This window comes from Hevea brasiliensis, chromosome 12 (assembly GCF_030052815.1).
Source record: "Hevea brasiliensis isolate MT/VB/25A 57/8 chromosome 12, ASM3005281v1, whole genome shotgun sequence".
In the NCBI taxonomy this organism is placed as follows: Eukaryota; Viridiplantae; Streptophyta; class Magnoliopsida; order Malpighiales; family Euphorbiaceae; genus Hevea; species Hevea brasiliensis.
This window is the reverse complement of record NC_079504.1, coordinates 2,470,860-2,541,488: the sequence shown is the minus strand read 5'-3', so window position 1 is coordinate 2,541,488 and position 70,629 is coordinate 2,470,860. Positions and strand designations below refer to the sequence as shown.

Sequence of the window (70,629 nt, the reverse complement as noted above, 5' to 3'; positions counted from 1 at the left end):
ATTTCAAGAACGTCGAGTTTAGCACGTTAGAGCTAGGTAAAAATGAAGCTAAATTTATTTTGGATTTATGTTAAGTTCTAGTACTGAAACATTGTAAAATTGTGTGTTTCAGTTGAAAAGAATATCGGGAAGAAACCCGAGGAACCGAGTCGAGGCTAAGGGGCGACTCGCTTGAGGTTTGTGCACAACATCACTATGCTTTAAAAATTCATTGATTAAGTGAATGAAATATGCATTTTACTTTTGCTTTGAATTGTTGAAAGTATTGTGACCTTATTTATGATGTTTTGATTTAAATTGTGAAAGTTATTGCGTATATTTGAAATGATAATGTTTAGCAAATTGTTAAGATAAGTTTTGAAACCACAGTGTCATGACCATATATTTGAACACCTCACTAGCATGACTAGTGGGGGTAATTAGTTTCGAATTTTGATTCATTCTCTAGAGAAGTGTTGAGGTGTGCCAGTAGAAAAGGATGTGAATGGATATCCATATATTTGAGCTAGCTAGCCTTGTGATGTGATTTCTCTTTAGCCTCTGGCTATTGAGATTCTATTTGTTTCGAATGGCATGATCTAACTGTGAGTTTTATGAAATGTGATTTGATACTTCAAAATGAAATTGGTTGGGATTAAAATCTCATAATGCATGATTTGTACTTAATTCACATGCTCAGCCAAATTTTTAAATAAATGTGATTTAAGTTTTGCATAAAGATTATTTTAGTATGTTGTGCACCACTGAGTCCTAGTACTCAGCAATAGCTTCTATTCTTTATTGCGAATCTGAGAGACTAGAGGAGCAAGCAGTATGTTGTGGTGTGAGGAGCTATCAGCTTAAAGTCTTCGGGTATAATTTATACCCTAATTGTAAATATTTCTTTTGATGTATATATTGCACATAAATGTATGAACATGTAAAAATGGGTCTTGAGCAGTTTGTATAAAATTTGTATAAAGTTATAATATATATTATAGTTTGAAATTCTCTTAATGTAAATTTTATAATGATGTATATAAATTATTTTGTTTCTAATGAAATATGAATGAAACTATTTTATTTAATTTGAATGAAATGGATTGCTAGTATTTTGAGGATTATTGAATTTTGAACTTGAGAAATTGATTGAGTTTGATTGTGAAATTGAAGTAGTTGTTGTGAAAAAATTTTAGAAGTGCTTTTTACAGGTATTTGAAGAACTGGTTTCTTAAAATATAGATAGAACTCTGTCAAAATTTTTATAAAATTTGCGAAAAAATAAAATGGACTAAAAATATTAACTAGATTTACTTTTAATCATATGTTTTAAATACTTATTAGAAAATGCTCACCACTTAACAAAAGTAAGAAAATTGTTTTAAAATCCCTTGTAGGGTACTTAATGAGTTATCGGTAGGTGAAGTGCGATAGTTCATTAGGTATTCTACGGGATCATGTTATGCCTTACAGAGGGGTAAGGTGTGACATTTACTCAGCGACAGCTTTATTTTGCTTTCGTAGATAGGAAAAAGGGTATAGCAGCAGAGTGAGCTGCTACAGTAAAAGAGGAGCACAGTTTATAGATTTTTGTATGGGTATTTATTGATACCCTTGTAGTTTATTTTGATGTAAATAGTTTAGTGTCATATGTGTTAATGTAAAATTGAGCAATTATACAGTAAATTATAATAATATTATGTTTTGGATTTTTATGTTTGTAAATTAAACTTGTGAATGTAAATTACATATTTAAAATGCAATGTGCATGAATTTATGAAATGTTTTGAGATGACAATTTTTGACTTGGAATTGTAGATTTTGAATTGAATTGTTGCTATTGATGTTGGTTTGAGATAATTGGAGGTTGGGGTGTGATTGAAAAAACCTTTGGAAGTGCTTTTCTACAGGTCTAAATTTTTTGTTTTTCTCAATTACAGCCGGCACACAAAAATAAAAATAGTCAAAAATTTTACTTAACTTTTAAACCAATTAAACATTTTTAATACATGCTAGAAATGCTCACAACCTTCAAAAAGTAAGAAAATTATTTTAAAATCTCTTGTAGTGTATTTAATGGGTTATCGGTAGGTGAAGTTCAGTAATTTATTAGGTATACTACAGAATCATGTTATGCCTTACAGACGATTAATATGTGACAGGAAAATTGAAGGAAATTGGAGATAGAAAAGCTTCACCCAAGGTTAGTTCAATTTTAGTTTCTTTCTTCATTAATATTTGAAGTTTGGTTGAGAGATGCATGAATTAAGTTAAAAATTAAAGAAATTAGGTGTGAACTTTCAAGAAGGGAATTTCGGCCAATATGAGATTTACTAGGTTTAATGGATTTTGATGAAATTAAAAGTGTATTTAAGTTTAATTTAGTGTGTAGATGTATTGTATATATTTAATTTCATCAATTGAATCATTTGAGAATTTAGGATTCTTGACCTTAGGGAAATTGGAAAAAAATTTGGCGATTTTTGAAATTGAAGAAAATTGACCTAATTGAGGCTCAATTTGGTCAATTGGAGTGAATTAGAGTGTGTTTGAATGGTGAGAATTGAAAGTGAATGCTGGTTGGTAAGGGTCCAATTCTGGACAGCCTGACCATGGTCCACTTAAAGGACCAAAATTAAAATTTTGCTACTCCAATTACTTTGAAGCTAATTGGAGATGAAATTTAAGACATAATGCCACAACTTTGATGAAGAAACCCTGCCCAGAAAACCAACCTAAGATGACCTAAAAATTGACCAAATCTGGGTAACCAATTTTGGACCTAGAAAAATTGACCAAATGAACAATGTGGCCATAACTTGATGTAGAAAGGTTCAAATGACCTGATTTTTGAACCATTAGAAAGCTATGACATAGTACTATAACTTTTATGAGGAACACAAACCCAAATTCTACCCATAACCAAGTCGAATTGTCAACCAAAATTGGTTGCTCAAAACTGCTAGAACCAATAATTGCCCAGAATTTTTGGGTTGTAAACAATCCGGCCAGACCTAGAAAAATAGGCATAACTTGAGCTACAAAACTCTAAATGGAGTGATTCAAAAAGAAAATTAAATCTAAGACATTAAGGAACAACTTTGATGAAGGAAAGTTGGCCAAATTCTCACTGTAGAAAGACCAATGAAACAGTACAAGAAAGTGACCCAAAATTAAATTTTTGAAGTTTCACTTAGGGGAAATTAGAAATTCAATTGACAATCAATGCCAACAAATTTAACACTCAAAATGTGGTATGTGAGTGCATGTAGGACTAACAAACCTATTTAGTATGACAAAGTCAATATTTTGACAAAATAGTCAAATGAATAGTAACCCCAAAATGCCAAATACAAAGAATTATATTTTAAGCAAATTTAAAGGTACAATTGAGTATGTATGAAATTAATTGTTGGATTAATTATGAGACACAATACTAAAACACTGTAAATTGTGTGTTTCAGTCGAAAAAGAGACTAAGAAGGAAGATAGGAGAAGCATGAGTCAAGGCCTAAAGGCGACTCATACGAGATTTGTGTACAATACCTTTTCAATTTGCATTTGCTATGAGAAAATTTATTTGAATATATTTTGACATAATTTATGCTAAAATAATGACTTGAGAAATGCTGTATTGCCCACTTTGTGAATTGAAATTTGAAATGGGAATTTACTTAATGTTTGAATGAAATGTTTGAATAACTTGATTTTAAATTGATTTTGAATTCACACTTAGCATGATAGTATCATTGTATTCCTCCTCCGTTTACGAAGTTGAGATCGACTATATTCCTCCTTCTCTGGCTTAACAGTTGAGGTTGAGATCGAATGAGTACTCACATAGCTAGCTAGTTACCTCCCTCATTGATTTTGATTAGTGGGGTCGAGATTGCTTTATCGTGGTGTACAACACGACATTAATCGGAAATTTTATATCATGACCTAAGTTGTGTATGGATTGGCAACACTATGATTTACAAATTATTTTGACAAAATGGCATTACAAAAGCTGACTTGAACTTTATGAATTATCTTGTGCGATGGTTTAAATTTGTGTTTATGGATGTATGTTTTGATATTCAATATCTTTAAATTTTTATTGTGCACCATTGAGTAATAATTACTCAGTGATAACTTTTATTTACTATTGCAGATAAGGGAAAAGATAAGGCAGCAGAGTAAACTGCTAAGTTGTCAGGGGAGCTACTTTAAGGATTTTTGTGCAGGTATTGCTCCTTGTACATTAGTTAATGTAAATATTATTTTGTTCATATGTATCTATGCAGTTAATTGAGTAGTTGTACCTTAAAGTCTATAATAATATTATTTTTTATTTTCTTTTTATAAATAAAGATTTGTTTATGTAAATTAAGTTAAATGAAATAATGATAAGTTTTACTATACTGTCTTGTGATTGTGTTGAATTATGTTGAAATGAGACTATATTGGAGTTTGGGGTTGAAATAAATTTATTGAGAGTATTTTTACAGGTGTTAGAAGAACTGTTTTTCCCAATTATAGACGACACTCTGCCGAAATTTTATAAAATTTGCGAAAAACAAAATTTATCAAATTTCTCACTTATTATTTAAACTACAATTAAAGGCTTTTAAGTGATGCTTTAATATTATTTTACCAATTAAAATGAATTGAAATGGTTTAAAAATTCTTATAGTGTATTTAATGAATTATCGATAGACAAAGTTCGGTGATTCATTGAGTATACTATGGGATCATGTTATGCCTTACGGAGGAGTAAGATATGACATTATTACCCACCTTGTGGCTTCTAGTCGGTACAAGATTTTTCTAAGTGGGTAGTTACTTCAAACTTCTATGGTATGTGCCTCAAAGTAAAGCTTGAGTTTCTTTGTAGCTGTAACCACGGCAAAAGCCAATTTTTTCAGAGTCGGTAATTGCATTCTCCCCTTTTTAGTATTTAGCTTGTGTAGTAGATGGGATATTACTTACCCTGTTCTTCCCTAACTAATATCAAGCAAACAATTTCATTTGTAACAAATAAGCACAAGTATAGGGTTTCACCTGGCTTTGGTGTGTCTAGCAAGGGAGGCCGAGTGAGAAATGTTTTTAATTCATCGAATGCTGCTTGTCAATATTCTCTCCACTTGAATTATTTTTTAACTTTGAGGGCTCTGTAGAAGGGAAGGTACTCTTTAGCCAAGCATGATATGAATCGACCAAGTGTAGTTATTCATTCGTTTAGCCTTTGTAATTCTTTTATTGTCTTTAGTAGTTGCATTTCCATAATTGCCTTGATCTTTTTTAGATTTGCCTCAATTCTCCTTTCTGACACTAGGTATTCAAGAAATTTCCCTGCTTTTATCCCAAAAATGCATTTTTCTGAGTTCAACTTTATGCCAACTTTGTTAAGGACATCAAAGGCTTTTGCAATGTTAGCTGTATGATCTTCTAACTTTTTACTTTTGGTTACCATGTAATTAATGTATACTTCAACTGTTTTCCTAATTAGGTCTTTAAACATCCTATTGACTAACCTTTGATAGGTCACTCCTAAGTTTTTGAGTTCGAAAGGCATTACTTTGTAATAGAACACACACTTGTTTTTTATGAAAGCTATTTTCTCTGAGTCACTTGGCTATATGAATATTTGGTTGTAACCAGAAATGGCATCTACTAAGGTGCAGACTGTATGGCCTACTATTGCATCCACCAAGTGATCTATTGTTGGGAGGAGATAAGGGTTAGTGATCTTTTGGACAGGCTTTTATTTAGATCAGTGAAGCTGACACACATCCTCTATTTTCCATTTGCCTTTTTCACCAGGACGACATTTGCTACCTAGGTCAGGTATTGAACTTCTCTGATTAGCCTTGCCTTTTTTAACTTAGCAACTTCGTTAGCTATCATTTTTTATCTATGGCGGGCAAAACATCTTTTCTTTTGCTAAACGGGCTTGATTGTTGGGTCCACATTGAGTTTATGTGTCATGACCTTTGGGTCTACTCCCTTCACATCCTCTAGCTTCCAGGTAAAAGTTGACATCTTAGATTTTAGTACTTGGATTACTGCATCCCTACTTAGTCCTGTGAGAGTTGACCCGAGCTTTAACTTTTTACCATTTTCTAACTTGACCTCATTGACATCATCAGCTGGTTTGGCATGTATCTTGTCTTATGGTTTTTCCAACAACTCAATTGGGAATGAAATTGGGATATGGTTTTGGTGGACCGCCTTCACACTCCTGAGCGAATTTTTGACTTCCCTGAGCAATCGTTATTCCCTCAACTGCTGAAAGCTTTAGACACAACATCTCCATATTAATAACTATGCCGTGGTTACTCAAGATTGGCCTTTCTAAAATTGCATTATAGGAGAAAGAAATATCAACCATAGCAAACTCAACATACATCTCCCTTTTAAATTGTTCATCTCCAATAACCATAGTTATGTTTGTAGTACCCAGAATAGGAATGGATTTTTATCACCTAGACCTATTAAAGGGTAAGGGGCTCTTGATAAGTCTTTTCTTTGGAGGCTAAATTTTTCATACAAGCCTAGAGTGATAAGATTTGTCAAGCTTTTAGTGTCAACTAACACACATTTTACCACATATTTGTTCATTTAAATAGTGATAACTAGAGGATCAGAGTGTGGGCAAGTTACTTTGTCATCCTCTTTGTCGAAGGTTATGGGTGCCTGACATAGTTCCTCCATTATAAGTACTATGTTCGAGCCATTTACTGACTTTCTTATATTTTCTTATTTAGTAGGATTGGGCCCTCCTGCTATCACCTTTATGGTGTTAATGGGCTCTTCGTCATTGCCCTGTCTCGATCTGTGCTTGGACATTTCCCTCTGTTCTCTATCATGATCAGAACGATGATGGCGAGTGAAACGCCTTAGTGCACTATCCCTAACCAACCCTTTAATCTCATCTTTCAACTATTTGCAATCATCAGTGTTATGGCCAAAGTTATCATGAAATCCGCAGAATTTGTTTTGATCTCTTCCGTCTATGGTTCTAGGATTTAGCCTTTTGGGGTATTTGATTGACTCCCTATTCTTCTAGATCCACATTAGTACTCTAGACTGAGACTCACTCAGGGATGTAATTTCTATATCTGTACTACCCTCTTTCTCTTTCATTGAAAGAGTTGCTTTATCGCTTAGGCATATTGTCTGGACTGCTCTTCTTCTCCTTAGTCCTGACTTCTTTATCCAGTTTTAACAACTGCTTTTCATCATCCAGCGGGATATACTTTTGGGTGAGCTCCATCAGTTAATAATAATTGCGAGCTGGGTTTTTTATGAGGGAGTCTACAAATTTGGCCATTGGTGGACCCCTTCTTAATAGCTTCACAGGAAGTTCCATGATTCAGTTGCTTGATTTGGATGGCCTCTGTGTTGAAACGGTCAATAAAACTCCTTAATGATTCGCTTGAGTTCCATCTAACCTTCTGCAAATTAGACGACAATTTTTTAGGTGGGATTTATGTGATGAATCTTTATTTGAATTCGAAAGCTAAGTGCTAGAAACTTGGAATTGAGTTGAGGTGCAGATGTTGAAACCACTTCTGAGCAAGTTCTGTGTCACGACCCAAAATTTTGAACCGTGACCGGCGCATAATTTAAGTATTCTTAAATCATGCAAGCCTTATCAGAGTATCTTGAATGAATATATTGTCCCTTACTAATCCCAAAAATAGACAAAATCCAAATAAACAAAATGCTGAATAAACATCATAAATATCCCATAGGTAAACTGCGGAGTCTCTACAGATTTCAAATAAAAACTTAAACTGTTCAATAAACTAAACTAATTATTAGCCCGAGAAAACATGAATTCGGGCATACCATGAGAACAAATCAAAGTTGTCCCTCTCCAGAAAATGGACTGAATATTTGGATCAATCAGAATTCTACCGATCCAAACAGATAATGCATGAGAAAACGTTGTTTGAGCTAGATGCTCAGTGAATGATAATTATAGCACACAATGGAATAGGAACAGGCAGACGCTTGATTAATTTCACAACAAATTTTCTATTCAATAAAATCATGCTCATGCTGTCAAAATCATTAATAAAATAACTTCATAAAACACATATATAAAAGAAATTCATTCAATAAAAATTTTATGGTACAGTGCACCAGGGTGATGATACCCCACATCACCAAAGGCCAGATGGTAAGCGCGCTTTTGGGAATGAAACCTCCCAAGGGACAAATCCGTGAGGCCCATGGGCCAAAGCGGACAATACTAACTGGAGAAGGATCGGGCTGTTACATTCTGTTAGTATTGATGGGAATACCCTACACAGGATGAAGTCAATGACGTTCTGTAGTTGCATGGTGGTTCTAAAATTTGTTAGGTGGCTTCTTAGGTCAAATCTGTCATCATATTTATCTAAAGTGGGCAACTTAAACTTTGAGGGAAAATATTCTGGCAAAATTTTATCTATTAAAGGAGAATAATCGCCCACACCAAAATCTTTATTTGGGTCATAATTGTTTTGAAATTTGAGAAAGGTTTAACTCTGCCCTAGTCGATACCTCCCTTTGTAGAGTTAGCTTCAAAATCACTAATCTTTTTTTTTTTTTACCTTTCAGTTATTTAGGGTTTTTGGGGATCTAGAATGGCCTATTCTCAGGGGCCCTTAAATTTTCTAGCTTGATATTTTGATTTTTTATACTGATGTTTTCTGCTTCTAGTTCTTTGATATGCTGTGTCAACTGTTTAAAGGTCATAGAGAGTTGGAGTAGGGTATTTTCTATAATAGTGGCATCTTTGGTGGCACCATTGCTAGTAGGACAGTCAATAAGGAGCAGTTGTGGTTCCATAAGTGATGAGAGGTTTGAGGTCATGATGGTATTGGTGAAAAAGAAAAATAGCAATCACAGAATTTGTTTTTACGATAAAAAATTATCAAGGTAATCTTTTCCACATACGACATGAATGATACTATTCTCCTCTTTTGTGGGTTATGAATATTGGGTTCAAAAATAGGATTTGCAAGAAAGAAGAGCACCGAGTGGGTTAGTTGACCACCATTCTAATGCTTAAGTCAATAATGAAAAACTGAACTATGAAATGGATAGGTAAAATTGTTTAGCATGCATACCTGATAGCCTCTATATAGGCTTCAATGTAGATTCTCGCTAGAATTAAGAGTTCTGTGATTGAGTAAGACGTGGAGTCTACTTTAGTGGTTAAGTCCTTATACGAGTGGAACTGTGACCATGGCAAATATCTCAGGATTCTTATCCTTAGAGTGATCCGAGTATCATGAGTTTGGACGAATAATTTCTTATTCGAGTGTTCGGATATCATATGGTTATCCGGTTTGAATTACTCACTATCAATTACTCGATTATCTGTTACTCATTACTTAACATTATTTTAATGATTATGATATCACTTATATTTTTATATCATTTTATTTTTATAAATTTATATTATCTCTGACCATTCTCCCATGTTCTTATGTTTCCCTTTGAAAAGGAAAGTGTTTCGTCCTTTGTTTTTTTTTTCACTCCATTCAATTAAAGAATATCCATTAGAATCTTTTATTTATTTATTTATTTATTTTGTCAAAGCTTTTTGTTTGATTAATTAGATGAAATGATATCCTATCCTGCGCACTAACAAACGGGTGTGTCCAAGTAATGGGACCCACGACCCCCGGTGGAGCCCATCCCTTTGTTTTTTTGTTTTTGTTTTTTTTCTTTTTTCAAAGGAAATCAAAGGGCCCATCCCATTGTTAGATATGTAAAAATCCTCTTTATCAGCTTTTAATGATTTTGATTTTTGAATAGACGCACACAGCGAACTTCATTTCTACCCGGCGAAGACAAATAAATAATAAGTGATAATGGAGTCTTCCCAGAGAAACTCATTATTTTCAAATATAAACAGAAACAGACGGAGCAGAAATTGTCTTCTAACAAGAAACAGAAGGCTCATAAGAAACAGGAATTAATCCCTTTGCTCTGCATGTTTCTATAGCTCCAGTAAACATATCCTCCAAGCTGTATTTGAATTCAAATCCCAAGTCCGTCAGCTTTTTCGATGAGAAAACTATTTTCTGCAAGTTCTCGTCAATGCCCTTGAACCTGATAATCATTAACAGTCATTTAAAAAAAAATATCTCATTAATTACAATAATTACGACGTTTTATTTTGTATCGAGTGAAATTAATAAATCTTACTTTGAAGGAACATTATATTCTGGGTATTTTTCGCTGAGCAATTTCGCAAGTTCATAAATGGTGGCTTCATCTGAGGAGCATATGTACCGTCCTTGTGCTTTAGGATTCTCGAACAAATATATATGAGCCAAGCAGAGATCATCTAAGTGAATGAATTGGCCTTGCTTTATAATGTGGTAATGCGATTCTGTACCTGTTCATCAATTCAAGAACATGCATGCTCTATGATATATTTGGCTAATTAACACTGGTTTAATTTGAAGCATATATAGATCATTCATAATTAATTTACCAGTGATTGGAGAAAGTGCTGTTATGAGGCTGGGTGGCATTGATGCCATCAGAAATGGACCAACCACAAGTGGTGGTATGATACTAATAAAATCAATTTTATTTTCTTTAGCAAATTTCCATGCTTCTTTCTCTGCTAGAGTCTTGGATACGAAGTACATCTGCTTGCAGGAGAAAAGGCTAAGCGAAAAATATTTTTAAAAAAATATATTAATAAAAGAATATTAAAAGTTATGAAATTTACTGACCCATCCAGTCATCTTTTTGGCCAGGATAAAGTCCAAATCACTCCAGCAAGTTTCATCATACATTGCTTTTGGTGTTTCTTGAACATCAACAGTTCCAGCAGATGAGGTAAAAACTACCCTTCTAACAGTTTCTGCCTTCACACATGATTTCAGGATGTCTAATACACCATTTATTGTTGGCCTTATCACTTCATTCTGCAATTAAATATGCTTATTAATAGTATATATCAAATCATAATTTGGCTTCATTCTCACAAATATATATATATATATATATATATATATATATATGGATTTGGCAATACATGATTTGCTTTATGTGGGAAACAAAAGTGCATGTCCTAATCATGGCATTGCATTTAAAAAAAAAAGAAAATTAAAAAGGTGATGCTTACAGCCTGAAATAATTCAAGGTGGGATAGGTTACGCGATTATGAGAGGTTGCCCAATTAAAAGATATTAAAAATCAATTTAAAATTAAAATTTAATATATTTTAGTAATAAAAGAATAAATAATTTTTAATCACAAGGTATAATGTAAGAAGAACATGCCTCAGGGTCGGTGGACTCAAAATCCATTGGGGTGGCAACGTGGAAAACACCGGTGCAGCCTTGGATTGCTTCGTCAAAGCTACCCTCCACGGAGAGATCAGCTTTCCATAGAGTGAGGTGGGTCTTAGCTTTGGGTAGTTCCACCAAATGTTGCACCTTCTTTGCATTACCTGTCCCCAAAATTTAAATTTCCAAGCTATAGTATATGTTTATTTAAGAAAAATTAGGCTCTCTGTGAAAATATTTTTTGAATAATATTTTTTTAAAAAAAATTAATTTATTTTCATAGAAAATATTTTCTTAAAAAAACATGAAACAAATGAAACCTGCAACAATAAAAGAAAAGGTGTGGGTATAGTTGATAGGGTCGAACCAGGGTCACGCACAGTGGCTCGAACTGTGTAACCACGCTCGAGTAGTCTCATAACGAGCCACGAGCCGATGAACCCGGAGGCACCGGTCACGCAAACAGTTTTGCTTTCAGATCCCATGAGACAGAGTGAAATGTATGAGTGCTTGCTAATTCCTTTATTATCTTGTTTATATAGACATTGATTTCTGATTGTTATGTTTCAGCGAACTTGTTTCTCCCACACATGCTCAGCAGTTGGCCTGGCCGTCAACTCACGTGCGTGCGTGGTAGTTGTAGCTGCTCACTGCCCTTTATTCCCATCTCTGCTACAGCCTCAAGTCAAGGACATATACTACAAAAGGGAAAGTGGGGATACCCAACAGAATTAGTGCGGCTATTAAAGATGAAAACTTATCTCTTTCTCGTCAAACAAGGTTTAGCAATTTCGGAATGTAAAGATTATTTATTTTAAATGTATTATATCAATGAGGGAGAGTGTATCCTTAGAATTATATGAATAAAGACAATGAGTACATAAAATTACTGTACAAATCCAATGAACAAATTACATCTCAGTGCTCACTTGCTACTTGTTAAATTTGGAGCATTCACTTATGCGTATGAAACTATGTGTTCAAAGGCAATAATCTGGGCATTTGTTTGTAACCTATGGGATATTTTCGATTCTTCATTGTAATTTTTGTCTTCTAACCTTTTTATTTTTAAATTCAAACTCATTCAAAACTCAATTATATACTATTTAAATTTATCCTATTAAAATTTGATGAATACACGTAAAAATCCAACATAATGTAATCGGCTTTATCATTTTTTATCCCTTGACTTGTTGTATTTAATGAAATCACAATTTTATTTATTTTTTTTAAAAAAATGCTCATGATAGGAAACAATTCATGTTAATTTTTAAAATAAAGTATTTCATAGTGTTTAAATTTTCATAATTTTTTTATTATAAAAAATAAATAAAATATCCTTTAAAATATCAAAAGTTTTAAAAAAGAAACCTTAATTCATTGATTTGGTATATCTAATGCCTTGTAGGTCGGTCCAATGAACTTTTCTAGCCTGTGTAAACTTGTTACTAACCCCAGGTATGTTTAGTATTATTGATATAATTGTTATTGAAAATAACTTAAAATTAAATATAACAAAATTCTTTTTTTAATTTTTTTATTTTACATTAGTACGTTTGGGATTGTATTTGAGAATATATATACATATATAATTTGAACTTTCCATGAAAGAGTTCATGCCGATTTAACTACAGTTTAACCATTATTAATTCTTAGTCCCTTGCCCCATGTTATCCAGCTGATCAGTAGTCAGCGCTATTTTCTCTGCTCTATTGTGCACCCAAATTTTTCTGGCATTATCTACTATCAAATTTAAGCTGTGATTGATGATTATATTACGATGATTGATGTTAGAATGAGATGTTCTAACTACAGTATAAGTCATGCTAAATGACATAATTCAGATGTCAAATCACCCATGAAGTTCATCAAATAAACCATTGTATGTCTCCAGCAAGCTATGTAAGCCAACATGTTGCCTCTTTGTAAAATCCATCACCGACCTTTTTCATTTCTTTCATGACAAATGAATCCATCAAACTAAATCGGAGAAGAAGAAGAAGAAGAAGAACTCAACCTAGAAGGCCCAGCCCATCTGACACAAGATGCCTAAGACCTAATCCAAAGGTCATAAATGAAATTCTCTTGTTAAAATAATGGCACGTGGGCATTAGCTTCTTTCCGTTTATGGGCAGCATTCCCTCCCTGCTTTCGCCGCATACATATCCAATTCAAATTCATAATTTAATCATCATATTTTTAAAGACACACGTTCAGCACACGAAAGTTGGCCCAATTAATAATATTTAACTAACACCTTCATCATCATATGGAAAGTTTAAGTTTTATTAAATTTTTTTTTAATGAGTGATATATAAATTATATTGTAAATTTTTAGTGAGATTAATAATATACATAAGCTTATTCAAAGTCCCATCACTTAATTTTTCTTTTTTCCAAAAGAAGAAAGATACAAATTTAGTCGATCACATTCAATTTTATTATTATTATTTGATTTATTTATTATTTTATTAATTTAATTATTAATTACAAAATTAAAGTGAACGATAAGAGAAAAAATATTAATAATAATAAAAAATTAATGACAAAAAAATTAATAGTAGTAAAAATTGAAAGATAATATTTCATCAATGAAAGCACTCCATTTGCCTTCAAATTAAATTCTTAAAAAATTTTAATAAATAATATAATTATTAATTTAATAAAATTTTCTAATCTTTTATGTGGAAACCAACCTGTAATGCAAACAAGGGAAACGCCGACTTGACCAGACAACTGTAAAGACGTTCACAAAAGCATTTCCCGTACATTCACGACAAAACAAGGGGAAAAAAATAGACGAAAGTGCGAAAGTATAATAAAATCAAAATTTAAAGATTAATTAATTTATCTTTTAAAATGTAAAAATTAAATTATTAATTTTATTACAATATAAAGGCTCAATATTTATTTATTTATTTTTATTTTATAAGATACGTTGAATTTATATTGAATAATGGCGAGAAATTTGTTACATAAATATATTCTCCTACCTAAAATTATTATTTTAATGTATAATTTTTCACTAATCTTACAATAAATCAGACTAATTAGTGGTATAAATGTAAGGTAAAATGTTTAATTTAGCTTATATATTTATTGGAAAAGTTTAATTTAATTTATTTTTAATTTTTTATTTAAATTAGATTAAAAATTTTAATTTAAAATTAATTTAGTTAAAAATAAGAAGTTTAATTTCTTAATTTTAGAATTAATTTTTATAATTTTTTGATTTAATTCTAAAAATTAAAAAAATTAATTTCTTTTTTCTTTATTTTTAAACTTAATTAATTTTAAATTGAAACTTTTGATCTAAATTAAATAAAAAAAAATAAATAAGTTAAATTAAACTTTTTTAATAAATATAAGAGTATAATTAGTAATTATTAATTTTATTTAATTTTTTAATTTATTAATTCATTATATTCAAAATTATATATATATATATATATATATTGTTATTTATTTTTCTTGAGTGATTGTAGATTTAATTAAGAATAAGTATGATTATTTTAAATAGAAACGAATTTAATAATTTTAAATTAAATATTTATTTAATTATTTTTTTAATTATATATTATATTTTTATTAACTTTAATACAAATATTTAAGTGGTCCGAATTGACGTGTAAGCATACGTCGTCAGATGATTTCCCTAAAACGCACAATCGCGTCCACAATCCGCAACATGGCAATTTTGTAATAATATGGGAATTATCAGGGAACTTTTGGTAAGTGAAAAAATGCCGAAACGCTTATAAAAGGTGGTCAGAGGGATGTGCTTTCCGCCGTAGAAAATATCAATTTGAGAAGAATCCGTAAATACAAGGAAGAGATAAAATTTTGTTTTGTTGAAAAATACAGAAAATGGCTGAAGAAGGACAAGTGATTGCTTGCCACACCGTTCAGGCCTGGACCGAGCAGCTCGAGAAGGGACAGGAGAGCAAGAAATTGGTATTTATTCTCGCCCATTGATCTCTTTTCCCTTGTGTATTTTTGTGTGCATTTCTCAAATTTTTGAATGTTGGTTGTCTTATTTTTCAACTTGTTAATCCATGATTTAGGTTTTTGGGAAATTTGAGAAGCTTATTTTGGGTTATCTATTTGAAAATACTGTCTGATTGATTCTGTTCCAGATGGGGTTCTGCGAGGTTTTTACGCTAGATCTGTATGACTGCCTTCATTTTTCTTGATTGGTTTTGTGATTTTCTCAATTAAAACTTTGTGGCTGGGTTATTTCTTTTTCCCTCTCATCGGAGGGGAGTTGTTGGGTGCTAGGATTCTGAATTCTTATGTACTGCAATATAGGTTGCATTAAATTGTCTGGAGTTGTATCCGATTTTATATTTCTATCTAATCTCATTATGTGTACGTTAATTCTTGATTAGTGGTGGAAATTTCGCCGTTGCCTTTTTTTCGCTTATCGGGCCGTTATACATTGTATTTAGAATGCGTCTTGCACGATGTATCTTTCCAATTTCCAGAAGACCAACATACGACTCTTATAATCTTATTGACTCGAATTTGGTGCCCCAGTTTGTAGTTTCCTTTCGTTTTTCAGAGTTGAGTCATTGGGCCAGAATGGGCTCCTGAGATCTTGATGTAGACCTTTGAAGCTTTCTCTTTTATTATTCTACAGAGTCAAGGGTGGAAAATTTTCCAATCTTGATAGAGTTGCTGAGTCCTATATCCTTGTGGTCAAAATCCGCTACTAGTCACAAAGTACTTTTGTTCTTAATTCTTTAGTCTTTGCAATTTGTTCTGTACAGCTTTAGGCATTTTGTATTTTCCAGAATAGTATTGCTATTCTATTTGTTGGTGAGGGCGAGATCTCTTCGTTTTCTTCCCCACATGTATGATCCTGCTGCTGTAGAAATTCTTTACCAGAATCTTTATCTAGTCAATATGCTGGGTCTGCTGTATTGTTGGTGGTGGATTTTAGTATTTTACTAAGAAGTGTTTTGGAAACAGATTGTGGTGGATTTTACTGCTTCCTGGTGTGGGCCCTGTCGTTTCATCAGTCCAATTCTGGCAGAGTTCGCCAAGAAGATGCCACATGTCACGTTCTTGAAGGTGGATGTGGATGAATTGAAGGTAATCAATCTAAGCCATTACCTACTTTTCAGTCTTGCATTAGTAGGTTTCTGCTTACATGGTGAAATTCTCCATCTTATTCAAGGAAATGTACAATTACATATATATATATATATATATATATATATATATATATATATATATATATATCACTTTGTTTTTTGCAGACTGTTGCTGAGGATTGGGCTGTCGAGGCAATGCCAACTTTTATGTTCTTGAAAGAAGGAAAAATAATCGACAAGGTTGTGGGTGCCAAGAAAGAGGAACTGCAGCAGACCATTGCAAAGCATGCTACTGAGGTGGCAGCAGCGTAATGGATGAAGCATGCTGGGTCTTTAGTTTAGTGGTATTCAAATAATGCATGCCCAGGGCAGTGTAGTCGTGTTCTTATAGATATTTATGACTAGCGTGTTTATGTATGTGATGAACATAGATCTTCATATTTCTGCTTATTATGTGGTCATATGGGGCCACTTCTTTGGATTTTTAATCTTTGCTATGGTATTAGCATGCTCATGATAGAAGCAAGCTTTCTATGTATTAGATTTTGTTGCTTGTATGGTTGTGGCAGCCAGGGGATGTGAAAATCCCTTGTGGTAGTAACTTTATCCTTGGAGAAATTGATGTTCTTTTCATTGCTTAGCCATTCCTGATTGACCATTGACCTCGATCCAAAACTCCATTGTGGTTTGCCACTCGGGCGGGGATGCATGGCAAGGTGTGAATCATGTATCTCTGCGCATACGTATTATTCTCAGCACAACTCTTTTGGATGAAATCGATCAAAACTATTTTGATCATTCTGGTCTATAATTGAACTGGAATTGTCTAGGCTTTTTCTATTTAAAAAAATTAAAAATTCTGAAAAAAAAATTAATCGCTAAATTTATCTAAACTGAAATTAAATCAAAATTAGAATTAAAATGAAGGAGATTCAGCGATTTCGAATCCTTCGAACCTTGAATCAATCCAATGGCCACCCTGCTTCAAAGGGTTTTCTATATACTGTGTAGGAACTCTGCAGAGCTTTGTCAACACTAATTTCTGTTAAAAAAAATGGTATATTTCTCTTAAGAAATGATGTAGCCTTACTGAAAGACGATTCATTTTCGTTAATATCTAAATCAACTCCTTATTGTGGCATTAGGGGTACTCAGTAATTATTCGGTGTCGGTGACTGGTTAGTTGAGATTGACCCAAGTGGTCCTTAGATGTGGAGGAGGAAAATATGTTCCACAGCCATATCACTATAGTCAGCCCCAAAGACCCATAAACCCCACCTACCAGAAGAGCTGCCAAGAATGGGCCATGGACGGTTTCCTTCCGCCACCTGGAAATGATGTCATCGTCAAGGATTTGTCTTATTGAAGTAGTCCGTATAAAAAATGAGTATCTGATGGCTAAAATGATTCTCTTTCTGATAATGGTTAAGAATAAACTACCTCCTAAGCAATCCCATCGAACAGGATAATAGAATGCAAAAAAAAAAAAAAAAAAAAAGGAAAGGGGTCCTGTAGCATCAGATTTTCAATGGAAACAAAGTGAATAAAACAATGAGATAAATTATAAAGCACAATGGGGAATTATAGTGGAATTCAATTGAAATCACCAATTATGATCAGAATAAAATCATTCTACATATAAGAGCTGTATTAAATAATCTTTACCAGAACCCACTTAACTATTGCCTACTCACCACCAATTACTCTACAGATTACAGTAGGACATCATCCAATCAAACGCTTGCGAAAATATCAAATGCTGATGCATGTCGTGAATCTGATATCTAATACACGTAGCTATACATTGTAGATAAAATGACATAGCACTTTAGGATCTGCGCTTTGACTTTGCTTCTTTACTCCTTTATTTATATTCCATCGTAGCTGCCTGCAGTAACAATAATCGTAATTTCTCGAAATTTGGCAGTTCTTTCCATTACCGTTCTATTTCTTTGCATTGTGTTGAGTGGTTGTACTCGTTGTAGAACAAACAGCTTCAACTGATAGCTTCTTCAACACATTTGGACATGGGTCAGGACCAAAGCTACTGCTGGATATGGTAACCATGCAGCTCTCCTGGGCGATGCATTTCTGCAGAGCACAGCACATAAATATATCAGTAAACTAATTTCATATTGATATGTGGATTAGCAATTTGGAAAGATGCAATCAGATGCACGTCTACAATTTGGAAAGATGCGATCAGATGCACGTCTACAAAAAAGACTAGAACGCTAGTCAGGAACTTACTTTTTCTATGCTGGAATGAGCGTTTGGTGCATGGCAAGTTCCTTTCTGAAAGCTTCCACAAGTTCCAGAAGGAGTACCAAAACTTGCAAATTTTATAGCTGATATGGATTGCCCAGGTGCACACCGCAGTTGAACCTTGGCGTGGTGAAGCATGGCTGATTCACCACGACTCTCTGTATGATAATCCTCAATGTTTGGGTGGTGCTCATAGGCATCAGCGCAAACACTTGTGATTGATCTCTTAACAAGATATATCTTTGATGCATCCCCACCAAGCTCTTCGAAAACTACCAACAGATTTTTCGTTGGTTTCAACCAGGACCTTGGAACATGATACCTGAAAAAGTCATATGCAAATGTAACTAGCTGTAAGATATATTAAGTGCACTCACAGGTTCAGTGCCATATATATATATATACACACACACACACACATATATATCACATTTGCTCTACATACCATCGCTGTGTTGGTTGACCGCAACCAAGTTGGCACTTTGGAGGTCGGAATGTCCCAAAGTAACTGCAATCAGTGCAGTCACCCTTTGCATAAGCCATCCAGTATCTTCCAATGCTCTGCCCATTGATCCAAACCTGACCCTTTCCCATGCTGCGCAAGTCCAAAGCCAATGGCTCATTTCCTCTAGGTGCATCAAAATAAGCCTGAAATTCTCACACCACAAAGCATCCTCATAAGTTTTAACTAAGCTTTGTAACTTTAATTTCTGCTATTCTGCACTTCGTACCTTATGCCACTTCAAGAGCTGCCCTTGATTTCTAGCTAGGGATCCTTGGATCCATTCAACAGATGAGGCTCCATTTGGAGAGACCAGATTCAATGCCTCTCCCCTTAGACCAACCTGTTTATATATAATACGCTGTGACTTCAACCACCATGAAAGGCACAAATAAAGGACGTAAGCAGAGCATTGCCATACCTGGTAGGACCATTTATACCATGTTAAGTCCTTGTTTCCCTGATTAAGGCCGTTCAATGTAACTGGACCTAGTATACCTGTTTTCCATGTCTCATAATGCAACCCAACATTCTTGAACAACAAAGAAATTAATTAGTCAGTACTTGAAATACTTTTGAGGAACTACGATCCAACTAGGTGTTTTTATAGCAAGTTGAACTTCTCATTTGAATTATAGATGCTACACTTGCATTAAGAAAGGGACGTGAGAAAGGAACCAACAGGTAACCCAACAGCTATGCTGAGTAGTGAAATTCTATTCATTCCAGCACGTAGGTTGACTGGTCCTGTAAAGGTGATTTGCCTGTTCTCTCTAGTCCCAAAAGCCGATCCTGTAATTATAAGCAGCATTGTTGAATAATTTTTTTGATAAAATAGAAATACCTGATTATAATACTTCTCAACTGGAAAATCCCGTTTACTTAATACAAAGATAGAGAGATTTGAAAAATACCTGAAAACTGCCCATTGATGAAGACATGAAGACCATGGCCTGCTGACTGCACAGTGAGACTAGGCTTTTGTCCATTTTGAAGAAACGCTTCTGATGGGCTAATGTCAACACTGGGATGAAATTGAAGCTGAAAAAGTTAATCTCATGATGCCATATGTAAGAATCATTGACAAATCAATCATATTGGGGTGACATTGTGTGCAATAGATAGACCTAATGGGAATAAAGACAACAAAGGCACCATCAATCAATCAGGCTTTTACTATCTGCTACTTTCCTCCCTCTCCTCCCACCCCACTTCCCAAATTTGCCTAACACTAACTCAATGCAAATCCTTCATAATCCAAATACAATGCAGCTGAGAGTAGAATTGAATACATGTTATACAATGCTCCACTAGAACAAGGGAAGAATGACATCTCTAAAAATTTTTAAATATAATACTTAAGGTGAGAAGTCAGACCTTATGCCATAACACCACTATGGCAGCACAATAGGCTACGTTGTCAAAGAAAAGTAAAATTAAATTTATTTGAATTCATGATGTGCTTTTATGGTGTCTCCAGATTTTTCATTTTTTCAATTAACTTTGCAAACAGGTGGAAAAAATGAAGTGTTTAATTAGTCTCTATGTCAGGGAGTTGATAACTATGCATATAGTTTTGCACTGAGCTCACCTGGTCAAGTACCACAGATAGTCACTAGAATCTCTAGTGACATTTATCTGCTCCAAAAGTCCTAGAGATGTCATCCTTGAACTATCCTCTAGAGAAGAGATTTCTTCATCATAAGTCTCCCAAGAGAACAACTCAGAACCAGTTGGCAACATCTGCATATGTGAAGTTTGAGCTCCAACCTAGACAATCACAGACCAACCAATCAATAACTTGACACAAAATTAACTAATTAAGCAATTAACTTGAGGGAATATTCTTCTCCTCCACTGTCTATATTCCACACTTGAAATAGATTGCAATGAGAGCCTGTACATCTATCTTACCCTTGCAGTGTTAAATACAACATTCCTGCAATCAGGAAGAATACTGATGGACCAGGGAGGCAAATCATAGTGCATGTTATTGAACATGACCCTAGTAGCAGAGTTTGCATGGTAATTGGAAAGAAAAGCTGCACAGCTTCTCTGCCCTGAAGAAAATATATGAGCCTGAAAGATGACCATCATTAAGAATCGGCATTGGCAAATTTTGCACACAAGCCATAAAATCACAGACAATCTAACTCTACAAATGAATCAAAATGAAATTCATATTAGATAAGGCAGACCTGTTGGTAGGTTCCTAATGAAGTTACTCTGGGATCTGAAGAAACTAAAGCATGTTCACATAACTTAATAGCTCTGTGAAGCTCTTTTAGATGGCCATATTTAGGTTCCCTGATCAAACCTAGACCAGTGAAATTGTTAGCCACAATATACCTTAAAGCATCTTGATCTTTTGAGATTTTCATCATGATGGATGTAAGCTGAGTGTTCTCACCATATTCATCTATTGGGGCATCATAGTCATAGCTGGTTGTAATGAATGGGCCTCCAGCAGAGCGTCCAAAATTGGTTCCTCCATGGTACTGTCAAAATACAAAATGCATAAGAAATATGCTGGGAGAAGAAACTTTTTCACTCATACCACGAATTGTCCGGCAAAGAAACTAACCATGTAGTAGTTAACATATGACCCACCCTTCTGGATGAAACGAGCAACTGCAAATGCCAAATCTTGAACTGGCCGCTGATGAATGGTGCCACCAAATTCTGTAAACCTTTATTAAAGCAAGAAAAAAAAATCCTAGGGGAATCAGAATACTAATGCATTCAGATGATAAACTTCAATCATATTGGTCACAGCACTATTTACCAGCCACTCCAAGCCTCAGTCCATAATGTAGGTTTGTAAGGTTTGTTGGGAGAGAAAGCATCACAATAAAAGCCATTACATGCATTAATCTGTTGCCAACATTGAAAGAGAACAAATTTAGACCTATTGAGAAGTGTTTGTTGACACCATAGTGAAAGGGGGAAAATGAGGTTCAATTGTAATCATTGGTGAAATGAGGTGGACTCAGTAAGTGGAAAGGTTGAGTTTTCTAACCACAGGGTCTGGGGCATCATCTTCCTTGCACATCACCCATGGAACTCCAGTATTCAGTCCAACAGCCATTTTTGCAGCCCAATTTATATATGCATGACCAGCAGACCCCAGAGCCTTGCTCTCTGGACCATACTCATTTTCAATCTACACGAATTAACATTAAAAAAAAATCAAAAACAAAACAACAATGCAATGTAAATTGCTTCGCAATAGTTTTACAGGTGCTCTATTTTGGATTGAAAAAGAGCCAAATATTCCTTTTTTTGGATGCTTGTATGTTCACAATTCACAACAAAAAGTAAAGTTGCTAAGAACACAACACTACGTCCAGCACAAGAAAATTTACGCCAACTCAAATATAAAGATCTCATACCTGAGAGAGGATGATGGGGCCACCTTGTGATGCAAATAGCTTTTCATTTTTCATCATCTCCACAATTTTTTGGGTGAACCCTTGCATTGCCACCTTCAAAAACCAAACGGAGATAACAATATTATTTGTCGTCTTATACATCTCTCCAATTATTTTCTCAGAAGTTTTGCTTATTCTTTTTTCAGCAAAAAGAAATTTAAAAGCAGAAATAGAACAATATGAACCTTGAAAGGCTCATTATCTGTTCTGAAGCTGATACCGGGAACATACTTCAACCAAACAGGAAAACCCCTACACAGTTTAACAGAGACAAGATCAACCAAAGCAATTCATTTTAAGCAGGTTAAAAAACAAATGTTAACCCCAGGCCCCCCGAATCAACAAATTTCAAAGAAGGAAAACAAAATCCCGTCACTTGTAAAGCATTTACCCTGCAATCTAAAATGAAAAATATGTAATGAATATCACAAAAATTGGGGAGAAACAAAAGGAAAAATATTGCAGGTACCCAAAATTCCATTCTGCACAAACATAAGGTCCAATGCGGAGATGAGCATATAGCCCCACTTTCTGGATTGTCTTAATAAACCGTACCAGGTCGTATCTTCCCTCAAAATTATACTTAAAGAAAAAAGGGAAAAAAATACAAAAAGAAAAGAAAAAAAAAAGCTCAGAACATATAGATAATACAAATTTCAAGCACCAAAAAGAAGTAGCAAAATAGAAGTAAAGCTTGAGTGGAGATCCAAGACGGTACATTGCCTGGAGAAGGCTCATGAACATCCCAAAAAACGTAAGTGTCAATAACATCTAACCCTCCATCTTTTGCCTTCCGTATAAGATCTTCCCACGTCTACAACCAAGAAAGCCATTTCAACAAAACAACCAAAATGTCATAAAACACACAAAAGGATAGCATAATAATGCTTAGCAGGGTTTCAAAAGTGGAATGTATAGTCAAAAGAAAGAAAAAGGAAAAGGAAAATACTTCAGGAGTGCTTCTGGGATAGTGAATGGAGCCGGAGATGAGGATTCTCCTTTGACCATTGATGATAATGGACTTCTTGTCGTAGGTGACACCGCACTGGATCAGCTCAGAACCCATAAACAAGGCCATCAAGAAAATGGTTAAAAGCTTGGAAACTGAGTTAGTTCCCATCTCTCTCTCTCTCTACAACTGGGTGGAGGGAAAATTTGAAAAAAGAACTGAAATGCGAAGAGAATCAGTGATTCAAAGAGGAAAGTTAGTGAGCTTCTCTGAAGTCTGATCTACTACTCTGCTCTGCTATGCCATCCGCTAATGAGCTTGAACTTTACTGGCCAGTGGCCACACCACCGCACAATCTACTGGCTGACTGGCTTTGTATAAATGATTAATGATTCTGCTTTTATATTCCATTTTACTCATTTCTATTATAAAATTATGCACTTTTATTTCTGAGGAAAATTAGAAGGAAAAAGAGAGGCAATTTTTTTGTATTAGATTGTTGAAATAAAAAAAAATATAGAGTGATTGTGTCTTCCTATTAAATATATTTTTTTGGATGGTGTTGTAGTAGTCTTATATTTTTCTACATATTTCTTCGAGAATCCATAAATTCACAAGAGATAGATAGCATTTGACGGTTTCATCTGGGAATTTTTTGTTTTATTTTTGTCTTTATCGCCTCTGAAGGGATGGACAACATAACAACAGATTTAGACAATAATGACAAAAGCAAGAACAATTAATGCAGCAAAATTGGATGCACACTCCATCCTCACCGTCTGAACAAAAACCCACCAGGTTATTGATTAACCCATGTGTATAATTTAGATATTATGTCTTAAGCAAAAGTTTTCCTATATTATATATACAATCTGTCATCTGTCTTCAATAAAAAATTTTAATGTAATTAGTGAGTAATAGTGGAATAGGTTCAACGTCTAACCACTAACTTCACTGACAGTGGCAATGAATAAAGCCACTGAGAAACTTCACCATCGAAAACCTGGCCTACCAATCCCGTGATATTGGTTAGCCAATGGATGGGTGGGTATTGGAAGACCGAGCTGGCCAACGCTCATCACTTGCTAGTGTATTTCTCCGACCCAATTGTACTCTCTTGTCCTGTCTTTGCTCTTTTATCTGTGCATGTGCAATTCCTGTCGCCATTCACACTAGAGAAGAGAGAGAGAGGGGGAGAGATTTCTTTAAGTGCTTCTCGGATTCCACCTTCTCTTGTCGCGGCTCCTCCTCCCATCGCCGCGTGTTGTCCGTAATTTCCTGTATTATTTTTTAATAATTTATAATTTAACCAATTAACTCACTAATGAAAAAATTAAATCGTAATTTTTAATTTTTTTATCATATTTCAGATGTTAAATTATAAATTATCATTTTTTTAATTAACAAACAGCAACTCAATTGTATTTGTATTAGAAAGAGGCTTTGGCTTGTTAGCTAATTTCCATTTCGCAGTCGCCTTCTTTTTTTTTTTTTTTTTTCTCTCTTTTCACATGATTGGTGGCTTCAAACCACGTGGCGTGCGTTCACGATAATGCTTTTTCTTTTTTAGGCATTATTGTTTTTGTTCTTTCTTTGGACACCGACCCTTCAGGAATTAATGGAGGAAGGAGGCCGTCTCCATTATATCAACCTAGCCAAGGACTATGGAGGCTCAAATTACCCACATTTAAATGGAAAAGTGCATAGTTTATATATATATAGAAATATCACACTATTGGTAGATTCAAGCATGGTGAGGTTGAGGCAAACTGTCAAAGCTCATTATTTATTATCATTATTATTGAGGTAACAGAATAACTAGCTTAACACAATTGCTGCTATGGGGAATACGGGACACATAATGAATAAGCCAAATCAAGTTCACAAGTGCATAAAGATCAATAATGTTGACGACCAAGCATGAGTCATCCCATCAAAGGTCACGTGAAACACCGTCAAGCATGGTGAAAAATTTAATGTGTTGGGTGTATCTTTGCGTTATATTCAAAAACAAGCAAGGAAGGTTTGGCTTCAACCTCAATAGCCCAACCATGAGACACCGGGGTTCTTGCTGATTGCTTGCTGCAATTTACCAACTCCCACAGAAAGTCCACCACTTATAAGAGCAATCTTCGGATCTTGCCCTCTAAAAAAAATATTTTTTTATACACCCTTCAAATAAATATATATATATATATATATATAAATTTTAATTTAGTGATGTTAAAATTATTTTTAAAGTCGTTAGATGTTAATTGAACTGTGAAAGAGGTTCAGGTTGGGTTTATCCATTTTCTCCATTATTCTGATAATGGGTTCTCCCTTGTCACCCAATCTTGTTTTTGCATACTTTTTTTATGTGAGAAGAAATTAAAGCAGCCAATTATTAGGACGACTTCTATTCTCTTAATCCATCTTTAATCCTTTTTATCATCTGTTGGAGAATGACATCAATTCAAAAGATGTACTAATTCTAATCAAATTATCTAATAAAAAGTTTGTTGGAAGATGCTCTAGAATTCGGCAGCTTTAATACGAAGTTCCAAATCAAATAAAAATAAAAAAGAGGGGAACACCGTTGAAGCTGGCGTTTGTTTCTCCATTCTCGTGGTTAAGAAAATTCCAACTCGTCAATCAAATTGTGTGCCGCTAGATCTCCGTTCCGTTTACGTCGGTGAGGGTTGGTGTTCAGCAGTCCTAGTCCTAGATAGATGTATAAGTTATTGATTGGGTCGCATAGGATCCGTGCATCACGTGGAATGAGTGATGTGGATCCTCACCTCAGCTTCCTTGGATGCTTAGCTGATAGGGGAGAAGAGAACAACTGGAAGCCTGGAACCACCAAGCTCCGGCGGGATGCCAATTTAACCACCTTTGTATGTGGCCCTAAGAACTTGGACTCATAATAAGGCTTGTGTGTTAGAAATTAAAACCCATCCCAATTTAAGCATAGATGATATGTTCAAATGATAATTTTTTTTAAAAAATAGTTAAAAAATGATATTTTTAATAATATTTAAAACTATACTTCTCAATATTTTTTTACTTTCCAACTTAACTTCAAATGGGACCATAAACATCTTGAAATTCCTTAAAATGGATAAATAATAGAAAAAAAAATAAATATTAAGATAGTTATTAAATTTAAAATTTTAAAAATAAGATAATTATTAAATTAAAAATTAAAAAATCTTAATTATTTTTCATAAATGCAAGTGCAATGTATTTTTTATATATATTTTCCAAATAAAAATTTCCTTCCATTTGAATTTCCTTCCAATTCTCAATTTAACATTTAAATCTTCACTTTACCCATTTTATAAACTCATAGAATAAAAAGACCTGTAATATTTCCATGTGGGATTTAAAACTTAACTTTAAAAAAAAAAAATTTAACGAAAATTTAATAGGCTGAAAAGTAGCTTTTTTGTTTTCATTTATCATATATATATAAATTTTAAAATAATTGAATATTTCCCAATCACTAAACATTAATAGGAGAAAGACTAACAAGTCTAATTCTAATTAACTAAGACTCTTATTTTTTTTTTTATCGATAAAATTCTTACTGTTAACAACTTATTCACAATATATGTATATTTATTCAAAATATTATTAATGTTTACATATGTCACATATTATTTTATTATATAATTTTTTTAATTATAATTAATTTTAATTATAATTTAAACTCAAAATCTCGTAATTTCATATACAACTTCAACGCTGATAAACTTTAACTATTTCTTTTTTTTTTTTTTAAATTTAATTCATTCGTTACATATGGCCTATTTGAGTGAAAAGGAAAACGTAATGGTTTTATATAAACCTGAAAATATTCGACATGTCATACAATTGATCGGATGAAGGCTGCGATATGGGCTTCAGGTTTCCTTTGCCTTTCTGCAAATGAGGCCTGGAGCCCAGATCAGCACGGTCTGTATTCGTTAATCCAGCAATACAACACTGGCCTTCGGCAGCAAATGCACTACTGGGCTTCGGTTATTAGTAGAAGTAGTCCCTCAACAGTCTGAATTCAATTGAAATCAATTATTTTAATTCAATGTTTAAGGAGATTAAAATAAACAATAGGAAATGCTGATGTAGTTTAAATTTAATTTTGATTGATTTTGCATCAGGATTGAATTGGGGCAATTTCAAATTGATTTCAATTCTAAATTGACTATTGGTAATTCGAAATTTTAATTTTATTTATTTAATAATTCAATTCAAATTGAAAATATAAAAGATTAACTTATTTAATTTGATTTCTCCAAACCCTTATCGTTTATTTAATCTATTTATTTATCAAACACGTAATAGATTAAATTTACCTAAATTTTCTTACCAGATTGAGTTTAGATAATAATAATAATAATAATAATAATAATAATAATAATAATAATAATAATAATAATAAATAGTTTTTTTTTATTGAAAATATGCATTTATCATTAAATACTAATCTACTCCGTTGATTTTCTTTACCCTCTTTAGAAACTAAAATTTTATAAAAATTCAATTTAATTAATTTTTTTTATCAATTGTCATATTTAGGATGTATTTAGTAGAAGATTAAAAAATTAAATATTTAATATTACCTTTATAAGTATTAATCTAAACCTCATTAGGTTAACATTTAATTCCTAAATCGAGTTTTTTTAAGTATCTGAACAACATTAATAAGGAGTTAAGTTACAAAGAATAATAATTATCCCTTTTTAATCTTATACTGAAAACCCCCTCTAAAATGAAAAAAATTCAATTCTTTTTAGTTAAAAAAATTATTTTAAAAGAAATAAAAATTAAATATAATTATATCAGAATTTAATTGATTTTTTAAAATAATTTATTTTAAATATATATTAATATAAAAAAAATTGGTGTGCATTAATTATTGACCTCTCAAGTACAATGATAGATCAATTGATATTTACAAAAATGGTAGCATTTGGTGAATGGGATTCAAATCTGTGTTAAAAAATTTTGAAATCAAATCTTCCAATATCACTTTTATAGTAAAAACAAAAAAAAAAAAGGAAAAAAAAAAATCAATGGCATCTCTTCTCTGCCCTTTAAGGGGTAGAAAGAATGGGTTTATGATATATAGAATATGAGAAAAAAATGATAACAAATCACTTGAACAATTGATCAATGGCTAAGATTGCAAATTCTGCAATAAGAATATGAGATAAAATTCATGCCACAAACAATATACTCATCAATAATCCTATTCTACTGGGACCATGGATGCGTTGTCCCTGAAAAAAATAGATTACTTTTACAAGATTCTTCATGAATTAGATTCTCACAATTCGGTCAATACTGCAATATTTCTAAGTTTGATAAGGAAGAATTCTTACCCAGTGTATACACTCATTTTTGCCATAATTTTCTCTATAAATTCTCCCACATCCATATGCCTTGGACAACTATCCACATCTCTCACCCCATTCCTGCATATCCAAGAGTGTTTCTCCTCATCCTTGGAACATAATGGTATGTAAGTCTAAGAATTTGTTAATTATTTTTTTCTTGATTATTGTATATTAAATTATTACTATTATGTTTCTTGTGCTTTTTTTGACAGAGTTATGAAGGATACGAGAACAACCATATGTCTGTTGGACCATGGGGAGGCCAAAATGGAGTACGTTGGGACGATGGAGTTTTCGACTCTGTAAGACAAGTGTTGATCTGCCATGGAGCTGGGGTTGATTCCATCCAGTTTGAGTATGACAAGAAGGGCACTTCAGTGTGGTCTGAGAAGCACGGTGGAACTGGTGGTGTCAGGACAAATAAGGTCAGTACTCCTGTAGTTCCTTTTCCACGACAAATTTAGTATTTGTATAAGAGCATCTCTGAAAATTATAAATTTTGTTGGAAAAAAAAAAAAAACATTGAACCGGTGAATTTAATTTTAATTTAAGTTAATTTTTTCATAATGTTAACCTTGTTTTTCAATTAATTTGAATTTTCATCGGTACTTTCATCAGATTAAATATGAAATTCGTCATTTATTTACTAATTTAGTTCTTTCTAGTCTAGTTATTATCACTCTAACTATATGCTTTAGTTACTAATTGTGAGTTTATCATTTTTGTATCGAGAATTTTGTCAGACAAAGAACTACTGTATAGTCTATTATTCAACCTCTCTTGGATTTAAAAAAAAAAAAAAAACAAAAAAAGGTTCCTCAAATTCTGATGATATTTATGCAGGTGAAGCTTGATTATCCTGATGAATATCTTGTATCTGTAAGTGGCCATTACGGAAGCGGGGTTGACTATGGTCCAATACTGATTCGTTCCCTTATTTTCGAGAGCAACAAAAGGAAGTACGGACCTTTTGGAATTCAGCAAGGAACCCATTTCTCATTTCCTCTGACCGGTGGCAAAGTAGTTGGTTTCCATGGCCGGAGCAGTTGGTACCTTGACTCCATTGGAGTTTACTTAAAGCCTCTCCTGCAACGAAATCCATCCAAGAATCCTGCTGCTCAACAAGCGACCGGCCGAACAGGAGATAAAGTGAAAGATCCTTATGACTCTGAAGTGGAAACAAACAACCAGAAGGTATTGGTGAACATAATAAAACTCTTTATTCGTTATTCGACAGAGCTCATGCCACTAAATTTTCTGGATTAATTAAGCTAAAAAAATGGATTTTGAAGATGAACATGTTGTATGTTTATAATTACTGCCAGGCGGTTAATGATAAAGCAGCCATCGTCAGACCCGTGAAGGCAGTGTCATATGGACCGTGGGGTGGTAATGGTGGAATGCTATTTGATGATGGAGTTTATACAGGCGTCCGTGAAATTCATTTAACACGCTATGGAGGCGTTGTTTCCATACGAGTTTGTTATGATCTGAATGGCCAAGCAATATGGGGAAACAAGAATGGTGGAAGCGGAGCAATTAGATTAGACAAGGTGATGATGATGATCAGCACATGTATTAAAAATCTTGTTAATTTATAAAAAAATCTAATGCTAAGTTTAAACGTTTCTCTTCTTCTGTCCCTGGACAGATAGCTTTTGATTATCCATCTGAAATCTTGACTCACATAACCGGATATTATGGATCAACCATCCTAAGGGGTCCTACCGTCGTCAAGTCCCTGACCTTTCACACCAACAAGATGAAATATGGACCCTTTGGGGAGGAACAAGGGATTTCTTTCTCCTCTGGTTCTAACAATGGGTTTGTTGTTGGATTCCATGGAAGAAAGGGATGGTTCATAGACAGTATTGGAGTCCATGTCGCAGAAGTTAAATTGTCCAGGCCATTATCTCGGTCTTCCTATGATCCCTTCGATTCCACCGACGTTAAAGAATATGAGGTACGTGAAACTACTCCCTTTGATATGATGATGCATATTGGATTCTCCTTCTTTTGCCGCTAGGGTTAGAGTTGCTGTTAGTACGGGCTTTCTGGGTTATGGGCTAGCTCTATCTATTTTATTGTTTGGGTTTCTTATTTTTAAATAAATATAGCATATGAATTGATACTCATAAATAGTTTCAATAGTTTTTTTTTTTTAGGTTTGATTCTAAATAAAATTGAAATTCGACACTTTATAACATAAAAAAAGATTTCATTGTCAATGAACTATATAAAATTTATATATTTGAATGATGTAATGAAATTTATTCATTAAAAAGAAAAGGTGATCCTAAAATAGTAGAATAGTAGTAAAATATCGTAATGATTTCTTGTTAGGTTATGGTCCCCGGAATGGCAAGAGAACCAGCTGCAGCTGCTCCATGGGCGTCAGGACCATGGGGTGGTGATGGAGGTAAGCCCTGGGACGATGGAATATACTCTGGGGTTAAGAAGATTTTCTTGGCAAAAGGAGAAGCCATATATTGCATCCAAATCGAGTATGATCGAAATGGCCAATCTGCTTGGTCAGTTAGGCATGGAGGTGGCAGTGAAGGAAGCTCTCACTTGGTAATCAATGCAATGACTTGAGCACCAAATTTAATGAGTATAATTTTGTTTTCAGTTAATATTAATTATGGGTTCTGTGTTGTTATGCTTAAAATCAAAGCAGATCAAATTTGAGTATCCATACGAAATTCTTACCAGTGTATGTGGTTATTATGGATCTCTCACTGGAGATGATAGCAACAGTGTAATAAAATCCCTCACATTCTATACCAATAAGGGGAAATATGGACCATATGGAGAGGAAATAGGAACGTTTTTCCCTTCTACGAAAACAGAAGGAAAGATTGTTGGGTTCCATGGGAGGAGTGGATGTTACTTGAATTCAGTTGGCGTTCATATGCAGCAATGGTCAAGTGATCGAGACTCGGCACCGCAAGGGCCTGGAGAACGAGGTGGTGCCGTCAAAACTATTCTAAATAAGTTGTTTAATTGAAGTTCATTAGTTTTCTAGCATTTATAAGAGAAAAAAAAAAAAAAAAAAAACCCTTTAGCGTTCAATTTCATATATGTACCAATCTATTTCTATGTTTTATATAATAGCTTTTGTACATTTTTTGCAGTCACATATTGTAGATATTGCCACCCCAGACTCAACTGAGTCAGGATTTGAATCGTCACTAAACACTTAATTAGTTAAAATAATTTATTTGTGCTATTATGCATATAAAACTTTTTAATTTTTCATTCTCAACCAATCGATACGAGAAAACAATATATATATATATATATATATATATATATATATATATATATATATATATATATATATATATATATATATATAATAGAAAGTTTAATAAATATAGATTTCATATTTAGAAATAAATTATAAAAAATAAAAATAGTTAGTTCATGGCTTGTCACTTTAAAAAAAAAAAAAATTCTTTTCTTCCATTATGCGGGCAGTTAAAATTTAATTAATTCTTTCATATTTTTTTAAAATCTGAGATTTTATTTACTAACATGAAAAATAGAGGATTTAGTTCAATAAAGTTAACACGGTTGGTTAATGGTGTGCACTTTCAATTTTCATTTGAAATATGTTTAAAAATTGAAATCCAATTGAAATTTTGATATAATTCAAGTTTGAAATGATTTTTGATTCTTCATTATTCAATTTTAGTTCAGTACGATTCTCAATTCTTAAATTTTAATTTGATTTAATACGATTTCAATTTAATTTGTAGTTGTTAAAATAATTTTATGTAATTATTTTTATAAAAATACTTAAATTAAAATTTAAGTTTTGGAATAGATTATTAATACATAATGTATCAAATAATATATCTTTTAATTATTTTTAAATTATATAATATTCAACTAAAAGATAAATATATAATTTAGAATTAAATATATTATATAATATAAATATATTATATAATATACTCATCTATTTATTAATTATGTAATTTTTAATTATAAGATAAAATATAACTATGAATTAAAAAATATATATATATAAAATAATAATACTCTCATAATTTTTAATTAGAAAATAATTTAATATATTTATAATTAAATTTATTAAAAAATATTAAAAAATAAAATATAATATTAAGTCATATTTAATTAATAAATATATATATATATATTGAAAAAATATAAAAAAAAATATTTCAATTCAATTTGATAAATTTTTTTAGTTGAATTTGAAATTCTCAAAAAAGTGCAGAGTCTTCCAATTGATAAAGATAAAAATTTATTTATTTTATTAATTAGAGTTTAATTTTATTAAAAAATTAAAATTATTTATTATAATATCAAAGTTGGTGCGAGAGAATAAAAAAAGTTTGGCAAATAATTTGGGAAAATTACAATATCAGTGGAAATTTTCTTATCTTATAAAAATTAAAACATCATATTTATAGATAAATTCAACTGTTAATTTAATAAGATTGTGTTAATTTTTTAATAGGTGTGGACAATCAGTGCTTACAAGAATTTCCAATATCAGAACTTCTGAGGGATAAATTTCTCTAGAGGGCATGGGCAACAGTACTAGGAGGCAGCGTCTCAGCGGAACTCTCCTGCTATTGCAGTTTAGTTAGTGTGTACATTCATTTTAGAGCTGAGACTTCACTGATATCCAACCCTCTGCTTAGTATCCCAGAAACCCAGAAAAAATGGAGAACTTGATGGTATCCATGATTTCTAAACCCCCTGTGCCGATCATGAACACACAAGACACTCTATCAAAATTCTCACCAAAAAATACATCTTCAATTTCCTCCTCCGTAAAACCCCACCCAAGAATCACAGATTCACATTTGAATTACCTCTGCAAAAACGGTCGCTTGAGTGAGGCCGTAACGGCTCTTGAATCCATAGCTCAACATGGGTCGAAGGTAAGACCCAAAACCTTCATCAATTTACTCCAGTCCTGCATTGATTCAAATTCTGTTACTCTGGGCCGCCAGGTTCATGCCCATATTAATTTGGTGGAAGAAATAACCCCATTTCTCGAGACCAAGTTAGTTAGTATGTATGCTAAATGTGGCTCCTTAAGGGATGCACGTAAACTATTTGATGAAACGCGGGAGAAAAACTTGTATACATGGTCGGCGATCATCGGTGCGTACTGCAGAGAGCACAGGTGGAAGGAGGTTGTGGGGTTCTTTTATATGATGATGGAATGCAATTGTGTACCTGACGGATTTTTGTTGCCTAAGATATTGCAGGCATGTGGGAATTGTAGGGATATTGAGACGGGGGAATTGGTATATTCTTTGGCGGTCAAATGTGGAGTGGATAGTTTCCCATTTGTTAATAATTCGATTTTGGCTGTGTATTCAAAGTGTGGGAAGTTGAGTTTGGCAAGGAGGTGTTTTGAGAGCATGGAAAAAAGAGATAGAGTGGCTTGGAATACTGTGATATCTGGGTATTGCCAAATTGGTGAGATTGAGGAAGCTCAAAGGTTGTTTGATGCAATGTATGAAGAAGGGATCAAGCCATGTTTAGTAACTTGGAATACACTGATAGCTGGTTATAATCAGATAGGTTTTTGTGACGTTGCAATGGAATTGATGAAGAAAATGGAGAGTTTTGGGATAAATCCTGATGTTGTCACCTGGACATCAATGATCTCAGGTTTTGCTCAAAACAATAGGAAAAATAAGGCACTGGATTTGTTGAATAAGATGATTTTTGCTGGGGTTGAACCCAATGGAGTTACCATTTCCAGTGCAGTTTCAGCCTGTGCATCTTTACAAGTATTAAATCAAGGGTTAGAAATTCATGCACTTGCTGTTAAGATGGGTTTTGCTGATGATGTGCTAGTTGGAAATTCACTCATCGAAATGTATTCGAAGTGTGGGGAATGGGAAGCTGCTTGGAAGGTCTTTGATGCAATATCAGAGCAGGATATTTATAGTTGGAACTCAATGATTGGAGGATATTGTCAAGCTGGGTATTGTGGTAAAGCCAATGTGCTCTTTATGAAAATGCAAAAATCTGAAATACAACCTAACGTCATCACGTGGAATAATATGATATCTGGATATATACAAAATGGAGATGAGGATCGAGCCATGGATCTTTTTCAGAGGATGGAAAAAGATGGGAAGATAAAGCGCGATACTGCATCGTGGAACTCTCTTATTTCTGGTTATTTGAAAATTGGACAAAAGGACAAGGCATTGAGCATATTTCGACAAATGCAGTCTTGTAGCATTAGTCCCAATTCTGTCACCATTTTAAGTGTCTTACCAGCTTGTGCAAGTTTAGTTACTCTAAAAAAGGTAAAAGAGATCCATGGTTGTGTATTGCGCAGAAATCTAGAATCTGTACTCTCTATTTCAAATTCACTGATTGACACTTATGCCAAATCAGGGAACATAGGATATTCAAGAACCGTATTTGGTGGAATGTTATCCAAAGATTTCATTACCTGGAACTCACTGATTGGCGGTTATGTTTTATTTGGTTGTTCAGATGCTGCCCTTGATCTTGTTGATCAGATGATAATGCTGGGACTGAAGCCGAACAGAAGTACTTTTGTGAGTATTATCCTTGCACACAGTCTTGCTGGAATGGTGGATGAGGGGGAGCGAGCTTTCTCTAGCATGATTAAAGATCATCAAATTATACCATCTTTAGAACATTATTTAGCTATGATACATTTGTATGGTCGTTCTGGTAAGCTCAAAGAGGCAATGGAATTTATTGAGAACATGCCAATCAAGCCTGACTTCTCTATTTGGCTTGCCTTACTAAATGCTTGTTTCATTCATGGCAATTTTGGCTTGGCAATCCATGCAGGGGAGAGTTTACTTGATTTGGAACCAGTGAATTCTATGATCCAGCAGTTAGTTTTGCAGGCATACACTTTATGTGGAAAACCTGGAGATGCTTCAAAAGTGAAAAGATTTGAGAAAGATAACAAAGTACCAAAACTTATTGGACATAGCTGGATTGAAGTAAAAAATGTCGTGCATTCTTTTGTTGCAGGTGATGGGTCTAAATCATACTCAGACCACCTATTTTCTTGGGTTGAAAGCATATCAAAAGAAGTGAAGGCATTTGATCTACATTGCGGGGTTTGCATCGAGGAAGAAGAGAGAGAAGAAATTATTGGCGTGCATAGTGAAAAACTTGCATTAGCTCTTGCCTTTGTTTGTGCACCTTCTGTTCCTCCAAGTATAAGAATTGTGAGAAACCTGAGAATGTGTGGAGACTGCCATAGGATGGCTAAATATATCTCTATGAAATATGGTTGTGAGATATATTTGAGTGACTCAAAGTGCTTCCACCATTTTAAATCTGGGCATTGTTCCTGTGGCGATTATTGGTAGGCTGAAAAATGATGACTAATCTGTGAATTGGGTGCAAGATCAGTTCCAGTGACAACAGAGTGGCTCTCTTAGGGGATATGGATATTGTGCAAGCTGCCATGGATCTTGCTCTGGATATTCTTGCATTTTGTACTGAATCAACTTGTTTGGAACTTCAATTAAAGCCTTTGAAGAAACTAGAAGCCCTAAGCAGGTCTGCTGGCCAGAGTGGCTGACAAAGAGAGTTTCTTTTTTCATGCCCAAGTCCATTGTGTAGACAGGTGCAATTACTGGTGTTTTTGAAATGGAAGTTTACTGATTCTGAATGGTTTTTTACAAGGGTATTTTGATCAGATAGCTTTTGATCATGTCACAGCCAGACTCGAAATAGTTGGCAACCAGATCAAGAATTTTCGGAGTGCCTACTGTTTATGGTCATCAAACACATTACTTTAAACAACACAGAAATCTGTGCCTTTGGGAACACTGGCAAGGAACATTATCGTTCTCAAGCGGGCTCCATGCAGTGGACTGCATGATGAGGCAAACCTTCAATCATGGAGACGTAAAACATAGGCAAAAAATATTCTAGTTCCCAGTTTGTATGAAAGTTTTTTTCACAAGCTTTTTATATGTTGGTTTACCGTGAATTTTTAGGAGTAATATATTCTGATGAAAAAAAATGTTTGAAGAGCTAGAATTTTCTATGTATTTATGCATTCAGCAATTTATATGTCAATCAGATGCAACCTGTAGCTGATGTTACAGTTTGGACATTTCTTACCATTTAACTCTCTGTGCTGGCCTCATGTTTGTTCAATGGACCTGGAACTATAAAAGTTTAATACATGAAGGGAAATAAAAAAGGCAAAAAAAAAAAAAAAAGTACTTTCTGAATCCTAGCTTATTCCTTCATCCGTCAAACCATAGAGGCTGGGTGAGACTCGTAAGAGCTTTGGTGTTGGCATTAATTCCTTGTGAGAAAAGTTCCTTACATAGGTGGCAAATCGAATCATTGAAAGGAGTCCGCTGTGTCTTTTCCAGGGAATCTTTAGCTCGCTGTTTATTTGATGTTGGGAACTATGATATAAACAATTATTGGCGAAAATGGAAATGAATTTGCAAGATAAATAATGATTTTGGAAACCCAAAAATAAGGTTGATGATTGAGGTTGATGATTGATTTTTTTATTTTTCTGGGATCTGATTCTCTTCTCTTTAATAGTCTCCTCCTTAGTGGAATGGCGAATTCGCTTCTTCTACAAAGCTGTACAGCTATAAGCTGTTTATACAAACTTCCACTCACCAAGAACATCCTTCTCACTCATAAATTCCAGCCCTTTCTTCCCTGCTGCACCGTGCAGCACTAAAGCCACTTCCTGCACTGGCCCTTTTTTAGTGCGCTGTACTTTGACTAATCAGAAGTTGCCGCAAAGTTTTGAGGACGGCGAGAAGAAAACCCATTGCCATTGGTGTCCAGATGCAGCATTGGCTAGGAAATAACGGAACCTCAAGGTTCTCCCTTTTCAAGATTTTCTGTTGATCCAATACCAAAGAATAAGCTCCCACTATGCATGCATATGGCTTCATCAGCCAATAACAATTTTACCTGTTTTCATGAGCAAATCCAACGGCCCAAGTTCCCCAAAAAAAAAAAAATTCCAACCTCCCAGTTGGGTCAAGGCTTCACCTAGGGCCAGGTTAGAGGCAACCCAAAAGGCTCTAATAATGGTTACAATTATTCATGGGTATGGGCCACATACTTCTGAACCTTCTCCTAGGCTCCAAAGCCCAAGTGCACCATGAATCATATATTATTCTAAAATTTTGTATGATTAAGTTTAATTTTATATTATTATTAATATATTTAGCTAGCGTTAAATGAGATTGAAACATGAAAAGATATGAAGATATTGCTTTGCTATCATTATTATAAACAAATCTATTGTGTCTAAATAAGGCCATACAACCTTTCAAATCTATAATTCTTGTGTAAATTTGGACTGATATATACGTCCCAGATTATTAACATGATTGATTTGATGATCACAAACCCCCCATTGAAAAGAAAGTAATTAAAATGGATTATTTACATATGTATACAATCGATTAGTGTTTTTATATATCAATCATTATCCAGATGAAATACTTTCTTCCTAATAATATATGATGAGATGACAAAATGAGGTCGACCTTAGTGAATAATTATATTCCATCAATGCCATTATCATCCATGGGTTTATATATAGAGAGCATAAATTTAGCTAGCCAGGGAACACATATATGCATCATCCAGTGGACCCATTAGTTTGCATTAATTTAACATCTATCTATCTCCTTAATAATCGACCAACATAATTCAATTTAGGGTTTCTTTTGTTTTTATGGAAAGACATGTTGTAAACATGTCCACTATAATTAACCATCAATAATTATCATTTCCAATTACCATCATATATATTCATGCTTAATTATTAATATTGTATTCCACGCTTGCATTATACATTATCAAGTTCAATTAATCCAACAGAATAGTTTTAATCTATCATGTCAATTAATTATTAAGTTAAAATTTCACTCAACATATCAATTATCCCTTGTTTCTTTCTTTGGATTTTTTTTTCTTTTTGCTGTTTGTTCTCCAAATCATCAGTGAGTTGAATGGAGATAGAAAGGATTCTTTTTCTACCTCCGATTGATGGAATTTGATCTTTGTAAATCAATTCCAGTTTTAAATTTAGGTTTTGATGTCCTAAAATATGTCCAAGAGGCGGTGAATTGGACTTTAAAAATAATTTTTCGATTCTTGTTCAAAACCTTTGAAAAATTACAGCTTGGTTCAACCTAATTTTCTACTGTGAAATATGTGCAATACTGCTTAATTGATAAGTTGATACAAAGTTGACTCATAAGCATTCAGTATACTGATTTAACAGGATATATTGGCATTCAGTAAGAATTTCAGTAATCTGAATAAAATCATAACACAGCAAACAGAGCAGTAAACAGAATATATTAGTCGACAGCAGATATATCAGTAAACAAATTATATTAGATATCAGCAAATTCAACAGTAAACCAATTATCTCAGTTTGCAGCAGAGTTAACAGTAAACAGTATCAATTTTCATCTCAGCAAAAACACTTCAATCAGAAAGTTAAAATGCATAAATGTAAAGAGTAAGGGTTGAGAAAATTGAACACTGAATTTTTATAGTGGTTCGGCTTAACTAGCCTACATCCACTCTCTCAAATATCCCACTTTGAGTCTTCACTCCACTAATCTTCTCTTTTAAAGGCAAGAGACAAAAGCCCTTTATAAATCTTCTCGCCAAAGCTTTTACAATTAGCTTTACACTTCTACCAAGTATTATCCCAAACACTTTTCACAATCAAGCTTCAATAGATGCTTGAATGACCTCTCATAAATGATAAGAAAGTGTTTAAAACTCAATCTCACTCAATACAATAGAATTTATAAAGAAGAGATGAGTAGGTAAGCTAATGATGAGCAATAAAAACAATTTGAGCACTTTAAATGAAAGCTTTAATGATCTTAAAAGGTTAGGAATAATAGAGAGACTTTCATTAAGTGCAAAATGGCCAAGAGTAAGTGTATTTATAGTTTTGGATTATTTCTGACCGTTTGAGAACTCATTTAAACGTTACAATTTCAAATTTTAAGAAAATAGCCGTTATTTTGTCTTTTTCTGCTATGTTGTGCAGAGTTGAGACAGTTAGCATATCAGAAAAAGTAGCAAACCAGTTAGCATACCAGGAAAACTTTTCTGCATAACTTTGAAAACTTTAAAATTTTACACCAAATCATAATCAAATGCTTTGAGGCCATTGATGATATTTAAAAGAAAATAATTAAGGGATTAAAAATAAGTATCATTGGTTTCTACTCCTAAATTTTTTTCACAAACAATCCTAAAAGTTAAAACTAACTTCTATACTATATGTACCTTCAAATTTGATCTTCAATGCAGCTTTGGAAGGTAACATTTTCTTCCTTTATCTCTTTTGATTCATCCTGTATTATCTTAAAATGTCATCATTTCTTTAAAAGCACGAATTTATTATGAATTACTTGATGATTCTAGTTGAGTTTTGTTATCATCAAAATCTATACTCCTTTGAACTCATGGGGTCAATAGGTTTCTTAATTGATAAGTTAGGCTGGCTAACTCTACCTTCTTTTTGTCTATTTCTTGCAGCTTCCATCAATTTCTTTCTTTCTTTGTTTTTCCTCTTTCTTTGGCTAGGAGCTAGCTAGCTATTATTTCGCGAGTGCATATATTTATAGTGTATGTATTAATTTAGGTCATCCCGGTAGTTGTACCTGTAATCTCTGTATTATTCTCCAGGAGATCAAATCGTATTTGACAAATTTTAGTATCACGATCTCATTTCACATGAGAGAGCACCAAGATGATCCACTAGTAGGTGATTAATTTATTGCCATCTTATAGCTTTCTTCTAGATTTAGCTAATCCATATATATATATGTATCCTTTGAACCCGTAAAGTACCATGTTTACTAATTAATTAAGTCAATTATTTTGGAAGAATATATGGAAGAAAATTAATAAAAAAAACAAAAGGCCTATTTGGTATTTCTTCTGAAACTACTGTTGAGAAAATTACTTTTTAAAATATGCTAATAAGAGAGTATTAAAAAATAATTAAAAATTAAATTTAATAAATTTTAGCCATAAGAATACTAAAATAATAAAATAATTTTTTTCAAACTACTTTTTTTAACAATATTTAAAATAATATTTTTATTCAGAAAAGCAATCTCAACTTTTAAAACTCTATACCAAATAGGTTGAAAAAAGGAAGACACAGAGCTTGATCTCTACACATATCAATGTAGAACTATATATATAGATCTTGTGGTATATATTGAAAAAGAAAAAAAAGTCTAATTTCTTTTTGAAAGAATATATGTAGAAAAAGCACCATAACATTACCTTGCATGTATGCATGCATAACATTACCATACCTAAGTGACTAGGGTTTATATATAGCTGCCACATAAACTGGGAAGAAAGAAGAAGAAGAAGAATCTAATCTAACGAATAATTGAAGCTTTTACCATAAAATATTACAGACATCCAAAATTCATTTATGGCAGCTCTTCCCAACTTCCGTAGATTAATTTTTTTTGTCAACATGGTAGTACAAATTAATATAAATATGCTTATGCCTTTGTAACCCATATAGGGTTTCATTACCATCAATTAATTACTAAAAATACACCAGAATTTTTTTTTTCTAGTTTATCCGTTAATTTGCAGGAAGCAGTTGGTTGATGGAAGATGCTTCTGTCCATTTGAGGGTCATCACTCACCCTCTTTGTAATGTTCAAATTCACATGATCTGAACATTCATTTGAAGAAAAATTCTCTGACCATATTTCATCACATAGACGATTGACTGAATGCTTATAAATTGGTCATGCTAATTGATATCAAATTTGCCAGTGCTGCCGACATATCAGAAACATATTCCAGACATTCATAAACAAATCAAATACAGTAAGAGCAAATTATATATATATATATATATATATATATATATGTGTGTGTGGATTAATTTGCTATTCAATAAATCTAGTTATAATAAATGATTAGTTCACAATTAAAAAATAGGGTATGCCGATTATTAATGCTATGTTATTTGTTAACAAAAAAGAAATTAAGTTATATTCCTTTTACAAAACCAATAAAAAAAAAAGGCACGAGTAATTAGATTACATAATGACTATTAGTGTCCTTCAAACTCAAGGAATATATATTTAATATAAGGAGAGTCATTAATTAATAGTTTGATTGTATCATTATAAGTACATTTGTATAAGAATCCAATCTAGGAACTTCGTGATTGTGTGTGTTTAAAATAAAAGCTAATGCTTAGTCAACTTTATTTGATTATTAATTCCTGAGTTTAATGCATGAACTATCTCTCTATCTATCATGCATGCATATAGAAATAGCATATAGAATATTATATATAAGCAATTCGATAAAAAATAAAAAATAAAAGAAAATTTGGTGAAGGCTGAAAGCTGGAAGAAAGAACATAACTATACATGTATATGTAGGTTTGGAATCATAGTCTTTTAAGAAAAAGACTAGTCACCAAAGTTGAACTGAGACTGTCAGCCCACTTGGTTAAAAGGACTTGCAAGTCCTTCAATTTTGGTGACTACTTTTTATCAAGTGGATGAAATTCTTTTCGCCCTTCAAAAAAGATTTAATCTTTATATATTGCATAAAATAAATCCCACTTGTGAAAGATAGATTTTGTATTTGTGTCTTTATAAGAAACCGATGGACATGTATAATTCAAGATGTGGTATGATTCATTTGGGTTGGCTAGCTAGAGGACACAACAATGGTAGATATAACCATTTTTTTAATTGAAAGTTCTTTGTCATATTTAATGAACAAAACAAAAATATGATTAATCAGAGATGGGAAAACATTTTCCTCATGTAAACTATTGACTAAGCTAGTTGACTGATGATCAAACATCAACGTTCTAGCCAAGTAGACAAGAAATTACACATGATTTCACCTATTCACGCCAATGGTGAAACAAAAAAACAAGCATAGAGCTTGTAAGATAAATTGTGTGTTCACATCAATGGGCAGTGCTAGCTATGTTAGAGTTAATGTTTGTCCAACCACAGCCAATAATAATAATCAACCTTAATTAGGGTCTAATTAATGCTGGTCCTACATGTTTATTGTTACAGTATAGCCATATCGTCAAGACCTATCCTAATCAGCCCCATTATTTTTCTATATTATCTGGAGAATGTGCTCCATTGAAACCTAACTTCTTACATGTTAATTTGGAACAGAAACTAATTTGTAGACTCACAAATATGTCAAAATGCAATCAGATAAAGACTAATCGTATATCTTAATGCCTGAGTTATAAAAAAATAGTATATCTTAATGTTCGTGTAACACCCCTAATTTTTAAATTTATTATTTTGGGTAAATATTAATATTTTATTTTATTTGAAATTTTAGGAAATTATTTGAAATTTTTCGGATTTTAGAAATCGGGTTAGATTTTTCGAAAATATAAACTTTGATGATTTTTTAAAATTAATTTAAAGACAAAGTGGCAAAACTAAAAATATATTTGGAGTCTATAAATTTTTTTGAGTTTTCTAGAAATTTTTTGAAATTTTTGGACCTCGTTTTCGGTCTCAAAGCAGAGTAAAAATTTAAAATTTTGTATCCTGAATTGAACAGGCCGAATCGAACCGGATCGGATCGGACCGGCCTTTCTTCTTCCTTTTTTTCCTCTCCCGCGCGCGTTCTCCTTTTTCTCTCTCTCTTTCGTTTTCTCTCTCCTCTCACCTCACGGCCACCGCTTGCCTCCCCGCCACCACGGCCAAGACCTCTCCAACTCGCGGCCACGCTGAGCGCCAAAGAATCGCCGTGACGGACGCGACGGGCAAATGCACCGCTTTGTCTTCCCGGCAGAAATCCGGCCGATCCGGCCACCAATCTACTCGTCGAGAGCTTTCCATAGACACTAAGAACACCGAAATCCAAAAAGCGGTTTATCCAATTTTTACCCGGGAAGTTTTAGCCCATTTTGACTTTTGGGCTAGATTTCTCGCAAACCGTGAACCCCACTAGAAAACCGAGAGTACCAGAACGCTCCACTCGTCGAGAGCTTTGCGGCAATATAAATTTCGAAATTTTTCGACACTATTTTTCGGTGGGTCCCACGGAACTTCGCAGTATTTTTCCGAGCATTTAATGAGTTTAGAAAATTTCATAAAATTTATGTACTAACGCCCGTGTTGTGGGCTTTGTGTAGGTATTTTCAATTTGCGGGAATTCGACAGTTGTCCGGGTCCGTGAATTTCCAGCCAGATAGACCGGCTACCGAAAAAGTCTCCGAATTAGATCGAGGTTTTGGCTACCCCACCATTGTCAGACGTCCCGAGCGCGTCCCCAAAGTCGGAATCGGCATAGGTAAACCCGAACCTTACTTTTTCGTAATTTTCTAGTGCTTAAATGAGATTAAAAATCCGTAAAATATTCGTGGTAGCTCAGAAAATTATGATTCTTTTTGCATTAGCCTAGTAATATTGCTAAGGACTGTGGGGCAAAGTTTTAAAATTTTTAGAGTTCATTTGGGTAGTTTTTGCAAAAAGAGTCAATTATAAGGACTAAATTGAAATTTTACATATTGTGTTGGATGACTGTTTGAATGGGCCCAGGAGGGGCTGTGTGATGTGATTGAGTTGTGGATATATGAATTGTGAATATAGAAGTGTATTTTGAGCCATTTTGTAGGTTGAGTAGGTCCTAGATATAGGGGAGATTCTGCCGGATTTTCGGCACGACTTAGGACGTATTTGGTCTTTTTCTTAATCGTATTGAGTCAAATTTATTAAATGATTGTAATAAAAAATTGTCAGGTAAGCCGGGATAGCCTTCTTCCTCCGCCCAGCCGCCGCATTGACCACTGTCAAGTCTGTGAGTAAAATATTAATTTTAATTGTAATTTCACTATTATTATATATTTAAGCATGCCCATGCATCACTTATATGTATATATCTAAGTAGTTAAACTCTAAGCACGTTTTATGCTGCATTCATAACTGTTAAAGTGCCATGGATGTTGTTGTGGTAATTTGGAGCAGTGTGCGTGCGTTGGTGTGCATGTAATGTAGTGTTGACTATGGATAGGACGGGTAGACACGGCTTGAGATCTTCTCTGGGACCCAGTCCTTCGGGGTAGACACGGCTTGAGTTCTTCGCTGGGACCCCAATTTGATTATTAAGTGGAAGTCCGAGCTGAGTTCTTCATTGGCACAGGTTGGATTTAAGAGAGCTGTATAGGGGATCAGCTCCCATATATTATGATTGATATTACTGGGTGTGTGAGTGCTCCAAATTACCTTTTTGCTGTTATGATGTGAAATTATTGCTGATGTTGCATTTCACTCCACAGGGTGCATTAGCTTTAGATAGTTATAGAGATTATGGTTAAAATTGATATTTTACTCTCTGAGTCGAACGCTCACTCCTGTTCAATATTTTTCCAGGCCACAGGAGGATATTTTTGAGGTTAACCTGCTTTTCTCCCTCGCAGGTCGTCTATTCATGTTTGTGTAATTCTATAAACTTCCAGAATTTCTGCATGTGTTAGAATTATTTATTTGAATTGGGTCTGTAATATAAATTGACAATGTGGACCTGTAAACTTATTATTTTATGCATGTGTGTTGGGCTGGATGAGGGAGCTGAGCTCCTATTTATTTTATGTTGTTATGAGTATGTGGAGGGTGAGCTGAGCTCCCCAATTGATATATATTGTGTTTACAGGTCGGGTGAGTCAAAAACTCTCCGTTGAAAGGTCCATTTTATGGCTGGACTCTGTCCAGTTGAATTCTTGAAATTGGGCTCGAATGGGCCTTAGAGTTGGGTTAAGGAATAGTTAGGAACTACTACGCCTCGGGCTTTAGGTGGCCAGTCCTAGTCTTGGTCCGCCTATAAGTTGGGTCATGACAGTTCGTCTAACTTTGATCCAGTGACAAGTGCACAATGAACCTAAAGTTACGTTCTCGGTTCGATTCCCCTCCCATGTGTCTATCGATAAAAAAAAAAATCATATATCTTAATAATAATGTGTTCATAATTGTTAGAACTAAGTCAATGTTTAGTATAATTTATAATTAGTTCAGTGAATCGGCCAGATTCAAAATGGGGTGAGTTATCTTAAATTTAATTATTAATTATTTGTGAAATTTAAATGAAGCTCATTACAGTCAATCGTCGTGGTAAAATTGTTTTATGCGCATCGACTTCATAGTATGATATTCGGAGAAAAGGAGGGCAGTCGATGCTTTCAGAATCTTTTTATTGGCTACATACAACAACATCGTCCAGTCTCTCCACCCACGTGAAGCTTCCCCCGCACCAGACCCCACACAGATCTTCCGTATCCATCAGTGGGGCCCTTTTTTAATTTTGTCTCTCTCAACCCGCAAATGGCCCCCACTTTTGCCGTTTCATCATCCCTTCCCTCCTCTCCCTCACGTGTCCCCTACCCACGCATGTGATATCCACGTGTTCTCCCCTCCCTTCTCTCTCCGCTCGCGTTGTCCTATAAATTGAGAACCTGTATCTCATTTCCTAGACACGAAACAACTCCAACGCATTTGTCAGCCACACACAGACACTCTCTCTGTTTAATTTCTTAGATTGATAGAGAGAAATCATTTTCTTTACAGATCAGGAAAGAAAGAAATAAAGGAAAAAAAGGAAACTTTATTTCTTGATTTTTTTGAATTTCTTTATACATATATATAATTCATCTGCAGCTTAATTCCCCAATTCCCATATATGCATATGTGTCTGCCTGCAGAGGCATGTGTGTACGTTATATGTGAAACTGCAACGTGAAAAAAGGCCAAGAGAAAGAGTTTAAGGAGCACCGAATCTGCGTGCATGCTTCCTATGGCGTCCCAAATCTTTAAAGCGCAATCCGGCTTACGTTAGCTCGCTTCTACAAGAGATTTTGTTCTCTTCCTCCTCCTCCTCCTCCTCCTCCTCTTCTCTTCTTATTCTTCTTCTTGTTCTATACTCAGAACATCTACAAGTACCCATCTCCACCGCCACCCTCTTCTCTCCGCCGGTGTGCGCATTTTTTCTTATCCTTCACTAACTTCTCTTCTAAAAAATCTAAATAAGTAGAAGAAGAAAAACAAAAAGAAAAATTAAAAATGGCTATCAATAAGTTTCTTTTGACATTTGCCATCTGTCGGTTGATTGCAACAGTAGGGTTGACCGTGGACCCCGCCGAGCTTCTCCGGCTTGGAGTCGACGGTCAACTAAGTGTTGACCCTTCAGACGTGGAAATAGCTTCGCTTGATTTCGGCTTGCTCAGCCGAGCCAAACCAATAGCCGTATTGCGTCCGGCTTCTGCAGAGGACGTAGCCCTGCTTGTTCGCGCTGCTTATAATTCGGCTGGTGGGTTTACTGTGTCTGCCAGGGGTCATGGGCATTCCATAAACGGTCAGGCACAGATAAGTAACGGAGTAGTGATTGAGATGAGCAGCCGCTCCAGAGCAGGTCATCAGCTCGGGTCGGCGAATAATAATCCGGCTCCTCCCCAGGTTTCAGTGAAGGAGATGCATGTGCACGTGTGGGGAGGAGAGCTATGGATAGATGTGCTAAGGAGTACGCTGGAGCATGGACTCGCACCAAAATCATGGACCGATTACTTGTACCTTTCAGTGGGTGGTACCTTATCCAATGCAGGGATAAGTGGGCAAGCTTTTAACCACGGTCCTCAAATTAGCAATGTTCATGAACTCGACGTTGTTACAGGTTGAATTCATATTACTTCCTTTCCTCGCGTGGCTGTTGAGTAATTATTATATTTTTAATTTACTATGTAATGTTGTTTTCTACTAGCATTAGTTAATTGTTTGGCTGCTTTAGTTTTTCTTGGATCTTTTTTATTTTAGTTTTTCTGCGTTAGTTTTCTTATGTATGTTTTGTTTTAAGTTGTTAAATTTTCAATCAGACAAGGGATTCTGTTGACATGGGATGATTAGACAATTTTTGTCTTGTGTTAGCTGCAGGGGTTGCAGCTACTATCAAGAATTCTAGCATGATAAGTGAATTTCATTTTTATATGTGTATTATTTAATTATTTTTTCTTTGTTGGGTACATTGAAAATCGTTGTCTAATCTGGAAAAAAGGGTACTTGCAATTGAAATTTTTTTGGGTTTTTTTGGTGTATTGTATTGAGCTAAGAGTGTAATCATGCACTTGTTTGATAGCAGGGAAGGGTGAGATCTTGACGTGTTCAGAAGAGGAAAATTCAGAGTTGTTTCATGCTGTTCTTGGTGGTTTGGGTCAGTTTGGAATCATCACAAGGGCTAGAATTTCCCTTGAACCAGCTCCTCAGAGGGTACTATTCTTTATCTATCTGTCTTCCTATAATATTTGTACCAACAATAATTTAGCATGCTCTTGGAAGCGTATAGTAAGCATTAAATCACACTAATAATTAAGCAGAAGTTGACATAATATTTTTTACTTTTAAGAAAAGTGTTTTCTTTAATTTTTTAATATATATGAATGGTGAGTCATTGGAACCTTTTGCAAAAATTTCCTAGTATAGTTAATGGCAAAACTAAAGAAGTAAATATCATTAATTATTCCAGGGTTGGGTCCATTCCATAGGAGCCTTTTTCATCCCATTCACACGGCTGTTCTAAAGCTGGCAATGTTATTGACGTCTACTTTTAATTTGCATTCTTTATCCTCTTAACTAGTGCTTCTTGAAAAAAAAAAAATATTGTTTTATTATATTAATATTTTTATCATTAAAATTTATTAAATTTAATTTTAAATTATTTTTTAATATTTTTTATTTAATATATATTAAAATGTGTTCTTTTAACTATAATTTTAATAATAATATCAAATAGACTTGTAGTTTTTTTTTTTTCATGGGTTTTTATTTATCTATTTACTATTAGTGTAGGTGAGGTGGATCAGGGTACTCTACTCTAGCTTTTCGTCTTTTACCACAGACCAAGAATATCTCATTTCTCTGTATGGAAATCCACCCAGCCAAAAATTCGATTACGTTGAAGGTTTTGTTATTGTAGATGAAGGTCTTATTAACAACTGGAGATCCTCTTTCTTTTCCCCTCGAAACCCAGTTAAGATTAGCTCAATTGGTGCTAATGGTACTGGTGTTCTTTACTGCTTGGAAATCACCAAGAATTATCACCAATCCTCTGTGGACACCATTGATCAGGTATGTAATTAATCTTTCCTTTATAGAATTAAATACCTGCATGATTTGATTTGGTCTAATAATTAAACCCATATCATTGAATTGAAGTTAGTTAATTGAAGTTTAATTAGTAAACATAACATAAATGATGCATACTGATTAATTTTATAAGAAATTGAAGAATTTAAAACAATTAATGTGAGAACAAGTTAGAAGCTTCTGCTACTAGGTAGCATATCTATTCAAAAGACATAGGTGTTAATTAATTTAGTTTTACACAAATTTTCTTGGCCTCCTAGATTACATGATTGAGATTATACACTTACGTAAATATTTTATAGGAAAATCATGATACTATAAAATGCTAGAAAACATATGCAAGAAAACATGGAAAGATCTTGTGTAATCTATGGCCCCCATCTGACCCTTAAGATTTCAATTTTATATTGGGGATTAATTAAATTATAAATGTAAGTAAAATCTAAGCCGACCAAACCAACCAAATTAAACTATATTCTCCTCTAATCTATAGCTTCCCGGAAGTTAATTAAAAACTGATTGGAATCAAACTTATCCTGACAAAAGCAACCGTCTTGTAGCAGCTTTTTATGTGGTTGTGTACTTTGATTGAATATTCTAATCACAAATGAAATTAATTGTAATTATTAATTAATTAATTAATTTGTGCGTGCAAGTGCAGGAAGTAGAGTCCCTGTTGAAGAAGCTGAATTTTATTCCATCATCAGTGTTCACGACGGATCTGCCTTACGTGGATTTCCTGGACAGAGTCCACAAGGCCGAGTTGAAGCTGAGGTCTAAAGGGTTGTGGGACGTGCCACATCCTTGGCTCAACCTCTTTGTCCCCAAATCAAGGATTGCTGATTTCGATAAGGGAGTCTTCAAGGGCATTTTGGGCAATAAAACAAGTGGACCCATTCTTATTTACCCCATGAACAGAAACAAGTAAGTTTCTTTTTATTAATTAATTTAATACACTATATTATACCCTACCAACTGCCAATGCATGCAACATGCAACTATTTCTACTTCTGTCGTAATGTTATGGTCAAATTTCATCTTACATGTATGCAAATTATAAACTCGTGCTTATTTTTCTTTATTTTTATATAAAAGGTGGGTTCACTTTTCTTATTTATTTTTATGTGAACGAGAAAATAGTAAATTTATGTATTTTTTGTGCACTAAAATTTTTCCATATATATTTGTACAGTAAAAATATAAAAGTTGGATATCGAACATTGAAATTTTAACCAAAAGGAGATGGATTTTTCTGTCACTTGATTCATGTGGTTGTAATTGAAAAAAAAAAGGGCTAGCTAGGATTGACCAGCACCTTGGTCTTTTGTTGACTGGAATCCAACATATCGACGGTAACGTAGAACCAAGCGGGATGATTCTGATGTCATGGAGATCTTCCCCGTGGCCCCCTCCGATGGGGATGCTACGATCCATGTTCTGTTACTTAGGTAGTTTTAGTGTCCGCAAACATTGCCGTTAGTACTTATATAGGTAGCCACCCCATTCCTCATGAACCATCAAGTCAAAATCTCATATTTTCAAAACTTCATTAGCTTTTTTTTTTTTTTTTTTTTTTTTCAAGTAAAAATCCTCATTCCTCGTGATCCTGTGCAGGTGGGACCAGAGGAGCTCCGTGGTGACACCCGTGGAGGACGTGTTTTATTTGGTGGCGTTTCTAAGATCAGCTCTGGATGATGGAGAGGAGACCCACACCTTGGAGTACCTGAGCAATCAGAACCGTCAGATCCTCAGATTCTGTGATGATGCAGGCATCAAGGTGAAGCAATATTTGCCTCACTACACCACTCAGCAAGAGTGGGTGGACCACTTTGGGGATAAGTGGTCCCAGTTTTACCAGAACAAGATGGAATTTGATCCCCGGCGCATTTTAGCAACTGGCCAACGTATATTCATGCCCTCCTTTGTTGCTGCTTCATCATCATCTTCTTCTTTTAGTACCGTGGGCCCATGGTGATGAGCGATGACACATGCGGATATTTTTTTTACTTACAGTCCACCTTATAATAGAATATACTGAATTAGGAATATTCTTGTACATAATGGCAAAATGGGAAATCGAAATAGTTGATAGCTTTTAAGCAGCAATACAACCAGCAACTTAGGATAAATTACTTTCATCTAGCAATTAAAATATTTGTATTTAAAAAAAATAAAAATGTCTATAATTTTAATTTCTATTATCCTCTTTCGTTTAATTTTGATCAATTAATAAAGACAATATTTTAGCACTTTTAAAATAAACTTTTATTTTATTCAACTTTATTATCATAAATATTTTAGCATAGTCTATAGTATTAACTATTGAATTGATCAAAATTAAACAAAAAAGTACATAACAAAACTAAAATTTAAATACATTTTTATTTATTTTTTAAAATATAAATATTAATTATAATATAACATAATGGCCAAAAAAATCATTTACATTAAAATTAAAAATTTAAGAGAAAAATGGATTTTTTTTATTATTTTTATTACAGTGGGGCGCGGTTGTGGAGTAGTGGTTAAAATGGGGCGGAGGAGAGAGGGACTGTGGGGAGGAGGGGTGGTTCAGAAATGATGCAAGTGCTGTCGAGATTCCGACCGGTGGTCTGCAGCTTCTAAACCTCAGCTCATACTATACTGGTTCCAGTTTCTTCCAGCGCTGCTTCGGCGGTTTGCTGTTTATGAAACCCAATTGGCTCACTAGCTACTTAAACCACCGTGTGTTTTGCTTACACTTCAAATATCATATTGTCATCTTAAGAAATTGGCAATCATTATAACATTCTTCTAACTCTACCATCTAACTTCTCCCTGCAAGGTTAATCATTGGTTCAAAATGATGCTGCAGGGTGGCGTTCATTCACAAAACTTGTGTAGCACACATGGACAAAATCAAACTGAGGCTGCACATGGCACCAGTTGACCCATCAATAAAACACATGACCGAAGCAGCCATTAGCCAAAACCCGCGTCTACATGCTAAAAAGGAACAGCTGTAGCAGCTTAACACAAATATTGCACATTCAATCTAGTGGCCTCATGTTATTTCTCTCGCTTGCATTGTTTGTTCTCTTTCTCTCTCTCTCTCTCTCTCTCTCTCTCTCTCTCTCTCTCTCTAGCTAAAAATAATCTTATCTCGTCTTGGATAGCATACAGTAATAGCCTCAGGCTGGTCTTTTGCTCCAACAAGTTGCACTCCCTACTATAACTCCTAAAGCAATAAGAGATGCAAAATTGCCATTAGCACTGTACCCTACCTTATTCATGTACAGTTGCATAATTTGAAAATAAAATCGTAAACCATATCAAGAAAAAGCAAACTCAACAAGTTCCAAGTTATGTACCTTTTATCCCACTTTCAATACAATACGGGTCATTTTGAAGCATGCTCTACTTCAAGCTGTTTCCTCAATTTTCTCAATGCTAACGAATATATAGCTTTCCTCCTCACTGATGTTTTCTCAGACACCAATTTGACTGCCTAAAGGCACATCAATGCAATCATAATCACGATTTGTAAATTGTAATGCCTCACAAACTTCTCACAAATAAACAAAACAGAAAGATGGTCATATCAAGGCACCTACATTACAATTATAAGCAGGTTCAAGCTGAATATACATTAATTACACTGTTGAGTTTGCAGGAGTAATGTTCACCAGGGATCCACATTAATTTGATTAAGCTGAATATACATTAATTACTATATTGATTTGCATGAGTAATGTTCAACAGGGATCCACATTAATTTGATTAAAGCATAATCAAAGAATAAATGTGTATCATAGATCTTTCCAATGCTTATGCACAATGCGAAAAGAGCATGCCAATGGAAATTAAAGGACTATATTAATATGCATATGTCTTGCAGCTATTACCCTGTCACATTAATGACACTACATATATATTCCCAGAAAAGGAAAAGTACTTCAAAAAAGGGCTAATGGTCCGATATATTCCATAGTTTGATGTTTTTTCCAATTGTATCCTATACTTTCTATTTTATCAATTGGTTCATAACTCCTTTTTTTAAAAGGGCTAATGGTCTAATATATCCCAATTTCAAATTCATCCCCTCTTAGTTTATATTTCATAAAGAGTATGAATTTGAAATTGCCCAAGCTAACCCAAAATTTTCAATATCAATCTCCTGAATGTTTGGCAGAAATAAAATGAATTTATATTTCCCTATAACACATAAAACTTGATTCAACTTAATTCTGATTGAAGTAGTCAGTACTGTAGATAGACTGTGCCCAAGAAAGATCAGGTCTCTCAATTCATTCTCAAGCTGACTCTCTGATGGAGTTTCAATCAATTGATTCATCTTGCCTTCAATCAACAGTGTGATCTTTCCCTTAGGTTGGTGATCTGAAAATACTTCTTTTGCCTCCCCAAGAGTACCCTGCCAAAACTGATTACACAAGAATATTATCATTATCATTGGCATACAAGGAATTCAATGCCTGATATCCTTATCAATTCATATATTTACTTTAATGTTAATAGTGGATTTTAATTCTTAGATGCAAGGTCTAACAGACTAAAGGAAGATGCAAAAAGGAGGAGGGAGGGGTGGGGTGTTGGGGGGTGGGTGTTGGGGGGTGGGTGTGGTGTGTAAATAATGGCTCTTTCAAAGCTTAGTATTTATTGATTCATAACAAATCCAATAGGCAAAATGATGCAACTTAGCTCAGGGTTTCATGGTCAGCAACACTATCAAATTCTTAACTATCTAACGGAAACATAAACAGTGTAATTAGTAGCTAAACATAAACCCCCACCTCTTCATGTATTTTGGTCATCTCCCGGGCCATGACACACTTTATGCAAAGCAATCAAATGAACTGTCACAACCGACCCTGACAATTTATCTATGTTAGTTAACACAAGAAAGACAAGGGATATAAAGAAATTTTATTATATTAAAACTAGTTATATACAACTAGTGATAGGTTAATCCATAAATTAGGAGTAATTAAAAAATGTAAGTCCATCCAACATTGAATAAGCCATAACTGAGTTGTCATCAAGTGAAAGCAAACTGTTAACCAGGCCTCCAATTATCACATAATACTAGGAATTTGTTTGAGGTTAGGTTTTTCCATTTCAACTTCTCCATGTTGCTCTGCAACTGAGGTTAGATTGCTTGTTCACAACCCATATACTCAAGTTTATTTTTTAATAAATTATTATCTACTTAGTAAGAAAATGCAATTAACTATAGTTCATAAAAGTCAAAGGTTGAGATTTAGGGTGGCATCATTGTATAGCATCATGCTTTTTTCATCAAGTGCTTCACAAGTCCTTTGGAAAAGGTCAGCACCAAGAAGAGAGAGACTTGCACACAATACCTTCCAAATCAGAATCCTACAAGTTTTAAGGATTGGCCACCAGAAAGCAGCCAATACATTATTCTAGTGTTACTCCTAAGACTTGTAGATAGACTCAAGAGATGGCAGTCATAGATTATCATAAGTGAAAAGTGTCAAATTCCAAATCAGAATCCTACATGTTTAAAGGATTAGCCACCAGAAAGCAGCCAATAACTATTCTAATGTTACTCTTAGCACTTGTAGATAGAATCAAGAGGTTGCAGTCATAGATCAGCACAAGTGAAATGTGTAAAATAAGAAACATTCACCTTGAGTCACCAAAGAATAACAGGGTCCCTTCAAAAAACTGAGAAATTTTATGAGGTGGAACATAGAATATTTGCGTTCTTTCCTCATCTGCAAAGGCTATCAGCCTCTATCTTCTGGATCTAGCATGCTTAGAAAGAAATCCAACTGCAGCAGCATTTAAATATTAAGTCCTGGTAATCTTAATGCTCTCAATGTCTATTCAAAGATGCATGTACATGCATGACTATAAGTATATCAGGCATCAAATATCTGTACAAAAAGCCTGAGACAGAAAGAGCAGCTACTAAAGCTGAAGGTCCAGGAATAGGAATAACAGGAATATTTTCATTCACACATAACTTCACCTGGGGCAAGATTCCAGAACGTGCATTGATTAGATTCTATGTAGTAACTAAAAGAGAAGCTCTAAATTGTATGATTATGATGTACTGAAACACAATTTGTAAAGTCTGTTCCAAAACTTTGACAGATAGCACCATAAAATTCTGATTCGCTACATAATTACAATAACATTTAAATGAAATGAAACAAAAGAATGGTGTCTTCTATCATTACTTTATTTTTTATTCACTTTGTTTATATTTTGTTGTTTTCATTGTCCTCAGATAGAAACATGTGGGTAAACAATCAATAATAGACTTGCATCCAAGCTCACGGGACATTAAAGTTTGGATGACATTCCAGATCCAATCCTTTACTTTCTTCATAATTAAGAACACATGCATATATAAGTTATAGAATGTGCTTACCAATTCTGCACCCGGATCACTAATGCCCGGCATCCCCGCATCACTAATTAGGGCTACAATGTCACCCTGTTTCAACCTCTTGAACACTGTCAATTCTCTTTGTGACTCGTTGAAATTGTGATAGCTCAGCTGAAAATCTAAAGCACGCAATTGGAATGGATAAAAAAGGCAAAAGAAAGAACATGACGAAGAAGCACAAAACATTGCTTCAACAAACTCACAAGGGGAGTTCTAATATTGTAATACTGAAGTAACTTCCCCGAACGTCTTGTATCTTCCGAAAGTATCACATGAGCAGATTTTAAAACACGGAGAGCCCAGCGAAGATGAAAGGGTTCAGTACACTGCTCATACACAAAATTTTCCGCAATTACAAGAACAAAAGTAGCAATAAATTATTTATCAAGTTGAGCAAGCACCTCAAGGTGATATCTTCAAGGTTTCCAATTGGAGTTCCCACTAAATATAAACCTGGCTTTTGAGGACCCTGCAAGAATAATCATATGTCATAAAATTGAAGGTAGAAGAGCTAAAAGGCCTCCAAATGCCCAAATTCTAAAACAAAATGTCATGAGAAGGTGATAATCTTACACGTTTTGGTGACTGTTCGGGGATTGAATCTGCGAGCTCGGGAGAAATTTGAAAGCTAGAACAGAAGGAAAGCGAGGCAATTCTAGGGTAAAGCAAACATTGATTTCAGGGATAAAAGGTGTGTTTTGAGTCCGGGAGAAGTTGAAAGGTGAGCGATATCGTCATCACAGATAACCGTCGTAGCAGCATTTGCTCGGCTTGCATTGATGAAACAGGAAACGGGAAAAAAAATCCGATAATTAGGCGGCACAGCAACCACGTATCTTGTTCGGAGCAAACAGGGAAAGCAGAGGCGGAAAGAGCATGGAGGGGTTAGTCTCGCCTTTTTCACTTTTTATTTTTATTTATTTCAACCTTTTATTTTTATAATTAATAAATGAAAATTTTAAATTTATAAATATAAATAATAAAAAAAATACTTAATATTTTTTATTTTATAATAATTTAAATAATATAATCTATTTAATTATTTATTACTAAATTACTAAATTAAGTAAATTATGTTTATCAATCACAAAATAAATATTTAAAAATATAATAATTAGAAAAGGAATGCACTAAATAAGAATAACAATAGAGACATAATAATTTTGTTAAAAAAATAATTGAATAATTAATGAATGCACCACTAAGAATAAAAATAGCATCCAAGGAACCCGAGAGCAGTAGCCATATGATGTGGGATTACATCCCAACTGCAAGAAAATTTTACCGCCTGATGTCAACATGAAGCAAGCAAGCAAGAAAGAACAGAAAAATCCCTTAATTTACGTTTGAGTTAAATTGGTTGAGCAAAGCCTAAAATCATTCAGCAACAGAAATAAGCAACCTGAAACCAAATTTAGCAACAGTTATTCATAATGATAGCCGTACTCTTATTAATCCAAAGGCAAGCTAATTAGCCGTACTCTTATTAATCCACAGGCAAGCTAATTTTCAAATCACATTTATTTCAGAAAATTTTCTGAATGATACGATACATCAGTGTCACAATTAGGAAGTACTTGTACAAAATTCCTTATTCAACTTTGTACACAAGACCACAAGCATCTTACTGTATCCTTACAAATATGCCTACAATTCCACCAATCTATTTTTATATTACAAGCAGGCCTCATGCCCGTATGTACATCTATATCTGTAGCAGCATTGATTTTCTAGTATTCAAACCATAAGAAAGTAGAATAATGGGCTCCAGAGCAGCATCACAAAGCATTTAATTTCTGTTTTGGCTATCCAAAACTGATCCTTCTCTTGACAAGAATTATTTTTTTACCCAAAAACCGTAAGGCAGAAGCAAGGATTCTTTCAAACTACAAAATCATGTAACAGATGGGAATTTCCAAACCTGTCCTGTTGCTTTCCCAGATTCATGCAATTATAATCCATCGAATCATGTCCCACAGAGGAAGCCGTTATATTGTCACCTCTTATTTGGTTCCCACCAGACATGGGAAAAGCATCCCTTTCATGATGTTGCAATCCCAATGCAAGTGACACTTGACTGCCAATTGCAAATCCACTCAACTCTGTTATGTCATACGAGAGAGCAGCAGGCATAAGACTCTCATCACCATGTTGGTTACCTGGGATATTCTTGTCTACATAAGGGCTTTGTTCATCCACGTTCGATATTTGGTTAGATTGGAGTTTCATAATCCTACAATTGGCGACATCTCCAAGAGAATTATTCTGAACTGTTTTTGCTACAGGTTTGTTCATTTCTATATCAGGAATGCCATCAAACTTTAAGTCGTGGACTTGACCTTGGGGGATACTATCAGCAGTTGCAGACATCATACTGTCCTGCAAATTTTCTAGCCCATTCTCAGATACCAAGTGATTCTCCCCAAGTACTTTGGTTGCATCATCTAAAGAAGATTTAGAGTTTGCTTCAGAATCAGCAAATTCTTCTTTGTATATTTCCTCAACCATGGGCTTCCAAAGGCGCACCCGTGCATTAATAAACCAGTTTGCAACCTAATCCAAATATGATATTAAATTATTAATAATCATAGCATGTGACACAAGAAAAAAGAAACTAAATCTTTCATATGAATCTTGAGTAATATATTGTTCTGAAGAACAACAGATACTTATCAAGTAGGCAAAAAACAAAGACAAATTCAAAAAGAGGCAAGTTCACAGGACACATGCCAAGGAAACCCTCAACTCAGAGGTTCAAAAATAAAATGCCAAGCAAGGAAAAAACTTCATGAATTCAACCATCATCAACTTAAGAACATTGTGAGCAAAGTAAATGTATGGATGATCTATCATTCAGATAATAAGATCTCTACCTGGTTTCTGGTCAATCCTGTCTGTTTTGCTAGTACGATTTTCTCTGAATCATTAGGATAGCTGTTGATGTGAAATCAGGAAACAATTTCTTAAATAATATATATGGTAAAAAGAAAAAACACTACAATTGAGAGAACTAGTGTCCAGGAACATACGGATGAAGGAAATGCTCAAAAAGCCAAGCTCGAAGAATTGAAACAGAGCTCTCAGGAAGGCCCCTTTGAGGTCTCCAAGCATTTCTCATCACACCAAGCTGCTGGAGAGCCCTTTGTTGTCTGAGCTGCTGATCCACATAGCGGAGACGTGGTATCTCTCCGTGACCATTAGGTGAAGTACCTTGCTCCTCAAGTCTTCTCCTCGTTATTTCTATCTGGTTGTTGATTGCATCACGCAAACAGCGGAAATGACGGGAAATTGTTTGGAGAGCAAGTGCTGTGTATGATTTAGCTGCTCCATGACCAGCTACCATGTCAAAAGAAGACACCACAATTTGCATTTGATGGTAATATTGTCTGTATCTTCTATCAACCTATAGCAAAGCATAGTCACCTCTCAAGCACAGCCACACTCAGGAAAAAAAAACAATAATAATAAAGAAATGAGATTGAGAAAACTCCACGCAAACTGAGGTAAAGGCATACCCAAAAAGAGTAACTCACAAGGAAAAATTGTCCGGTAGAAAGCTAAATCAATGCAAATCCTTAATCCTCGTCACAACTCCAAAAATAGTTCCTTAATCATGTTTACTACCAATTCAATTGCATGGCCTTTCAGAAGGGCTGTTTAAGGTTGTTGTTTTTTCAGTTCTTGCAAGGGAATGAAGGGCTGATGCATCTGAAGGTTGTGAGAGTGCTTAGGCAAGTGGGCTAAACAGAATTATTGGTAACATAATTTTATCTTATCTTTGCTTAACAAAATTTCCTCACATATTCACTTTTCAAGTCTCAATTTTCAAGCCCCCAAAGCCACTTGTATAGACAAAACTGCTTCTGTTAAAATTGCTACTGCACAAGGCATTCTAATAAAAAATGTTCAGTCTGATTTTGCCAGCAATAATATCTAACATGCTAAATACATCTTCATTGCAGATCCTTAGGAATGATCTGATATCAAATAATAAAATTATCCAGCCATAAAAATAAAAAATATAGTGCCATAGAATCAGCAGAAAATTGGGCTTACCTCATCCAATATGGACAAAAGCTTTATCTTGTTGTTCTGTAAATTCTGCCTTTCTGTGGAAAAGAGGTCAGAAAAGGAGTTGGCAATTGACTCATTAGTGCCAGATGAAATCCCATTTGATGTTGGAGGGATAGATTGGTTGCTGGGTTGCCTGTCATTCTCCTTGGTGTCATCAAAACATTTGTTGGATTGGAGCTGCTTTAGGGCCTTTCTGACATTAACCACTTCATCAAGCAGTTGTTGAGCTGCCTTGAGGTATTTAGAGTTTGAGAAAGCATTAGCATAACCACAAGTTTCATACATAAATGTATCACTATGAATTTCTTTTTGGGTGTCTAAGCACTGAGGATTACAGGAATCCTCTCTTTTGATAGGGTTATGGTTGCCTCCAGCAAAAGTAGACAAGAATTCAGAATCTCTCAACACCTTACTTTGATTATTTTCATCACCTTCACAGAATAATGTCCACTTCCCCTGTACTGGAAGAAGTGGACTTGATAATGAAGGTAAAATTAGGTTTGGACTTTGATATTGAAATGACGGAACAGAAACTGCAGATTGCATCTCTGTGCCAAGGCTTAGAGATAATCCCTGACTCTGAAAATTCTGTTCACTATCTAGAATGCCAAGCTGTGCTGTGGAAACCACCTGGGCATTCCGATTAACTTGGTTGTCTACTGGATTACTTGCTGCTGTGTTTAAATGTCCAATAGATTGCAAATTCATTGTGTCACTTGTAGGTGGAATGAACATCATCTCATTTCCATCTCCAGCAGATGCAAATTCAGCACAATTGTGAGAAGACAAGGAACTCTCAGTTAAAAATTCTGAGTAGGATCCAGCAGCAGAAGCTTGGTTCAAATAAATTGTCAAGTTATTAGGATGGGAGGGAAGTTCAGAATAAGAAGCAAGTTTCTGGTCTCCTAGATATGGACTTTGCATGTTGTCTCTCTGGCTGGTTAAACTGGGGTAATAAGTAGCCATCGTCACCTTCTCTGCCTCACAACCTCAAGGCAAGTGCTCTAAGATCAATGAGAAAGCAAACCCACTTCTAACCATAATGCCCAACAAGAAGACCATCATGTATCAATTTCTGACAAAACGAAAACCCTTTCAGAGATCTTTCAAATTCTTAGACTAATGACATGCACAACTATACTCTTACATATTCAACTTTAGTATATACAAATTTCTAACGTGTTTTTAACATTTTAAAACACTAATACACAAAACAATCCAAGATAAATATCAAGAAACAGTGCAACAGCCAGTTCAGATTAAGGCACTGCAGATAGGATACAGGGAAAATTCACAACTAAAATAAAACCAAAATCCCCACGAAACCTCATCCACACTCACCAGTCCCCCCCAATCAAGGTAAAGGTAAAGGTAAAGAAAACAATAGGTCAGAGTTAAAAAATTATAGGCGCTCAATAATTACTACGAAACCAAGGTAAACTAAAGCTGAAAGTAAAACAATAAAAAACCCAACAGCAATATCCAAGATTGCATAAACTCTGTAAGTTTAGAATACCCATTAGTTCGTTTAGTAATTTTCTTTAAATATAATTCTACACCAAAACCATACAGAAGTTGCATTCATGTGCACAGAAAACCAGAAATTTCAAAGGAAAATTCAATAAGTAGAGAAAATAATCCCGGTACTATGAAAAGCTCAAACAAGTTAGAACTTAAGCTAGCCATGGCCACCTAAGGAACTTACTAACTTAATCCTGGTTGGCTGTAATAATCATCATACCATCCAAACCCAAAATAAGAAACACCATGAAATCATAAGAACAACACACTCTCAAGCCGCAACCACCCATGAATATAAAGAATCTCGAAGTAGAGATAGACACCTAATCTAGAACCTCAACCGAGCCATACCATGCTTAAATCCCAAAATTAAGCTACAAAAAGCCCTGGTGTATCAGTTGTTTGTAGCTTCCCGTGATGATCACCATGTAAAAAAACTCAAATTCAAAGGCACACACAGTATGAACAATGATTACTAATAAGTAATAATTCAAATACAAGAAAGACATGGAAAAGGGTAAAGAGAGTAAAATACCTGAAAACCCCATAGAAATGAAATGATGCGGCTGGGACGGGGAACAGAAAAGACCAGAAAACACCAAGACAAGATTTTTATTATAAAAGAAAAAACACAAATGCAATCCCAACAAATACAGATACCACCCACAAAGGCACAAACACAAATAGAAGCAACCCACCCTCCCTATCATTGGAACATTGCGCCAACCCAAACAAAGATAGTATTATTTAAATATGTACCAACCACAGGTACCCAAAGAGAAAAAAAATATATATATTGAATAGTTAAAGAATATTTATCTGGCAATGATTCCAGCCTTCTCACATGTGAGAATTTTTTTTTTTTTTTTTTTTTAAGCCAAGCAAGATAAGAAGGTACATGAAACTTGTAATGGTGGTTGTTTCTTGAATTCTTGTTTATGCCTGTGAGAAAATTTCATTGCTTAAGAGAGTTTCAAAACCTAACCACCAGTTGGTGGACCTGTAACCACACCAATAAGCATTCGGTCTATTCGATTTTGATTCAAACCTAATTATCATTGAAACCAAAAGGAAAAAACTGAAATTAATCAATTTAATCAGTTTAATTGAGCACTTTCTTTTTTTTAGTTTGAACACCGGAGTAATTATATGGTACATATATGAAATAGTAAATCAATAACAAGTTAATAGCAGATAAATTTAATTATAATAAAAGAATTACTTGATAATTATTTATTTTGGACTTTTTTTATTAATAAAATATTTTTATTCATGTATCTAAATTTTATTTACATGTCATTTTATATAAAATTACCTATATAAAATTACCATTTTATTTTGTAATTTTCTTCTTTAAAAGCCTGTTTTGTATTAAAAGAAAAAAAATAAAATGGTAGCAGTAATTTTTTTTTTCTATAAGAAAAAGGAAAAATAGAAAAAAGTAAAAGATTATGAGAATTGTGTAGAAAATGTTGAAAGAATATTTGCAATTCTCTATGCCCTTTAATATAATTTTATTTATTTAGGCGTAATAGTAAAAATATATTACATGTTTCATTTCAAATGCTTTTTTATTTTAAGTGGTTTTTAAAGTTTGCAAGCAATAATTAACAAAATATAACCTATCTTTATAAAAAAAAATACTAATAATTATTTAAGATACTATTATATTTAATTAAAATAAAGAAAAAAAAAAGATAAATGTATAGAGATAACAATAAATAATGATAAGTTAAAAAAAATAATTAATACTTAATTTTTTAAAAAAAAAAGTAAATAAAGTGTGACAAAAATTTTTTAAAAAATATTACTTGAAATGGGAATGAGGTGAGTAATAATTTTATTTTTTTTATATTTTTTATCGAAATATAAAAAATAAATAAATTATTTTAATTATTTTTTATATGAAAAAATTTATAAAAATTAATAATTTTTTTTTCTTTGCCCGGCTTTCCATTATTAAAAAAAAAAAAAGAGCCGTAAGCCTCCTTTTAATTCATAATAATGCCTCCCTCCTAAATGGCCAATTGTTATTCAGTAGGATGGCAATAGATTGGGTATTATTAGGGGTGTGCAAACGGTCGGTTCGATTCCGAATCGAACTGAACCGATAAAATCGAAAATTGAAAATAAAAAATTTTAAAAATCGAACCGAATCGAACCGATAAATATCGGTTCGATTCGGTTTTAAACCGATCAAACCGAAATTTATAAAATTTCATATTTTTAACATTAAATCTAAATAATAAAAACATAAAAACAAAAAAAATTAGAAATCAAAACTAAAAAATCTTAAGGTTCGGTTCGGTTTTCTTTGATTTCGGTTCGGTTCGATTCAATTTGGTTCGATTTTTTTTTATTTCCTATATATATTAATAATTTCGGTTCGGTTTGATTTTTTTGATTTTTTTATGAAAATAACCGAACCGAACCGATTAATCCGAAATTATCAAAATTATAAACTGAACCGAACTGATTAAATTTTAAAACCGAACCGATTGAACCGAATTAATCGGTTCGGTTCGGTTTTTCGGTTTAAACCGAAAACTGCACACCCCTAGGTATTATAATAATATAAGTTTGAGTAATGTATAGTTGAGTTTAATATTGATTTTAATGTCTATTTGGTATTACTATTAAAATTACAATCGAAAAAATCATTTTTTAAAATATATTAATTAGAGAGATTATTTTTGATTTTTCGTGATGGAGGTCGATACTCTCGTAGAGAGTGTGCATGAACGTGGGAATGATGACGAGGACAGGGCCATGAAGAAGGTTAAACAAAGAAAGAAGAATGAAGATTCTTCGACTCCGCAAGTGTCATTTCGTGACAAACTTGTTGCTGGTATGGAAACGAATTCATTGATGGAAGATGGGAATGTGGAGGACGATTTTGAGATTGGCGATGGGGATATTACCATTGATCTTTCACAAGACATTCTTGACATTAAAATCTCTTTTTCTTTACAAACTAAGCTGGCGCAAAAATGGAGTAAGGCTATAGTGATCAGGCTAATGAGCAAAAAGCTTAGCTATAAGGCACTCTGTAACAGAGTTGTTGCGATGTGGAATGCTCGTGATTCCAAGATTGTTGACTTGGGCAATGACTATTTTTTGATTAAATTTTCTCGTGAAGAAAAGTATCATAGAGCTTTGCTGGATGGTCCTTGGATCATAAATGGGAGCTACTTGGTAGTCAAACCTTGGACACAGGATTTTGATGCAATGAACACTGCTCTTGATTCAGCCATTGTTTGGGTTCGGATTCCAGGCTTGGCACTTCATCTGTATGATAAAAAGGTACTAAGAGTTATTGGATCAACAATTGGTCGGGTAGTAAAAATTGATTATAATACGGGGGATGCAGTTCGAGGCAAGTTTGTTTGCATTGCAGTTTCAGTGGACCTTAGGAATCCTTTAATGTCTCAAATCCAAATTAATGGGAAGATTCATAAGCTTGAGTATGAATGCTTGCCCTCGATTTGTTTCTCCTGTGGACGAGATGGTCATCGAGATAGTTTATGTCCATATAAGAATGTTATTCCTGCGGTGGAGGAGACGTCCGTTGAGCCGGTACCAGAGATAGAGAAGACGGTTGAGGCTGAGAAGTTTGGGCCATGGATGGTTGTTGAGCGCAAATCTCGCCATGCTCCACGTAACAGAAGCGAAGTTTTTGGAACTGATGGAGGCTGTTTTAATGTTTTATCAAATATTCATGATGCAAAAATCAATGAAGATACCATGCATAATAACTCTCGAGGGGCCAACGACTTCGTTAAGAAGCAATCATTTGGCGAGACTTTAAAGGCACGTGTCTTATCTAAAGGAATTTCCATAAGGAATGATACTAGTAATGGGGGTAGTTCAAATCGGGAATTGTTTCAAGATTTTGGTACCCCTGATTTACGCAGAAATAAAAAAGTTGACTTATCTTCCAAACCTAAAAAGTCACGTGGTTCAAGAAGGGCTAAGGTGATTGATTTGCCACAAAGAATTATGAAACGTGGCGTTGATGATGTGGAAGGCATGCAATCTGGTTTGGACCCAAAAAATCATTCTGTTGTGAGGATTACGTCTCCTATGGACCGAGATGTTGCTGGCCCTTCTTCTGGCCCACATGTTGATTTGGTGGGTAAGGAGAAATCTGCCCAAGTAGCAGAATTACATAGTAGACCGCCTGATAAAGTTGAAAAGGAAGGGACATCTATGCAGGTTGTTCCTTTTCTTGCAGCGGCATTTCATGAGAATGTCTTAAAAGAAGGATTTGTTCCTATTGACAATCCTGCTTATGCATCAACTGTTGATGACGAGGAAAATATTAATGGAGAAGAAGATGAGATAGTTGGTGAGAATAGGGAAAAGGAAGGAGATGAGGAAGAGGATGATGTGGATGATAAAGAGTATGATCCAAGGGAGTTTGGGGATCCTTACTTGCGGGATTAAGATGGGGCTATTTTTCTTTCTTTTTTTCATCATGTCTATTTTAGTGTGGAATTGTCAGGGAGCAGCTAGTCCCAAATTTACTCGCGTACTTCGAATATTATGGCGCATCATAAGCCTAGCCTGATTGTAGTTCTTGAACCGCGTATTAGTAAAAGAAAAGCAGATGACGTGATTAAAAAATTGGGTGTTCTACATTCTCATCGGGTTGAGACGAATGGTTTTTTAGGAGGCATTTGGTTACTTTGGAATAAGGAATGGTCAGTGACAATTTTAGAAAATGATAAACAGTACATTCATGCGTCTGTTGTGGAAAATGGGTGCTAGCTAATGCATTTTACAGCTGTATATGGTAGTCCCTCGTTGATGCATAGGAGACGTTTATGGCAGAAACTTCATAGGATTTGTGATCAATCTCGTGTTCCTTGGTTAGCTGCTGGTGATTATAATGCTTTGCTTACTGCTGATGAAAAAAGAGGGGGAGTTATGCATTGGTTTGGCATTGATAAAGACTTTGTGCAATGGTTTGAAGCTAATGATGTCATTGATCTTGGATTTCATGGTCCAAAATTTACATGGCAGTGAGGATGTCTATTTGAGTGCTTGGATAGGGCTCTGTGTAATGAGGATTGGCGTCTTCGATTTAAGGAAGCTAGCATCTTTCATCTTCCTCGTCTTTATTCAGATCATAGACCTATTTTGGTCCAGCTTAATACGCTAGGAGCATCTCACGCTTCAGATAGACCTTTTAAGTTTCAAGCAGCTTGGATGACTCACAAATTATTTGGTCAGTTCATGCTTGATAAGTGGAGTAGGAGCTCTAATCTGATGTCTTCCCTTGGTGGATTAACAGTGGATCTAAAGGATTGGAACTTTCATGTTTTTGGGAATGTTTATAAGCAGAAAAGACAGTTGGTAGCTCGCATTGATGGCATTCAACATTATCTGGAGAATCGATAGTCTCACTTTTTGCAGAAGTTAGAGATGCAGCTAAGAAGAGAGATGGATAATATTCTCTATCGGGAAGAATTAATCTGGTTTCAAAAGTCTCGGGCAGATTGGTTGAAATGGGGAGATAAGAATACATCGTATTTTCACGCCAAAACTATTTCAAGGAGGAAAATGAATCGTATTTAGTTTTTGAAGGATGATTAAGGGAATTGAATAAAGGATCAAAGTGTTTTGAGGGGGATGGTATGTGATTTTTATAAAATTTTATATAAGGAGGAAAATCCTCTTGCGCCAGTTTATAATTTACAAGGAGAATTCCCAAGATGTCCAGATGATGCTCTCACACAACTGTGTCGATTAGCAACTGATAATGAAATTCGTGCAGCTCTATTTGAGATGAAACCGTGGAAGGCTCCCGGATTGGATGGGTTTCATGCAAGCTTTTTCCAGAATCAATGGCCTTTGATTGGGAGCAGGTTTGTGAGGAAGTCCGCCGAGTTCTAAGAGGAGGTCAGTTGGGTGCTGCTCTAAATAGTACTCTTATCACTTTGATTCCTAAAGTTCTTGAGCCAAAAGTGATTAGTGAATTTCAGCCCATTAGTCTATATTCTATTGTTTATAAAATTATCACAAAGGTATTGGCTAATAGATTGAAGAAGTTTTTGCCCATGATTGTGGGGCCTAACCAGACTAGTTTTGTGCCTAGTCGTAAAATTACAAATAATATTATCATCGCTCAGGAGGTTATACACTCAATGCGATTAAAAAGGGGGAGAATTGGTTACATGGCGCTGAAGGTTGATCTTGAAAAAGCTTATGATAGAATCAGATGGGAGTTTCTTAGAGATATCTTGTTAGATGTGGGCCTTCCTAGTTCTTTTATTGAAGCAGTCATGAGATGTATTTCTGGTGCGGAGATGTGGGTTGTGTGGAATGGGGGTTTAACAGATAGTTTTTCTGCTTCCAGAGGGTTGAGACAAGGGGATCCCCTATCTCCTTACCTTTTTGTTCTATGCATGGAAAGATTAGCTCATGGCATTTTGGACGCTACTAGGGACCATTCTTAGCCCCCAATTTTTCTTAATAGAAGGGGTCCTTCTTTGTCTCATTTGTTTTTCGCTGATGATTTTATTCTGTTTCCTGAGGCCTCGGTGGATCAAGTGCATGTTATTCGTCAGGTTCTAGAGAGTTTTTGTCTTAGCTCTGGTCAAAAAGTAAATTATTCAAAAACTCTTTTTTTTTTTTTTCTAAGAATGTGAGTAACAGTCTTCGACGCAACTTGTGTAACGTGCTTGGTGTAAGAGAAACAGATGATTTAGGGAGGTACCTTGAAGTCCCTCTTCTTCACTCTCAAGTTACTAAGGCCACTTATCAATACATTGTGGACAAGGTCAGAAAGAAGTTAAACTGCAGGGATGTCAAAAAATTATCTCTTGCGGGTAGGGTGACTTTAGCTCGTTTAGTGCTTTACAGCATGCAGACTGCTTGCATTCCACAAGCTATGTCATGAAGTAGATAAATTATGCAGCCAATTTATCTGGGGTGCTTCTGCCAATAAAAAGAAGATAGCTTTGGTGAGTTGGGAGCATGTTCAACTTCCCAAAGAAATGGGAGGCCTGGGTTTCCGCAATATCTCAATGCTTAATAATGCTTTCTTATTGAAGTTAGCATGGGAAATTTTCACAAATCCTAATGCTTTATGGGTCCAAGTCATCTGGTCAAAGTATAAGGTGGGTGATGATCCTCTTCCTCAATGTTTGCGAGCTTATAACTGTTCGAATTTGTGGAGGAATATAGTTTGGATATGGTCTTCATTTCATAATGGGGTGTGTTGGTTGTTAGGCAATGGCAAATTGCTAGATTTTGGTTGGATGCCTGGCTGCCTGATGGATTAATTCTTCAACGAATTGCCATTCAACCTATCCCTGAGGATTTGTTGAATGAGACTGTTACTAGCTATGTTACAGCTATAGGTCAGTGGGATTGGGGAAAGTTTGGTCAGTTCCTGCCAGCCTCTAGTATTCTCTATTCAATAGCCATTCCTCCTCCTTTGTCTTCTCAGGTGGAAGATTCACTTTTTTGGACATCTTCAAGTTCAGGCCAGTTTTCAATTAAATCCGCTTATCAACACCTTTTGGGGAATATTGAGTTCTCTAATGATAGTAACTGGCATTGGGTTTGGAAGTGGAAGGGTCCGGAGAGAATCAAGTATTTCTTGTGGCTAGCGATTAATGATCACTTATTAACAAATCATGAGCGACTTCGAAGGCATTTATGTGTGGTGGATTCTTGTGATATTTGTTTGTCGAGGGTGGAATCGGGGCTTCATGTTTTGAGAGATTGTATTGTGGCTTCTTATATTTGGAAGCACTTTGTTCCGAGGAATGACTGGGCTGAGTTCTTCTCTTCAAATACTGATCTTTGGAACTGGGTTATTCAAAATTTGAGTAAATGTGACCGTGAAGTGCAGAATATGCACGGGCCTTTTCTTTTTGGCTTCATATGTTGGTCTATATGGGGTAGGCGAAATTGTTCTTTGTTTGGGGAGAATGAATCGAGCCTTGACTCTATGATTCATGTCAAGACTTGTAAAGCACAAGATTGGTATTATGTGGTATCTCATTTACCCTGAAAAATAGATTCATGTATGAAGACAATAACGACCGTGAGTTGGACTTGTCTCCCTGATAACGTGTTTAAATTAAATACTGATGGTTCTCTTCCAAATTCGGGTGGTATAGCTTGTGGCGGAAGGCTTATTCGAGACTCGAATGGCAGATGGATTAAGGGGTTTAAGGCTGTGTTTGGGAAGACTTTAGTTTTGAGAGCTGAATTATGGTCTATCCTTGAAGGTATGAAGCTTTCCAAAAGTCTTGGGCTAAAGGATATAATTGTTGAGAGCGATAATCTTATTGCTGTGTAAATTCTTGCGGGAGTTCTTCAACCTCCAGGTGCTGTTTTATCAGTTATTTTTGCAATGCAATTCATTTGAACTCCTGATTGGAATGTTACTTTCTCTCATGTGTTGCGTGATGTGAATTACGCTGCAGATTGGTTAGCAGGGCATATTTATACTCATGATTTTGGTGTTGAAGTGTTGGATACTCCTCCTGCAGATTTGGTTCCATGGCTTATGCATGATTTTGTGGGTGTTGCTTACTTTATATCTGTTTAATTGTTTGTTTTAATCTCTTTTGTAACAAAAATAATAATAATAATTTTAAATTTATAATAATCAATTCAATAGAATTTATTATAATTAAATTAAGTTTCATCGAAATTAATAGAATTTATAAATGAATTCTAAACTTAAAATCATATATATTTCAAGTGATAAAATTATCTTATTATTATATATTATTTTTTTATTTGAAATATAAAATTTATTTTATTTAAAATAAATTATATATTTAATATAAAATATATCAAATAAAGAATTTTATTTATAAATAAATTTTATTATAAAATTTATTTATAAATAAAATAAATTTATTATAAAATTAAATTAAATAAAAGCTTCAATTTTAGTTTAGATAATATAAGAGATTCATAAGAATCTAAAGCTTCTTATTGGTTGTTCGTATTAGCTGTACTTTGTAGTAGTTGCGAGTCTCTGAGTCATGCGATAGCACGTGTCTGCTTTTACACGCTAGCAGCTGAGGGCTGCTACAGTTTTCTAGTTTTTTATTCGTATTATTTTAGTATTACCTACAAGCTAATTATCTATTTGTCCTCCCTTAACTATTTTTATTTTTAAAGTATGTATTTTTTTTATAACAGCTTTTGATTTTAATTATATAAAATGAAACTACAAGTTTATGAATTTATTGAGTAAAATTGTATTTTATTTAAAATTAGATAATAAATATGAATTTATTTGTTATCTAATAAACTTTAAAAATATGAATTTATTTTAATTTTATGCTAAATAAATTTAAAAAAATTAGATAATAAATAAATTAAAGGCTTGTAGACTTTTTTTTTATCTTAAGAAAAAACTTGGTTATTATTTAAAGAGACATGAAAATAATGATTTTTCATTCATATAAAAGTACTACATTTTTATAAATTAAATATATCTAATAGGTTCATGCAAACTAAAATAATAAATCACATTCAAAATATAAAGTTTATAGAATACCAAT

General features: G+C 34.2%; 7 protein-coding genes and 1 pseudogene across 14 annotated transcripts; 4 read left to right on the top strand and 4 right to left on the bottom strand.

Annotated features, from left to right (window-relative positions):
* Positions 1–9,821: 9,821 nt before the first annotated feature.
* Positions 9,822–11,791, bottom strand: LOC110655218 (dihydroflavonol 4-reductase). The gene is made up of 6 exons (XM_021811436.2): positions 11,635–11,791; positions 11,262–11,431; positions 10,710–10,904; positions 10,463–10,622; positions 10,171–10,363; positions 9,822–10,074 (listed from the first exon to the last, which is right to left on the bottom strand). Exons 1-6 carry the CDS (start codon positions 11,750–11,752, stop codon positions 9,903–9,905), a joined length of 1,008 nt encoding a protein of 335 aa, XP_021667128.2. The 5' UTR covers positions 11,753–11,791; the 3' UTR covers positions 9,822–9,902.
* Positions 11,792–15,037: 3,246 nt separating this feature from the next.
* Positions 15,038–16,996, top strand: LOC110655226 (thioredoxin H-type). The gene is made up of 3 exons (XM_021811448.2): positions 15,038–15,221; positions 16,239–16,361; positions 16,529–16,996. The coding sequence occupies exons 1-3, from the start codon at positions 15,135–15,137 to the stop codon at positions 16,673–16,675; spliced, it is 357 nt and encodes a 118-aa protein (XP_021667140.1). The 5' UTR covers positions 15,038–15,134; the 3' UTR covers positions 16,676–16,996.
* Positions 16,997–17,937: 941 nt separating this feature from the next.
* Positions 17,938–24,211, bottom strand: LOC110655198 (beta-galactosidase 5). 4 transcript variants are annotated; one of them, XM_021811408.2, is made up of 19 exons: positions 23,511–24,211; positions 23,280–23,375; positions 23,031–23,143; positions 22,747–22,813; positions 22,523–22,615; positions 22,150–22,293; positions 21,916–22,004; positions 21,715–21,820; positions 21,541–21,628; positions 21,329–21,447; positions 21,045–21,209; positions 20,722–20,900; positions 20,045–20,154; positions 19,813–19,922; positions 19,552–19,662; positions 19,360–19,473; positions 19,074–19,276; positions 18,614–18,950; positions 17,938–18,454 (listed from the first exon to the last, which is right to left on the bottom strand). In XM_021811408.2, the coding sequence occupies exons 1-19, from the start codon at positions 23,679–23,681 to the stop codon at positions 18,308–18,310; spliced, it is 2,562 nt and encodes an 853-aa protein (XP_021667100.2). In that variant the 5' UTR covers positions 23,682–24,211; the 3' UTR covers positions 17,938–18,307. The 4 variants fall into 4 exon arrangements, with proteins under 4 accessions (XP_021667100.2, XP_021667111.2, XP_021667108.2 ...); XM_021811419.2 differs by lacking the exon at positions 23,031–23,143 and having other exon boundaries at positions 23,511–23,548; XM_021811416.2 differs by lacking the exons at positions 22,747–22,813; positions 23,031–23,143 and having other exon boundaries at positions 23,511–24,110.
* Positions 24,212–28,886: 4,675 nt separating this feature from the next.
* On the top strand, positions 28,887–32,051 carry LOC110655188 (jacalin-related lectin 3). The gene is made up of 7 exons (XM_021811399.2): positions 28,887–29,009; positions 29,101–29,313; positions 29,732–30,082; positions 30,214–30,441; positions 30,540–30,851; positions 31,232–31,462; positions 31,566–32,051. Exons 1-7 carry the CDS (start codon positions 29,007–29,009, stop codon positions 31,893–31,895), a joined length of 1,668 nt encoding a protein of 555 aa, XP_021667091.2. The 5' UTR covers positions 28,887–29,006; the 3' UTR covers positions 31,896–32,051.
* A 1,326-nt stretch (positions 32,052–33,377) lies between these two features.
* LOC110655181 (pentatricopeptide repeat-containing protein At1g19720) lies at positions 33,378–36,991 on the top strand. Its single transcript, XM_021811387.2, has 2 exons — positions 33,378–36,512; positions 36,608–36,991. The coding sequence occupies exon 1, from the start codon at positions 33,586–33,588 to the stop codon at positions 36,250–36,252; it is 2,667 nt and encodes an 888-aa protein (XP_021667079.2). The 5' UTR covers positions 33,378–33,585; the 3' UTR covers positions 36,253–36,512; positions 36,608–36,991.
* A 9,425-nt stretch (positions 36,992–46,416) lies between these two features.
* LOC110655159 (cytokinin dehydrogenase 5) lies at positions 46,417–51,273 on the top strand. Of its 2 annotated transcripts, XM_021811365.2 has the most exons (5): positions 46,417–47,611; positions 48,074–48,201; positions 48,781–49,059; positions 49,739–50,001; positions 50,692–51,273. In XM_021811365.2, exons 1-5 carry the CDS (start codon positions 47,005–47,007, stop codon positions 51,050–51,052), a joined length of 1,638 nt encoding a protein of 545 aa, XP_021667057.2. In that variant the 5' UTR covers positions 46,417–47,004; the 3' UTR covers positions 51,053–51,273. The 2 variants fall into 2 exon arrangements, with proteins under 2 accessions (XP_021667057.2, XP_021667062.2); XM_021811370.2 differs by lacking the exon at positions 48,781–49,059 and having other exon boundaries at positions 46,424–47,611.
* A 584-nt stretch (positions 51,274–51,857) lies between these two features.
* On the bottom strand, positions 51,858–57,186 carry LOC110655170 (uncharacterized; annotated as a pseudogene).
* On the bottom strand, positions 56,999–61,961 carry LOC110655143 (BEL1-like homeodomain protein 7). Of its 4 annotated transcripts, none has more exons than XM_021811339.2 (5): positions 61,626–61,961; positions 59,552–60,644; positions 58,525–58,898; positions 58,369–58,429; positions 56,999–58,048 (listed from the first exon to the last, which is right to left on the bottom strand). In XM_021811339.2, the coding sequence occupies exons 2-5, from the start codon at positions 60,533–60,535 to the stop codon at positions 57,377–57,379; spliced, it is 2,091 nt and encodes a 696-aa protein (XP_021667031.2). In that variant the 5' UTR covers positions 60,536–60,644; positions 61,626–61,961; the 3' UTR covers positions 56,999–57,376. The 4 variants fall into 4 exon arrangements, with proteins under 4 accessions (XP_021667031.2, XP_021667040.2, XP_057986808.1 ...); XM_021811348.2 differs by lacking the exon at positions 61,626–61,961 and adding an exon at positions 61,442–61,585; XM_058130825.1 differs by lacking the exon at positions 61,626–61,961 and adding an exon at positions 61,414–61,577.
* Positions 61,962–70,629: the final 8,668 nt, after the last annotated feature.

Coding starts and splice junctions, on each gene's coding strand:
- LOC110655226 (XM_021811448.2), top strand. CDS start 15,135: ATGGCTGAAGAAGGACAAGTGATTGCTTGCCACACCGTTCAGGCCTGG. Junction 15,222..16,238: donor GACAGGAGAGCAAGAAATTG/GTATTTATTCTC, acceptor TTTTGGAAACAG/ATTGTGGTGGATTTTACTGC. Junction 16,362..16,528: donor TGGATGTGGATGAATTGAAG/GTAATCAATCTA, acceptor TGTTTTTTGCAG/ACTGTTGCTGAGGATTGGGC.
- LOC110655218 (XM_021811436.2), bottom strand. CDS start 11,752: ATGGGATCTGAAAGCAAAACTGTTTGCGTGACCGGTGCCTCCGGGTTC. Junction 10,623..10,709: donor CCAAAAAGATGACTGGATGG/GTCAGTAAATTT, acceptor TCCTGCAAGCAG/ATGTACTTCGTATCCAAGAC. Junction 10,075..10,170: donor GAATATAATGTTCCTTCAAA/GTAAGATTTATT, acceptor AATGATTATCAG/GTTCAAGGGCATTGACGAGA.
- LOC110655143 (XM_021811339.2), bottom strand. CDS start 60,535: ATGGCTACTTATTACCCCAGTTTAACCAGCCAGAGAGACAACATGCAA. Junction 58,899..59,551: donor TTTTGTCCATATTGGATGAG/GTAAGCCCAATT, acceptor GCTTTGCTATAG/GTTGATAGAAGATACAGACA. Junction 58,430..58,524: donor TTTGAGCATTTCCTTCATCC/GTATGTTCCTGG, acceptor TCACATCAACAG/CTATCCTAATGATTCAGAGA.
- LOC110655198 (XM_021811408.2), bottom strand. CDS start 23,681: ATGGGAACTAACTCAGTTTCCAAGCTTTTAACCATTTTCTTGATGGCC. Junction 21,821..21,915: donor ACTGAGGCTTGGAGTGGCTG/GTAAATAGTGCT, acceptor GCTTTAATAAAG/GTTTACAGAATTTGGTGGCA. Junction 19,474..19,551: donor GGTATAAATGGTCCTACCAG/GTATGGCAATGC, acceptor ATATATAAACAG/GTTGGTCTAAGGGGAGAGGC.
- LOC110655159 (XM_021811365.2), top strand. CDS start 47,005: ATGGCTATCAATAAGTTTCTTTTGACATTTGCCATCTGTCGGTTGATT. Junction 49,060..49,738: donor CTGTGGACACCATTGATCAG/GTATGTAATTAA, acceptor GTGCAAGTGCAG/GAAGTAGAGTCCCTGTTGAA. Junction 50,002..50,691: donor TACCCCATGAACAGAAACAA/GTAAGTTTCTTT, acceptor GATCCTGTGCAG/GTGGGACCAGAGGAGCTCCG.
- LOC110655188 (XM_021811399.2), top strand. Junction 30,083..30,213: donor TGGAAACAAACAACCAGAAG/GTATTGGTGAAC, acceptor AATTACTGCCAG/GCGGTTAATGATAAAGCAGC. Junction 30,442..30,539: donor GAGCAATTAGATTAGACAAG/GTGATGATGATG, acceptor GTCCCTGGACAG/ATAGCTTTTGATTATCCATC.
- LOC110655181 (XM_021811387.2), top strand. CDS start 33,586: ATGGAGAACTTGATGGTATCCATGATTTCTAAACCCCCTGTGCCGATC.